The sequence below is a fragment of the Lepisma saccharinum genome, chromosome 3 (genome assembly GCF_977018435.1).
Source record: "Lepisma saccharinum chromosome 3, izLepSacc3.1, whole genome shotgun sequence".
NCBI lineage: Eukaryota > Metazoa > Arthropoda > Insecta > Zygentoma > Lepismatidae > Lepisma > Lepisma saccharinum.
In genome coordinates, this window is record NC_139231.1 from 74,666,887 (window position 1) to 74,727,834 (window position 60,948).

A 60,948-nucleotide genomic window follows, 5' to 3' on the forward strand; every position below is an offset into this window, starting at 1 on the left:
GGGGCGGCCGGTGTTGAACTACAGTTGCAGGAGTGGCACGCTCTTCAGGAATTGTTTCCAGTAATCGACAATTACATCGCTATTCCAGGTGAGCAGCCTCGTGTTTCCTACTTACTAATTGAGCAACATGAATTGCTGATAACCACACTGTACAATCGCCGTCAGATCATTATAAGGAAGAAACCAGCTTACGGTTCCCTGGAGATAGTGTTCATCGCAGAAAGTTCGTGGCGGAACTTTATGAACATATTTGTGTGCATCGAGCATGCGAAAGTTATGTGTGAAACAGTGTCGCCGTATCTGAAATCATATTTTGGAAACTGTGTGGAATCTTGCATTCTCGACCTTCGCGAACAATGTTTCGGTTGCACAGATATTTCCCCTGTCCATGCATGTAATAAGGAGAAGTTTGTGCTTTCCCATCTACATGGATGTACAAAACCTGAGCCTTTGTCTATACAAAACATCGACGGAAAAAGACTTTCCAAAGAAGTGTTTGCTTTTGCGAGAACATGCTTGTGGAAAAAATAGTGAAACATTTTAATTCAGTGGTTGCAGCAGAAAATGGATATGATAGTGACACAATTCCTTATGTGGGTGAGTGAACAAATTTGAAGAATAAAAACTTGTTAAATAACATGCTGATAAACTGGTGACACAATATAAACATTTTACATATGTATGTGTGTGTGTGCGGCTCTTTTGAATTTTGTAAATATTGGTAATAAACAGGGATAAAATATATGTCTTGGTTTTTTTTCACTTATCACCCCTTTAAAAATCCTCATGGTTTTTATTTTTACTGGTAACAATCGTTAATAACAACATTAATAATTAACTATATAATGAAAAAGTGTGTATTGTGGACTTGTCGAAGATAAAGCATGAGAGCTTTTCTTCACACTGGTAAGAATCTGTGTTAATAACAACATTAATAATTAACTATACAATAAAGAAAAATTGTGTATTGTGGACTTGTCGGAGATAAAGCATGAGAGCTTCTCTGCACAGCGCTGGACACGCAAAGGCAAATATCTTTATTTTCATTCTATTTCTAACAGTGATTCGCTATTTTTTCTTGTCACTATAAAAAAAACTAATTCAATTTTTCTTTTATCACATCTGTCGCCATTTTGCTTGTTTTTTTTGTTTAATTCCTCTTTATGCATTGAGGTTAATCGAAACATAACTTTAGACTTTTACATGGAATTGAAACATAGAATGTTGCCTCCTTTGATTGAATCGAACCTGTGACTCCTCTTTGATCACAAAACAATAGTGACGGCCATCTTGCATATTTTACCTACTCTTTATGCATTTAAGCTAATCGGTACTGGGGCCCCACACGGCAAAACAACAGATTCTAATTTATCTTTATACAATAGCGGTAAAGTCTTTGCGTTGTAATCAAAAGGCATTTTGTTTTGATTTTTAATATCTGTTCCTGCATAAATACTAATGGCGACTCAACACACTTCTTTTTTTTTATTTTAAAAACAACATCATTATCAACCAATTTGACATTGTGAATCGAACCCGGGACCTTTTCATTACAGCATAAACATCCTATTTCCAATTAGTTCATTTTCTCTTTGTGCACAAAAAGCTGATCGGAACTTTTAAACAAATACAATTGAATATCCAATTTTCACCAACATTGGGAATCGAACCCTCAACCACTTGGTTAATACATCTCGAGGAATAAAAAACACCCCCCGCGCCTCGCCGCTCCGCTCCGCCCCGCTCCGCCCCGCCCCGCGCCGCGCCCCGTCGCCTCCGCCGCCGCCGCTAAACACAAAACGCGGCCGCCATATTGATTTTATTCAAATACTATTTATGCACAGATGGACTAATCGGGACCTATAATGGCGGGACAAAACAATTGGCCTAATTTAACTACCTAGAGAATCGAACCCGCGACCTCTTCATTGCCAGGTGACAACTTTAACCACTAAACCAACTCGATTTTCGAACTCAACCATTTTGTTGGCTTTATGTACACACCGGCTAATCGAGACCATTCAATATTGACATCGTCGCCTTGTAATCAAGGGGTCCCAGGTTCGATACTCGGTGGAGGCACATAGTGGTCCGAATCACCACCTTTCAACTGTAGCTCCAATCCTGATTAGTTTTGCCGTGCATAAACTTGACTTAAAAAAACTAACTCAATCTATCAATCAATCAATATTGACTCTACCAGGAATCGAACCCTCGACGCCTCTTGTTTTACAGAGCAATAACCTTAGCCGCTAAGCTTTCGGGGTACAGCACCTTCGGCGCCATCTTTAAATCATTTCTTCATGTGTTTGCATCATACGCAATGGTTGCGCGCGCATTTCCTCCACACATACACACACACACACAGACACACACAAACATACGCACGTGTTAGGTTAGCATTCATCAAGAAACAACGTGACAAATCCATTGACCCCCTCCCCCACCGCTTCCGATGTCTTCAACGTGATCAGACACGTTCTGCTGACTCAACAATAAAACCGCTCGTAGCCCGCTACAACAGGATGTAACATAACACCAGTCGCTTCGAAATTTTGCTGACGCGTAGGAACGAAGTGCTGTCATTCTACTCAGCCTTATTCAGAGGAGTTTGACGCAAACAGGATATACGTCATTCCTGTTTTCTCGGCATTGAGATGTTGCCACATTTAAAGTTAAACAACTGAGAGGAGTACTTGTTTACGCTTTCTCTACGCATTCCGTTCCGTTGCAACCGACGAAAAGGATTATTTTTTTTAGTACTGACATAAAAAATGCGAAAGGAAATGAAAGGTAACATTATCGTATGGGTAAAACGGATTCCTTCAAATTTCCTTCAAATTTACAGGAGAAAGTACTTACGGAAATAATTTTCTTGAGCGTTTTGGAAGTTCCTGAATGTAGATTTGATCCATTTTAATGTGAATGCGTTTTGTTTTCTGCGAAAATCTCTGTCCGACACGCTGTTTCTGCTCCCGCCATTTGCTTTTTGCATGAGAGTGCAATGTTCCGTGTGTTAAGACGATGCAACCCCGTAGCCAGTGTTTCAGCCTCGCCGTGTTTTCACTAGAACCACCTGTCGAGTTCGGAACAAGCCATTTTCCCCGAATGGGTGTCACTTATCGCACAACATTGTAGCAACATTGTGTTCGGACGTCACAGGAGAGAGCTGTTTTTACAATTTTTCTTTGTATTTATGCTAATGGAACCTAACCTAACAGGCCTAACCTAACCACGTAGGCATTCCTCGTCTGACGTCAATATTCAAGGTTGCAAGATTATTGTGCGTAAAGGAAGAGAATTAACGAATTACGAAAGAAAGATGGTTCCGACCCGAATGGGTGTCACTTATCGCACAACACTGTAGCAACATTGTGTTCTGACGTCACAGGAAAGATCTTTTTCATGTTAGGCAATACAAGCTAACGCGTCTCTTAGCGAAAATAATAATTTTTCTTTGTATCTATGCTAATGGAACCTAACCCAACAGGCCTAACCTAACCACGTAGGCATTCCTCGTCTGACGTCAATATTCAAAGTTGCAAGATGGTTGTGCGTAAAGGAAGAGCATTAACAAATTTCGAAAGAAAGATGGTTCCGACCCGAATGGGTGTCACTTATCGCACAACACTCTAGCAACATTGTGTTCTGACGTCACAGGAGAGACCTTTTTCATGTTAGGCAATACAAAGGTAACGCGTCTCTTAGCGAAAATATTATTTTTTCTTTGTATTTATGCTAATGTAACCTAACCTAACAGGCCTAACCTAACCACGTAGGCATTCCTCGTCTGACGTCAATATTCAAGGTTGCAAGAGTGTTGTGCGTAAAGGAAGAGCATTAACGAATTGCGAAAGAAAGATGGTTCCGAATTGCGAAAGGAAGATGGTTCCGAATTGCTGTTTATGGACAATGAACGTGGTAAATCGCAAGGTTATTTTACAAGTTCTACACGTAAATGCGACGTATTAGCATAATTTCAAATAGGGGCACGAAAGTAGATATTTTCCGGTGAACGAGATTGCACCACTGCATAAATCGACAAAACACTCTCAGAACGCCCCCTAAACCAGTATGCTATCACGGCCATAATGTGTTACAGATTCGAAACAACAAGTAACAGTAAATACTCGTAAATAGAGAAAATAAACATTATCTTAGTTAGAAATGCATTATTTCGCCTTAAGAAATGTTCCGCAACACGTTAGCAATGTAAAGAAGTCCGAAATATATGATTCGTAGGTGTTTCACCCATACGATAATAGTACCAAATGAAATGCACAATAAAACACAATTATAATAATAATAATTATATTTAATTAAATTAAAATATTAATTAAATATGTAAATTAACTAATATTGTATTGTTGTTATTACATGAATAGGTAAAAGATAGTATAACAACAGAGATATAACAGAACGTATTCATTCTCTAGATTACGTGCAGTTAAGATCGCCAAAATTTGCATAAAAACATCTGCCCTCGCAAGGAATGTAATGTCAAATAGAAAAATAATTTAATATTTGTTAATAACAAACAAGGATTGATTTATTTATTTATTTGGTGTTGTATGTCCACTTTATGCACAGTAAGGTTAATCGGGACTGGACCTACAGTTTAAAGTGGGATCCGAACCACTATTTGCCTCCAACGGGTATCGAACCCGGGACCCCTTGATTACAAGGCGACGACGCTACCACTGTGCCATGGGGAAGGCCTAACAAACAACGAGTTAAATCCTATTAACGAAAAGTAAAGTTCCTGATTAACATTTGATGGATATTATCATTAGTTGTGTGCATAAATCTTTGGAACCTTTCAAAGCCGTATAAGTTAAGTTCCTTGCCTTCCAATATTTTCAGCGGAAATAACCATCGATTATATAACAAATGCTAATCAATTATATTTTGATTATTTACTTTTACTAATTCTTTCGAGGGTGGGGGTTCGGACCCCCTGGGCCCCTTGGACCCCCCTAAATACGTCCTTGATACCTAGGTATAATGTGAAGCCATGGGAACTATTCTATTTTAGAACAGCACAAACCAGTGTCCTGTTATTTAATGCAAAATTTGCATAAATATTTTTTTCTTTGAAGAGGTTTTCTCGGGCAATCAGGAATTGAAGATGAAAGCTCTCGAAAGCTCGGAAATTTATCCGGAAATCACCTGGCTGATTGACCGAGAAAATCTCTTCAATATTCGCCGCCAGGAAAGCTTCAAGAATTATTTTTTTCTTTGTTTTTCTTAGAAATTGTTTTTTTTAAAAATAAAATAGATTTTAAAACCAGATAACAATTCTGAAACATATAAAGCTCTGGACCTCGTGTGGTCTTATTTAGATTTAACGGGAATGTGGAGTTCGAAATGTCAAAAATTGTGAACGAAGATACACATCTATTCATTTTAATGCAGGTTGAGATTAAAGGGGGTGAGGATTATCTTGAGCCACCCCAACCAGTAATAATCATCCCCCACCCACTAGATATAGAGATCACATTATTGAATATATCATACTTATCGAGTTTCACTTCAGTTCTGTTCATTCTAATTTTAAAGTTCCATAGCTACGCATAAATATATATTTAAACAATTTATGGCAGATGTGTACCACATCCAGTGTCTTTTAGAAGCCATGTACGAGGCGCATCCAGAAAGTAAGTTTCCCTATTTTTTTAAAAAAAAAACAACAACACAGTTTCAAGAAACCATTTATTGGCAACAGGTACAGCAAAGGTTCAGCTATTTTTCTACATAGCAACCACCAGAATTGAGACACTTGTCGTATCGTGGTATCAACTTTTGGATCCCACTGTCGTAGAACTCTGCCGCCTGTGAATGGAACCAGCGTGTGACAGACGTGTTCAGCTCTTCGTCGTTGCCAAAACGCTCACCGGAGGACAGGAATTTCTTGAGGTGCAAGAAAACGTGAAAATCGCTGGGAGCCAGATCAGGACTGTAAGGTAGATGATCAAACAACTCCCAGCCAAATTCCGTCAAAACAGCTGCTGTGCGCCGAGCCGTATGTTGACGAGCATTGTCATGGAGGAGCACAACACCTGCAGTAAGCATGCCACGCCTCTTGTTTTGAATGGCACGTCACAATTTCCTTAGTGTTTCACAGTAATGGTCAGCGTTCACCGTTTCACCTCTGGGGAGGAAGTCAATGAGCAAAATGCCCTTCCTGTCCCAAAACACGGTGCACATCATTTTCTGTACCGACAGCGTCTGTTTGAATTTCTTCTTGACCGGAGATCCACTATGCCGCCAATGCATTGACTGCTGCTTGGTTTCCGGGGTGAAGTGCTAAATCCACGTCTCATCGCCCGTGACGATCCTGTCGAGGAAATCATCGCCGTCATCATGGTACCGTTGCAGGAATGTCAGTGCTGTTCCTGAACGTTTCATTTTGTGTTCGGGTGTCAGGTTTTTCGGCACCCACCTGGCACACAATTTTTTGAACAGCAGGCGCTGCGTGACAATCTCATGCAACACGGATCGCGATATCTGCGGAAAAAGGCTACTCAACTCCGTAATCGTGAAGCGACGGTTCTCTACGATGCGCTGCCGCACCAGTTCAACCAGATCATCAGTGATGAGGGACGGACGCCCACTGCGCTCTTCATCATGGACACTTTGACGACCTTCCGAAAACTGCCGACACCAGCGACGCACCATCTGCTTACTCATAATGTTCGGCCCATAGACCTCACAGAGCTGACGATGAATGTCAATTGGCGCAATGCTTTGTGCATTCAGGAACTTTATCACTGACCGAACCTCGCATGCGGCGGGAGAAGGAATACGAGCTTCCATTTCGGACCACTGCTGCCTCGCTACTGGCATGCGGCGGGAGAAGGAATACGAGCTTCCACTTCGGACCACTGTTGCCTCGCTACTGGCGCGGGCGGGATCTGTCCGCCTGGCATATGATTGATACGTCTAAGCTCTGCTGCGCATGCGCAATTTACACGGCTCATTATGTTTACTTTCACGGGGAAAAAAATAGGAAAACTTACTTTCTGGATGCGACTCGTATTTGGTATTTACTCAGACATCTGTAGGGCGTTGTATTAAAGAAAAAAAATGAGTTGAGATGGTTCCCCATCAATTCGTAAGAAGTCTAACTTTGAAATATTTGTGAAACATTTGACAAAGCATTTATTGTTATATAATAAGCTGTATCTAGTGACACTCTTCAAGCACTGAAAGTACTATAATTACATATACAAAACCGAAATCCTTCAGATGTCAGAGGAAGAAAGGAAAACCATGCGCTCAAAAGTTTTTTTTTTTTTCTTTTCAATCTTCGGTGGACAATATGAAGAGCCGGCCAAGGTTTCTTTTCATATGTAGTAGTACTATTAAATGCAGATACATGCATGTGTTTTAGGGTGACATGTAAATTTCTCGTTTATGTGAAAAGGTAAATTTTAATGTAAGCAAAAGCATGTGCGCGTCACAGTAAAAGATTTTAGCATACCAAGAAAATCCAAAACACATTCCCACCTTGCCGGCTTCCGTGGCGGAGGGGTTGGCATAGGACGCTTTGACGCCAGAGGTCCCAGGTTGGGCATGTGAATGTTCATCAATTTCATTATATCATCACCCATCCTCATCTTCGCGATTAGCCAAAAGTGGCAGAAATGCGAAGCAAAATAAACCAATAAATCAATCAAACATTCTCATCTCACTCCAAATACCTTGTGAATCCAGTCCAAAATCTACCAATAGAACCTGCAGTGAGTTTCTTTTATCTCGTGCATTCATCTGACTAAAGTAATTCTCTTACAGATTGACTTTAGGGTTTAACTTAAAATGGTGTTGTGTTTGTGATACCAAAATTCGATTTTAAGCAATTAATGTCCAATTATAAGTATACGTAATACATAGGTAAAAATAAGCCCCCTCCTCTGATAATATCGCAAATTGCACCCTGTTTAAATGTCTGGGAAAAATATCATTTCACCTAGGAATGATATCGCGATGCGATGAGTCGAGAATTGTCCAGTGGCGGAGCGTGACCTTTCCAACAGTGTAAGCCTATCTAGATGGAGGTTGTGCTTATCTTTGGGCTGACATGGTTAGTGATTTATCCACACACATCGATCCCCCCCCCCCCCATTTTTTCAGAACACTTCCCTGGAATTTTTCACCAAATTAAATATTCTGGATACATCCCTGGGATTGGTGTTTTCTTTGCTAGGCTGTGTATCTCCTACATTTCAACTGATAATTAAGTCAGTCTTATTCCTATCACAATGAGTACCGTAACGATAAAAAATATGCAAAGTTAGATAAAATGAATAATAATAATAATAATTAAGAAACGAAAACAGAAGGAAACAGAAAAGTGCAGAATACGTTTTACAACCGCATAACCAAGTAACAGCTTCGTACCCTGAATCACAAAATCGGCGCACTTTATTTTTCGTTTCTGTTACTAAGCCTGCTAGAGAAGGAAGGGGTCGGCCTACCTACATCCACAAGTTTCTTTTTGGCAGCAAAATCCTTGCTGGATAACGACGTCTGCACCAAATTCTCCACCCCACCGCACAATCACACTCGTTTTATTCCATAATGCACTTCACTATCACACAACAGCACAGGGCCGACAGTCCACTTTGAATAGATGGAATTCGCAAAAGCAATACCTCGACAACAAGAACGGGGAAACAAAAAGAAACCAGATCCAAAATTGGTCACTGCTCAAAGCAGTGATCTTTCAGACTGTGAGGGGAATATCCCTTTTGGATATAAAAAAATCCTTCTCTTGCCTTAAAATTCCCCATATTTAGTAAAAGAAAATACAATATTAATTATAAAAGAAATGCTCACTAATTGTAGGGACATATCCAGAAATTTCTATCAAAGGACATGTAAGTGCTTTCTTAGGATACTGTAAAAGCAAATCTAGCACCTAAAAGATCATAAACAGGCTTTTCGAACGCTGTTCGAAGAGTGTTTGAATCACGGACTACGTAATTAATAATATTTTGTTCACATTTGACATGAGATTTGTAAAATTGGTTCAATCTTCAGCTTTCATTAACATTTATTTATTTTTGCACTTTTTAGCTCAATTATTACCAGCTGAGTTCATACATAAACGGAAAACAGAGATCTTAATATTTCTGATGTTTATGCTCTCCTATAAGCTAAAAACAGAAACAAGAATTTAGCACATCAATGTGTATCTAGTTTTCCCGTATCCCACTCATTTTTTAGGTTTCTCCTTTTTCCCCTTCCTGTTAGATTTTTGCTTCAGAATTCCCTGTTCCTGGAAAAAACCTGCTTGAAGCACCCCCGGCTCAAATTTCCTTTGCAGTCAACCATTCATACCCGACACGCTGGAGCCCCTCCTTTTGCAGGACCTGTCTCTCGCTGGCGCGTATTCAGTGCCAGTGCGTATTTAGCACCAAGCATAATGGTGCTAAATTTCGCACAAGTTTAAAAAGTCGTTTGTAAGTTGGGGATATAAATAAAACAAGAGGGCCACTTTTCGTTGTGGTTGAATTTTCTAAAACTTTTCACGTATAACGTCGAACCCATGCCGTTGGTTGAACCATTCGAATTTATATTTATATTTTTGTTATAAATTAATAATATGAAAATCACAGAACAATTTAGTAGTATGTAGCATAATTTCGGAGTTTGTACGACACCATGGATATCCAGAAGGGGCAAGGCAAGGAAACACTTCCTGAAAAATGAATGTCAACCATTTTCACACATACAATTTCATTTCAGTCACATCATATTGTTAATTATTGTAAGGGCGTTGCAGAAAAATGTTAACTTCAAATTGAATTAGTATATTTTGAGAAGAGAAATATACCTAGTTACCCCAACCCCAGAAAAAAAATACTTTGCTCAATCCTCCCTGGTGGAAAGAAATACTGCGGACGTCCATGAACAACACTATTTCTAAACATGGGGTTTGCAACGCTGCTGTAAGCCTGTGGCCGTAGGTTTACAAACCTAGGGTTTGGCTCGCTCTTCTCCCTATGTTCCTTGCTCTTCTCCATCCAGATACGGTAGGCACTGCTCCTTCGCGGTCAGAAATTTATAAGGCAACATTCAGACGGCTTACAACTTTCCGCAAGCAAAAGGCGGGAGTTCCCATGTGTCCCCTGGTGCTGAAGTGTTGCAATCTAACAAACAGGACCTCGAAGACTGGTATCGGGCCAAGGTGAACTTTGAAGTTTTTACTAATTTTGCTATATAATTACATACATTTTACTAGAACTAATAAAGTGTAAGCCCGGCTTACACGGCTTACATGGACGCTCCGCGCCTGGAATTGTCACAGCCTCATCTAGTCTCCTGTGTGGCGAGGTCTTTCTCGTTCTTGTTTGTGCTTATTTTTATTTCGGTTTCCACTCTAAAGTTATTAAAACTTATTCTAGATTCACTTCATGCTCAGATAGGCTAATCGGGACTCTATTTTCAAAATCTCTTATTATATAGGTTTAAGTATAGTTTTCCGAACACCCTCTTACAAAGTTATGTAAAATATGGGTGAGGTACAGGAGTACATTGTACCCCCCCAAGTTGGTCTGTAGTGTCTCGTCTCTTTCGTGTTAAGTATTTCGTTTTGGAAGATTTCATTTTAAATATTCAAAAATAAATGGGGTCAGTCATATACTCTTCTGATGAAGATTTGTATCTTATCTTCGAATCGACGCGACTACTTCTTTAGAAAAGTGTACCCCCTTCCCTCTTACGCAAAGGAGCATTCATCTGCAGTGTGATTTCCTGAGACCAAATCTGATTCCATCGTTCCACATACATTTTAAACAATTTTCATCTCCTTAAAGAGGTTTCCAAGAACATAGGTCAATGAACTAACTAGTAGCAAGCGCAATATAGTAGAATAAGTTTAGGTTGGTTTGAATTTCTGTGGTAAGGAAGATATTTTTTATAAGTTATAAACAATATACACTTTCTTATTGGGCGAATTAGAAATATTTTTTTTAGAGAGAGAGAGAGAGAGAAAGAAAGAAAGATAGAGAGAAAGAAAGAGAGTGAGAGAGCGAAAGAAAGAAAGGAAGATAAGAATCATTTTCTTCTCCTTTTTCTCTCCTCTTTCTTCCTCTCTCTCTTTCCTTTTCTCTTCCTCTTTTTCATACCTTATTTTTCTTTCTTTCTTTCCTTAGAGAGAGACAGAGAGAGAGAGACAAGAAAGAGGAAAGAGAGAGAGAGAGAGAGAGAGAGAGAGAGAGAGTGAAAGATGAGGAGAGGAAGGAAACTCTTCTTATCTCTCCCTTTCCCTATTTCAAAGAAGGAAGGAAGGAAGGAAAGAAAAAAGAAAGATAGAAAGAGAAGGAGAGAGAGAGAGAGAAAGAGAGAGACAGTGGAAAAGAGAGAGGTAGATATATATATATAGATATATATTCTTCTTCCTTCTTCTCTCCTCTTTCTCTCTGTCCTTTTTCTTCTTTCTCCTTCTCCCTTTTTCGTTCTTTCCTTCCTTCTTTCCTTCTCTCCCTCTCTCTCATATGAAAAAAATTGGATGAAAAGCTCTTCGCTTTGTTCTTGAAAATCAGAAAAGGTTTAGGATAGAAAGAGAGAGAGAGAGGGAAGAGTAATAAAGACAGAGAAAAAGAGAGAGGGAAGAGTAATAATGACAGAAAGAGAGAGGGAAGAGTAATAAAGACAGAAAAGGTGAAAGAGAGAGGGAGAGATCTCTTTTTATCTCCTCTTCTCTCTTTAATTCTACTCTCTTTTTCTTCTATTTATTTCTTTATACTTCCTTCCTTCTTTCCCTCCTCCTCTTCTTCCTCTTCTCTCCTTTCTTTTTCTTTCTCTCCCTCTGTCTTTCTTTTGTTGAAGAGGAATGAAGAAGAAAAAGAAGAAGAAGAGAAGCTTCGTTCCATTGTTTGACAGACCAAACTCATAAAGCTAAACCAGTTGTCCTTCTAGCTCTGAAGCTCCCCTAAATCAGGTCTAAGCCCCCCCCCCCCCGCCGTAGCCCCCTTGGTTTTTCGGGCAAGTACAATTATCAAGTAGATTTTCTTGTTTGGTTAGGTTGCTTTATTACGATGCGCTAAAATCAAAGAGGGGAATAGCTGCAGATATGTCTGGATAACAGTGGTCACTGAGCCACTGATCATTTGATACTAAGTAATTAGCCAATCATGATTCGACAAATTTGCTACGAAATTTGTTGCCTGCCTAGTAGGTGGACGTATTCAGTGGCTGTGATCTTTAATTGTTGGCATATACAGCTAAATGTGTACAATAATTAGCCTCGAAAAATCATATCGCTATATTTCGGGATAGGTCTCTAACAGATGTGACAAATGAATTTTTATAAGTACGACGATGATCAAAATCTAGAGGAGAGTTATGTTTCCTTTTCTGTTTGTTAGTTCCTCATTCGAGTACCGATAATTGCACGAGTGTTATACTCGTATCTATCCTTGTCGCTGTAAAACTGGGGTATTGTGATCGAAGCTGTAAAAATCATATATTTCCGTGCATAGGCGTGCGCAGACCCTCTGATAGGAGGGGGGGGGGCAAAACCCTTGATAAAAGGTCAGTCGAGAAAGAGAAACCTCACTTTATTTCACTGTTTTTAGTTTCATTGCATATGGATACATACGTATATAAGGCAACAACATAGGCGCACCATAACGAATAAATAAATTGTCTCTGAAATATGCCGCGCTCCTTTTTCTACAAACAATTGTGTTCATGCATTTAAGATAAAACTGTTTAGCAGCAAGAGTCTGAAGTAGTTGGCAGTTATAACTTCTCTCTCTGGTAATTTACAATGCATTACAGAAAACAAGAAAACTGCGAGCGAAGCGAGGAAGAAAATTATTAGATCCAAATTTTTGTAAACTTTAAACAATATTGAATTAATAATATCGCACAAATGCATGGGACACCATGGCATTCTCTCTTACATTTTTTTTTCATTTAGATCGTTCGGCGCCCATGGCCAACTCCCGCCGGCCCCTAGCTACGGCTATGAACGTGACAACACTGTAAGGAAAGCAGAAATTGCGAGCAAGGCGAGCAAGATAATTTTACGAAAAGTATTTTTATTTGTATAAAGTTTGATATCGAGGGGGCAATTGCCCCTCTGTGCCCCCTGTAGGTGCTCTTGGCCGTCTGCAAGAGATAATTCAAGAAAGACGTGAAAACTACTTGCATCTTGAGTATCAATTTGTCCTGCTACTTACTCTTAGATTCTACTAGTCTTGCTTTCTTTTACCTCAATGTTTGCCCCCCCCCCTTGCCCCCTAGAATTGATTTCCGTCCAAGGTTGAGGAGGGGCAATGCCCATTGCCTCCCTGTGGTTGTGCCACTGTACCCCCTTTTCCCGTAGTTGCTTTGAACTTTCATCGGCTTGAAAATACTTAATTTTCTTTAAGAGTAAGTTATAATATCGTTTAATAACGGCGATAAGATTCATCTACACTAAATTTCTAGGGGAAAACAGCGGCGGCTCAAGGGGGGGAGCCGCCGTGCCGTGGCACTACCCTCAGAAAAAATGCATACATAGCCCAAGTATTGTTAAATTAATACATTGATAGTTTACAGACAAGGAGATTCGAATATTGCAATCGGTCAAGCTGACGTGACGACCCTCCCAACCACAGACTAGATATGAACAGCCCCAACCTCCTCACTGCATCGCCAGCTGTTTCGTACCCTCGGCGAGGCAGCGGTCCGCGCCACCCAAGAGCTGACCTAACCAAGTTGAAACACGTGAGAAGTCTCAGCGAGTAACATTTCCACCATGAGCCGGGAAGAAGGTGGCAGGGGGTGGTGTTAGCCCATAAGACACCAGCCGTGCCCGTTTTTACTTCGCTAAATACGATGGATTTGTAAGACCCGTTGGGGAAGTAATTCTTGAAAAAGGTACTATCTACTTTTCTGCAAACTTTTGGAGAAACGAACCTAGTATTTCTCCAAAGTTAAATGAACATTTTGATAATACATAGATGCGCCTAGAGGGCCATCCAGACTTTTTAAAAATATAAAAGTAAAAAATCCTATGGTGATGCGAGTTTTCTTTGGCATTTCGACAATTTCTTTTTACATCAAATGTCTAGAATATTTTCAACATCCAGTTGGAATACGTGTGCATGGGGGAGGAGAAGGTGAGAAGATTTGTTTTCCCTTCCTCTTGTAATTGTGTTTTTAGTGAAGTGTCCTGTAGTGTATAAAGATAGGTTAGTGAGTGAAGATGAATCGTATTAGTGTGTTATTACTTAAACCCACACTGTTTTCCACGTTACCAAACGAGGATAAACATCTTGGCCAGTAGGGCAACCTCAAGGATGGAGCGAGGGCATTGCGAAGTTTTTTTTTTTTTTCGATTTCTTGATCACGTTGGCACTACCCATCATACTTGCCGCCGGCCGCCACTGGGTGAAAGTATAATAAAGTAGGAACACGGACGTCTGGAAGTGGGGGAGGCAAGGATAGCCGCACCCCGTCCCCCTTAGAAATCGAATGCCAACCTGTTTATGTTTTTTGATGTTTCATTTACTAACACGAGTACTAAAAATAACATATCTTGAATAGTTAACAACACACACGGAGCTGCTTTTGCACAAAACGTCCGAGCAACCACACTGTTCGCTAGCTCTCGCCTGACTGGCGTCTTACCCATCGATAAACTACTAAGCCCCGCGACAGGTTAAGTTTGCAGCAGATGTTATGTATTAAACCAGGCGAGAATGGCGCTTAGCATCTCCCATGCAAGTCTTGCCTCAACTGCCGAGCTGTTCATATCACAGACAATGAGAAAATTGGCAGTATTACAGCAGGACTACATTCTGTGTGCACGTTTGGGTCTATTATATGCGAAAAGATGCTGCAAACTTAACCTGTCGCGGGGCTTAGAGAGATTTGTTAACTCAGTGTTATATTCTGTGGTCTTAATACGTCACTGACGATGCTAGGGCCATCTATGAGCAGTCGACCCAACTATTTCGAGGTGTTTCTCTGTTCACACGCTAGATGTCAGTGCATATCAACGAATGATTCTCACTCATTACACGTAAATCAGACACCTTTCTCCCGTTCATTGCACCCAGAGCAGACACCTTTCTCAAGCTCATTGCATGCAAATCAGACACCTTTCTCCCGTTCATTGCACGCAAATCAGACTTTTTTTTTTTTGGTCAGGAGCCTCCCTTCGTTGTATTATTTATGCTGAACCTAACATTTCCCTTAGAAATGCAGTGTATTTATGCTAAGAGAACTAAACCTAACAACGAAGGCATGTTGCACTTACCTCACAACACAAAGGTGAATCCTACTTTCTTTAATACCTTAGTAATCCCTGCTCTGTGCAAGCCATCAAATGGTAGTCTGTCTATAAATAGAAGATGCAGATCTTATTATTATTCATGGAACTTTTCCATAATTTAGTTTATGGTGAAGATGTGATCTATAGTAGATCTATTTGAACGGAATCCACACTGATGTTCCCCTAGCATTTCTTCTGCTATTTTAGATGCTCTCAGGTACAGAATATTAGAGAATATTTTGTATCCAATATTTAGCAGGGTTATTCCTCTGTAGTTACCACAATTCATTTTATCGCCTTTTTTTATGGATGGGAAAGATAACTCCATATCTCCAGCTACTGGTATTTTCTCTTGATCCCATATCATGCAAACTAACTGGTGGATTTTCCTCCAGAGTGCTTCTCCACCGTTCTTAAATACCTTTGCGGGGAGCAAGTCTTTTCCAGGTGCTTTATTATTATTTAATTTCAATATTGCACATTTCACATCGTCGAACGATGGTCTTTCTAACTCACATTCTGTGGCTTGGAACTGGTCCTTGTCCATATATATATATATATATATATATATATATATATATATATATATATATATATACATATTTGCACTATGCCATTTGAAATTAACTTAAGCATTTAGCCAATCAATGTGCTAGCTTTCCGTTATATCGAAAATTTGAACAATTAAAGAATATGGACAGTTTAACAGGCTATTCTATTGAAATAATAATCAATTAATACTTATTCATCCAAACGGTTATGATGAGTCCTCGGTCTTGGCGAGGATGGGCACCCATGTTTAAGAGGAGGGAAGATCAAGTATAGTATTAACTAAAGATTAAAAAAAGTTACTTTCAGTAGACACGCTGTCCAAATTAAATACTTGTGAGGATCATGATATGATTTGGGGGGGTAGACTCGTCATTGGCCTTGGAGAGATGACACCCCTGAGCTTGGCAGTCGTACTTGTTCAAAATACAAAAGAATTATGATGTCCCCCGGAACGATTTTAGCTACTACGCAACTTACACATGTGAGACGGGATCTCCTTGGAGGTGTCGTTAATTTAAATCATTTGCAATGGCACGTGAACTTCTCTCCCCAGACATTCGTTACAATCATGCAGTCCTCGTAACTTTATCCTTATTAACGATAGGTTGAAAAAAACAAACCTCACCATTGCATTTCTCGTGAAATTCTAGTCTGATTTGATATATAACATAGCCCCCCCCCCCCCCCCACCCGTACCCATTTAAAAATTTTGAGTTGAATTCAACATGACCGCCACCAATATGGCTGACGTCCGCTTGGATGGAACACAGCAATATGCTTCCACCTAGGCCTAACCTGTTTCTATCATGGCCATTTGTACCTTTCCCTAACTCCTTTACATTTTATAAGGGCTGTTAAGGGATTTTTGAATTACCCTCTGTAGTGACAGAAAATAGTAATATTTGAGTTCATCCCCGAGAACGATACGACAGTGTGGACTTGATCCTACGAAATTCTCCTGTGCACTCGGCCGACAAAACTAGGCCTATCTCTTTTCTGCTTTATCTATCCTTACCATCTTTTTCTCCTTGTCATCTTTCCTTCTCCCCCCTCCCCTCTCTCTTGTACTTCCCATCTGGTTTGTACAAAAATAACACCATTTTTGAAAAATGCAGCTTTATTTACACTTAAAAATAAACAATAATGCTACTCACACCGTGTACAAATTGTACTACATTCGAGATATTTTATGACATTTGTGCAAAAATACTCACACCAACAATGTTTGTTCAATTGCATCAGCTTCAGTTGAAGTACAGAACTGTGGATATATATATACACAATGATGTGATGAAAGACTATATTTTCTTTTTTAAATACTACCTGCAGTTAGACTTATTTTTATGCAGATATAAATTGCATCCTGTTTCCTTTAAATAAGTGAGTACAAACGTGTGTGTGAGTGTGTGAAAGAGAGTGTGCATTTTAAATGATTGATTAAGATGGTCATGGTGATCAAAATAAAAATTTGAACATGGAATTCAAATGGGAGAAATCAGTAATTCATTTTATGTACAACATGTAATACGGTAGGGACAGTTCAACTGCTTCATGGATTATTACGAACAATGTGAATCCAACCTTAGCTAAGTTTTGGTCAGTCTGTGTGCTAAAGAATGGGATTGTCCGTAACTAAAGATTTCTCATAAAAACCAAACCTGGATTTGGGACGCTGAAGTTTCAAATCCCGTCTAGCCACCCGGATGGCTTTGCTCGTGGGTCCTGTCACAGCGGGTGAATGTTTCCATGGTACTTACTGTTAGCAAAAGACAAAGAAGTTTCTACCATTTCATTTTCACCTTCCTTCCGTCGTCTTCCCTCTTGCAATTAAACGAATGGTATCTCACTTAAATTAACCAGGCAAGATAACAGAATCTGAGGAAGACCATCTTTCGAATATTTAAGCTTTGTGAACCTTTGTGATCATTGCGCCCACTTCCTTTTATCCGGGAATAGCGATAAAACAAAGTTTTCGAAAGAAATAGGAAATGAAGGAAATCAAAGAAAAGTGGAAAGAGTAATATAGAAAAAGAGAAGAATGAAGGAAGTAAAGCTGAAAAAGAAAGAAAGCGAGAGATTGATTGATTTGGTGCCTTTAATCCACTTTATGCACAGTAAGGCTAATCGGAACTGGACCTGCAGTTTAAAGTGGGAGCCGAACCACTATGTGCCTCCACCGGGTATCGAACCCGGGACCCCTTGATTACAAGGCGACGAAAGAGCGAGAGAGAAATCAATACTAAATAAAGACATTAACGAGAGAGAGAGAGAGAGAGAGAGAGAGAGAGAGAGAGAAAGAAATGATTTAAAACAGAAAAAAGAAAAATTAAAGGGAAGAGTGAAAGGTAGAAAGGGAAATATTGAATGTGAGAATCAAAGAAAATGAAGGAGAAAAATAAAAATAAAAATAATTAAAATAAAAGGTATATAGAAAGAATGTAAAAGATGAAAGAAGGGAAACATAAAATCACATAAAGATAGTAAAAGAGAGAAAGGACGAAATCAAAAATCAAAAGAGATAAACAATGATATGAAGTATTGTGTTTGTATGTAGTTTTGTAATTTTATATCGCTTTTCTTCCACTTTTGGTCAACCGTGTCTATAATAATAGGAAGTAGAAGAGAGAAACAAGAAAAGTGAAATAGAGGGTAAAGGAAAAAGTGAAAGTGAAGATGAGAGAAAATGCAAGAGACAAAGTAAAAAGAAAGATTGAAGAATGTGTCAAGAAAATATTTAAAAATTAAAATATCATTCACGTAACATAACCATCTGATTGTTCCAGAGAGTTATTTATTTCGCAAAACTACGAAACAACTATCAGGCAACAATTGCTGTGGCCTGTCGCTTGCTATCACAGTGTTTTCCACATGTAACTTTCACATAATATTGAAGCAATACTGTGGAAAGTTCACGTCATTAAGCTGAATATTTCTAAGCAATCCGCTTACAATGACCTTAATTGCTTACATGACTGAAATGGCAGATTACCGTGTGTTGCATAAGGGGCATGTCTAAGTCAGTGGCGTATCTGGAGAGGGGGAGGTGAGCAGTTTAAGGAAATCCTTTGATAAAACTTTGCTTTAGAAAATAAAGCAAATAATGGACAAAGCAGTGGAATATATCATTCCTCCCTGCTAAAGGATTTAATAGAACTGCATTTTTATTTATTTATTTATTTCTAGGTTTCTGAACAAGGAGGTATGGAGGAGTAACTCACAATACTGAGTGAAATAATATATCTTATGCAGTTGCAATTAAGTTACTGCATTATCTCACCGTTGCAGTATTGCAGCTATAACAACTTTCCCGATAGCGTAGTACAGCCACGGACACTTCTGGGTTGTAACAGCACCACATACCTTCAATGAGGTTGCTACAAATGTCCGAGGCTTCTTCAGTCGCGTTTTTGCAGTGAGCAGGCGGGAAGCTCGAACAGCAAGGATGGCTCGCTGTCCTCTACAAGCGCAGGGGGTCTGCTCAAGTCTGATAAGTGGTCTAGGATTCAAGTGTCATTCTAACTGTAAGCCCAACCCTTTCTTAGTGTGCTCAGTACTTTGTCTCGCCTATTTTTCTTGCATACTAGGGTTTTAATGGTACTAATCAGTAAAAGCTGGAAAAAAAGTGTCTGTGTGTCCATCCGTCCGCACCAACTATAGAAATCTCAGCAACTGAGAGAGTGATAAAAACAAAATTTGGTGGAATAATAATAATAATAATAACTCAGAGCAAGAAAAGAAAGAAATCAAACATGATGAGTCGATCCTGTGAATGCACGCGACTGAGTGCACAGTTGATACATTAACAAGATAAACTTGCATAATGTACACTCAATAAACTAAAAATATCTGCAAATTGTTACTTATAAGTAGAAAGTGTAGGTGTACGTTGATATGTTCTGTCTTAATATTCTGTAATGAGCAAGTATTTCTCAGGACTTGTGTTAACTCCAAGCGTTGTCTCTAATTCAATATTACTTCCTTCGAGAAAGATTCGTTCTTCGGGAAGCCATCAGCACTAGGCAAGCCCAGGCACCTAGCGACCAGTTTGGTAAGTGAGATAGCTTAAACCTTTCCTCTTCTACCCCAAATAGGAAATAACTAGGCTGGATAGTTAAAAAAGAAACTAAACGAATCTCTAGTTGCGTAATGCTCTACAAGTAGTCCAATGAGAAGTTACTATTATTGAAGTATCATATTTGTGTAAAGTTATAGTCAACACTTCAACTACACTACTGCATACACACTCTGAATTAAATGTACTTCAGTTACTTTCACTTAGTGCAATAATGTAAAAAGGTTAAACAAGACACTGTAGCCTAAGATATATTTGAAAGTCCTTTCATCACTTCCGATTGAAGCACCATCTGATGAGCTTTTGCACAATTATTTCGAAGAACTATTTTTTTCCAGTTGATCGTACAACATTCAGTACGAAGTAGTTTATGAACACATTATTACTATTACAGGTCCTCTGCACCTGAGACAGGCAAGTTATATTGGACGCGAAACTTTGATTGGTGGCCAGAACCCATGGAGCATCTTTGGGGTGTCCAGAAGCAAGAACAAGGACAAATCCAGAAGGACGTTCATGAATGCCATTGCACCAGGAAGCTGAAGTACGGTTCTGAACACAAACTTCATGATCCAGTAACAGAGAATGTGATATCCGTGAAGAGCGGCGTAGAAGTAGTTCAAGGATAAGTCTATTGCGTCACCGAGGAAGAGTAACATGGATTCGTAGTACACGAGGGGCACATACATGCGAACTCCGTTGAAAAGTGCCCTGGACATGTGCTCATAGGTCTTGTTCACCTGCCGAAGCTGCGGCTTTACGATGCGATCGAGCACGTCCTGACATGCACGCTGAGTCTCCTCTAAGGTGCCTGTGCAGAGGTTAAACTTGTCCTCAACACCTAGTCTCCAACCGATGACCCTCCAGAAGTGAGCCAGGGACTCCAAATCCCTTTTGGTCACACCGTAGAGTCCAAAATGTTTAGGTTTGAGAAGAAGCAGCCCGACGAAGGCGAACTGAGTCAGCGCCATGTCCAATTGGTTGATGTAAACTGTGGGGAAGTTTTCCGACTGGCGATACTCTTGCTTCATCACGGGGCATGTTATCTCCATGTCCCTCCTGACTATGGTCGCCAAGGGACCGTCAGGCTTTACCACGTTCATCCGCGATTCACGCTCGCCGTTCTGCTTCAGCTCCTTAGCAATCACACGGTGCAAGGAGCGAACCTGAGATATGCTCTGCGACGCTTTAGAGTTCTTATCAAAAATGTCACCTTCGTACCACATCCTAACGTGCAACAGCGTTGACAAGTACCGCTTCATCGAAGATATGGTGGTAGACGACTTACCGGTGTAAACCAGAGGTCCTAGGATCCTAGGGAACGAAAAAGTCAGCATTAGAGACATCACGTGACAGAACACAATTGCGAAGAAATTCTTCCTGAAGAATTGCTGAGCGTGCTGGAAGAGTTCCGTGTCCAACCATTCTGGAGGATGGTCCCTGGAGTCCCCAAGGTCGCCATCTACTTCCAGTCCTTCTACCAGCCTCTTGATTCTGTCCTGTTCATCTGAATCTTTGGACTTGACTGTACTTTCAAAGCATGTACTCCCTCGTTCACCCATCTTTCCAATCTACTATCTGCAACGAGAAAAGAAAGTATACTTGCTAAATATGATTGCAATAGGAAATCCCATGACGCATATACAGGGTGCCGAAACAACTCACATCTTGTGATGCAAGAAGCCATACAGACATTTACTCGTGAACATTACCTCTTTAAACCTTAATTCCGGCGCTATCGGTACTAACACCTAACTTGTATGTATGCAACCCACTGTACTAAATAAAGGTCACATGCTCCAGTAAACTAAACAGCGTTTGATCTAACTTGCTACCTTTCCCGCGCTAGCGATCGCTAGACAGTTTCTGAGCCAATCGGAGACGAGGAAATGTCTTCTGCTAGACCTAAATGAACGAATTGTCTTATTACATCAGTTTGTTTTGTACCATTTTCGTGGGGATGGTTAGTGTGTTGTGCATTCTTCTGCAGCTTGTACCTAGCATGGCTTACCCCATACCTAGAGAGGGCAGTCGATATCGAGGATATCGCATTGCTTCAGCTGGAAAGTGCACAGACTTACCAAGTACGGGAAGAGGTTAGGCCAAACGTGGTTTGGGCAACCGCAATGATTATTGCTTTGGGAATAAACGTTTGTCTTAACACTTTTTTCAGTTGAATTTTTAACAGCCTGCATGGTTCAGAATATCAGCTAAGCATTTTAGTTCAGAAATAAGCCTTTCAGTTCTAGTCTATATTTATTTATTTATTTATTTACATTAATGAACTCAACAGGCTGGCGCCCAGTTAGAGAGTTCAGAGATAGGTTTTCATACATGCTTCAGTGACCGTTATTTGATATTGTTTTCATTACACAGTTTTTAAATTGTACATATGGCATAGAGAACAAATCAATATTTTTGTTACGCTTTTCTAAGGCATTGTAGAGAACACTCATTCTCCAGATAGGGGATTTCTTGACAATGTTTGTGCGCGCTCTATTCACAAAAAGGTTTGATGATTGGGTCGCGTCTTATTGTTAGGAACGCGTAATTTAAATTGTGAGATCCAAAGAGGAGAGCGAAGTTTTCCATTATATATTTTCCAGAGCAGCAGCAAGTCGGGACTGTCCTTCGATCGTCAAGCTTGTGCATTCGGAGCTCCTCTATTAGATTACTGTACGAATCAAATTTGGGATAAGTACCTTCAAGTTTATACTTCATATAACGTAACATTTTTTATTGTACTCGCTCTATTTTTGTAGTCTGTACTATACTGTCAGTGTTCCATACAACAGACCCGAATTCAAGTTTTGAACGTACTAATGAGTAATATAATACCTTAAGTGTTTGGGTGTCTCGAAAGTCTCTGCCCATTCTAATAATGAACCCGATAAGTTTGTAAGCATTGCCTATTACTTTGTTAATATGGTGAGTAAAAGTTAGCTTAGAGTCAAAATATATTCCTAGGTCCTTTGCCGTTTCAGATTTTTTTTAGATTGGTATTATTAAGTTTATATTGAAAATTTAAGATCGTTCCTTGTTTAGAATATGTAACGGAATAGCATTTTGCTACATTCAGAGAAAGACCGTTGCACAAGCACCACGCACTCAACCTATTTATATCGTGTTGTAGACAAAACACAGTCTTCAATATTTTTTATTCTTTGAAAGGATTTCAGGTCGTCTCCAATTAACAGTTTCCAAGAATTAATCAAATGTTCTGGTACGTCGTTGATTAATAGAAGAAAGAGAAGAGGTCCTATGTTGGACCCTTGAGGTACTCCGGAACGTACTAGAAATTTGCTGGATGTGTGACCTTTATACGAAACATATTGTTTTCTATTCATTAAATATGACGCCATAAGTTTCCTGAGGGGAAAGGAAAAGTTGAAAGTGCCCAATTTACTTAGTAGTACATCATAATTTACAGTGTCAAAGGCTTTGGGAAAATCAGTTTATATTACATCCCCCCCATCATCTAGCACCGTGCTTATATAATGCAGTTTCTCGCCAAGGTTTGTTTCTATTGAGCAGTTGGGCAGAAAGCCATGCTGGTATTCAGAAAAAGTTTCTTTGACATGGTTATATATGTGGCAATATAAGATTTGCTCAAATATTTTAGCCGGGACAGATAAAACAGCTATAGGACGATGGTTTTGTATGTTTCTGCTCTCCGAGGATTTCCGTACTGGACATACAGCAGTAACTTTCCACCGTTCAGGAAACTGCATAGAAGATAATATCGCATTGTAGATAATAAAGAGAGGAATTTTAAAAATGTTTACACATCCTTTGAAGATGTAGGGTGGGATTTTGTCTGGCCCCGCCGACTTCTTTGGCTTTAATTTTTTTACAGCTGCTTCAATTTCAGACATACTCATCATCTGAATGTTCAGTGAATCTAACGTTTTGCACTCTGTGTGTCCCACCATGATTTCGAGGTTGTACTTTGCCGTATTGTTTGCGTACACAGATTGAAAGTATTTCGCAAATTCATCAACGACGGTATTCAGGTTTAGTATGGGTTCATTGTTTGACGACCAGAAAAGTGACGATCACTTTGAAAATTGCTTTCGATGTCGAACAAGTAATTATTATGGGCAGCTGATATTTCTTTTTTGATTGCTTTTCTGAGTTCTTTAAATTTGTTGGCATGGTGAACTGGGTTACCTACGTTTTGCTTCCACTTTTTGTGGTGGTGAGCCTTTGCTTTTATTTTTTTTTTTTAATTATATTGGCGGTAAACCAGCATGGATATTTAGGAGTGTAAAGAGTTAGGAACAGGCATTTTTTTTTTTAATCTAGTCATTAGGTTTCGTTTTTGTAAGAATTTGTTGTAGTTAGGCGCCAGAATTTTTTTATAAACCATGCAAAATACAGAGGTATGGGTGGGTGGGGGGGGGTTCACGGGGTAAAATAACCCTTTTAGTTCAGGCTAAACGAGAAATTCGGCGAGAAATGTAATATACGAACCTGACGAAGCTGACGAAATCAGGTCTCCTTGCCTTGGCGGTAGGTAGGCTCTCGTAGTTTATTTTGACAATAGACGGAGCAACGGCGTTACTCTGGGATATTATTGTAAAACCTCGGATACAATTGTTTTAAAGGTTGAATAACTGTTTTCCCTAATGACTTTTCAGTGGTCTTTGTTCCATAGTTAGGAACTTGTATATCATATGCTTTAATTCCATTTTCTTTGGGAATGATAAAAACATCCCTGGCAGGGATTAAATAAATGTTCTTCTGCCAGGGATAAAAAAATTCTAGGGAGGGGATTCCCGGCATCCCCCTCGTTAATTTTCATTACATCACTGGTTAATACAGTATTAGAAAATATTTGTACGCCTTTTTTAGTTGTTTTGAAAATGTGGCTTACTAAAATATAAGTTGAATTTTATTACTAGTAAAAAATGACAGCATTGTTCAATAGTGAAAGTAGTAAGGGACAGTTAAAGAATATAGTCATCCGCCCACTACGGGAGAAGCTCGTTAATCCGCCACTGACCTTTTTTCCTTGAGGTAGTAGCGTTTTGCCCTATTATATGCAAATGGGCCAGGTGTGCAAGAGGAGGTTATCTCAGTGAGCGGCAATAAATCTAGAAGCGTGCGCAGAAACGGGTGTCCAAAAGAAACAGAGGGAAGGGAGATTAAATTCTCGGTCGTTCCACTTTAGAGCATCTTCGGTGAAAGTGAGCCACTGACGTTGATGAGAAGAGCAGTTCAAAGAAGCAAGAAAAAGCATGTGATTGACGAAAAGTAAGATCCTGTCTTCTCCATTGAAGCGTCACCTTCGCGCGCAGAATTCAGCGGAATGAAAACAATAAGCAGCTGGAGGCAACAATGTGTTCCTTTGCTACTTTTTTCCTGCTTTCGGTTCATAAGCAGGAGGAAACCATTGAAACAAATGCGGATCCATCAACAGTCACCATTTCCGGAACGAACCCCCCCCCCCCCCCCCGTAGAAAGTTTTGTGGTGAGACCATTCCATGGAAATAAAGTGGACATAGATTCGTCAGTGAAAGGTAATTTGAGAATCTATTAAGCTGAGGACAGCTGAACTTTCCTTCAGGAAAATGGGGCTGTCCTTGCTCTTGCTTCGGAGAGGAATCGAGAAGAATTTTCGGCGCTTTTCACCGGAATTCTGGTAATTTGAAAATTCTGGAACTTTTCTCCAATGTGTCATTTCACTTTGGGTGCAGTGGCGGGTCCAAAGGGTACGGAGACCAAGACCTTTTAAAAATTGTAAAAATTGTGAAATATGGGATTGGTGTTTTGTTGAAGTGATTATGAACATATATCTGCATTACGAAATACTAAGTTATATCAGACCCCTTAAATTAAATTTGGCACTTTCGGAGCCCTGTTAGGTTTTTCTCCAAGTTATATCTTAACACTGTTTAAAATCGATTAAAATTCAACTAATTAGTCAATTAAACGATTAAAATTTTTAGTATATGGACAACGCTAATGTTAATTACTATTCTTATTACTGTTGAGAATCTATGAAGTTGAGGACAGCTGAACTTTCCTTCAGGAAAATGCGGCTGTCCTTGCTCTTGCTTCGGAGAGGAATCGAGAAGAATTTTCGGGGCTTTTACTATTAAAGCACAATGAGGACTTATGAGGCTCGGTATGCCATAAAAAGACGTATCTCTGTCCCACATTTATTGTCCGGTACACCTTTGGTTGTTGTCTCATAATAATTGCCCGATATTCAAACTGTGACACTGGTGTGAGTCATACAACTTTATTACTCAAGGATCAGTACAAATTGTGCTTTCCATCTGCCTCTTCGTCTGTCATTCCTGTACTACCACTTTGGAATACCGGACTGTAATTATGGGACAGAGGGAGTAATATTTTATATTTGGTTTTCTTGTGGAACACAACTTTCTCACATGTCCAACTGCATATTCGTTCACACTTTGCCGGCAATTTTACATTTTTAAAAGAAAAATATTTGATTGAATATGTTCAGTTTTCTAATTTTCACCTTACCATTTCGCTTTTAAGGGGAAAACTGGGCGTACACAATCAATAATTAAAAAGAATTGTAAAATTGACTTCAACGCGTGAATATCCAGTTGAAGATCTCATAAAGTCTTAATGTTCCACAAGAATACCAAACATAAAATATTGCGTTCTTTAAAGCATAACTGACATCATATGCCCCCATTGTACTACATTGTAGTGTTCTAATATATCAGATGCATCATTTTTACAACATTGTTCAGTCAGAAATACTATTTAATTAACTGTTCTCTCTATACTGTATATACAGTGAAGCTTTGTAAATTTCTCAATAAAACAGAAATATTTCATTCGCCTTTTCGAATGTATTTTTTGGCGTAAGACACTCTTGCCTATACTTATCAGAGAAAAGAGTTTTATTGTAGAGAAAAAAAAATGTGTAAGCAAGGGAAGGGGATGCCTAATTCTATTTTCGCTCCACGCGAGAAATCTCCAGCTACGGCTCTGAAGGTGCAGGGGACTGATTGGTCTCCAGAGGTAGCCTCTTTGTTTTTCTGGAAAAGAGAGATATACTTTGATAAATGGAATTGTACGTAGCAACGAATTAATTTAGATTTAGAATATTTTGCAGTGAACAAATGTAAACGGTTGATGTAAAACGGGATATTCCCCAATTTCATTCATTCATCGTTCTCTGCCTTTATAGGCAGGTTTTTCACTGCAACCTCCAGCCTTTCCGATTTTGCCCCTTACACTTCACATCAGCGTAGGATTCATTTCGTTTAATATCATCTATCAGCTGATATCTTCTTCTCCAAGTATTACCCGTTAACCATTTCTTCCAGCGTATCTTTCACTATACACTTGCTTCTTAGCCAGTATCCCAGACAATTAATTTTCTATTTTCTTGATCACTTCCAGCATTGCTTTCTTTTAAACGGCTCTTTGTAAACACGGTTTGATATTCTACACAAATTATATCCCATAAGTAGTTTAAGGAGGGATCATTCTGGAAGGTACTCTGCCACTCGGCCTCTATTCCACGTGGTGCATTCTGGAAACTGCATATTTGCGTGCTAACGAGGTCCTGGGGTTCTGGGTGGGTTGTTTTATTACGCCCAGACCGAGACGTGAAGCCAGAATCATCGATGGCGACATGGAGAAGAGGTGGTCACTTGGTTCACGTAAACGAAGAGGCAAAATAAATGTTTATCGACATGTAATGCTCTGTAGGGATGGTACAGAGACGAGACTTGCCATTGCCCCTGTCTCGTCTCGAATTGTAAATTAATATCGAATAGTGGTTAATATAGGAGGGCAGTTGAAATTTGCTCAACAGTAAATGTCGAATTTGCCATAACTTGCTTCTAAAACGCAAAAAAAAAACCATTACTGTTGTTAAGTCCACTTTATGCACAGTAATGCTAATGGGGACTGGACCTACAGTTTAAGTAGAATCCGAACTACTATGTGCCTCCACCGGATATGCTAAAATTACATTTCAAATATTTTTGCTGCTTGGCGGCATCCTTCGAGTTCCATGTAGGGCGAAGCCTTGTCCCTCTCCTAGTATACTTCTTGTAACCTAATAACTTTTGTTGCCTCTTGCATTGGTAAAGAATTTATTCCATACGTTTCATAATTTTCACATGAATTAAACAGTACAGGCCTACTGCTATTTGCTACGTTCACCTAATAAATTAGTATGTGGAAAATGTCTTCTTAACTTAAACAGATAAGACAATATATTCACTATAGAAAGCGAGGTACACAGTGAGCAGCTGAAATCTTGGACAGGCAGATACAATGAGAAGAAGGGAGGGGGGATTAAATGAGAGAGAAATAGAGATATTATATCAAGACTGACACAGGAGAGACACGAGAAATTATAGACGTGTGGAAACTCCTGAGTCTCGAGTTGTAAATGAATCTCACCTCATTCTCGAAAGGCAGTTCTCGATCTCTTCTCGAATCTCGAAACATAGGTATGAGCACCATACACAGCGTACAGAGATCTATCAGGTTTCTCTACTTGACGTCTCGTTTCGACAACGGAACCAACCTTCGAAAAAAGGTTATTTTATCCTGAATTTATGCAACCACGCAGCCAAGGCTCACAATTACCACTAATGGACTGACTTTGTAATTAATCAGATAGATACCCGCTTGGTAGAGTCGTGCCAAGAAGAGAAAGACCGCTGTCAACTCGCGACTGCTTCGTTATCAATAAATTCACCAACATTAAATATTACGTCTCAGCTTTCGCTCTGTACGGTTTTCACCTTCATTGTGATACAAACACTTGACATTGAATAAAGGTCACGGCAACGTGTTGAATAACACAGCTTCTTTCGACAACGCAGGGACAGGATTACATGGCAAGCAGCTGATTGCATCACCCACTCTCCCTTCGCTCTCTCACGGTTGAAAATTCGACGATAGCACCAGAGGCGCTCTGAAGAAGACGAATAGTAAAGTAAATTTGATTAGGTTAATATTTCAATATCATAACCAAGTCTCGAACGAGATTGAGTCACGACATTAAGTCTCGGTCTCGTCTGAATTTTACAGAGGTCAATCAATCTCAGTCTCGTCTCGGCAAGTCTCGAAGTGCCGAGTCTCGTCTTGATATTCACAAAGCCGTTTCTGTTTTTTGTAGGTACAGTCTCTAATACTTTGTTACCGCAAGATGCACCGGAAAATACAGGGTTATTCGCAAAGGATCGTGCAAAAAGAAAAGTCTGTAGCGAGATGGGTAAAAATGGTAACCGACTATTCACGAAATGAAATCAGAGATAAAGGCATCCTCAAGGTATTGTCTGTTTGCGTATGTATGAGCAGGTAACGACAGTTAATGGGTTAGTGACGTGACGCTGTGTGTGTGCCGATGGCGAAATCGAAACCCAGCAGAAGCCATTTTGCGAGATGGAATTCAAACGGGAGCTGTTCTGTCAATGCAGTGGCACTTTCAGACCAAATTCGGCAAGGATACACGGCATAGGAACTTCAAGGCATGTTGGTGGAACTGTTCGAATCCAGTCGTAGCTGTTTATGTTCTGGGAATTCATATCTGACGATATTTGAATATGCATCTGGACAAAACTGAATTACAATCTTGGCACTCGCATCAGGCACTTGTAATGTGCATGGAGAGTTTTTCTGTCAATTCAAGTCGTGACAGACCGTATGTCAGTTCAGGCATGAATAAATCACCTTTTCTTTTGCACCATCCCTTTTTAATCACCCTGAACTTTACGACAATGACGACATAAAAGTTTAAAGTGATTAAAACTTTCGTTTAGGAAAGTGATATGTAATTTTCACTACTTTCACAGGGGTGAAGTTTTTAAAATATATTTTTAGTTGTGTCACTTTACATGCGTTCCACACACACCACTATTATTACATTGCAGGTATTCCAAGTAGCTCAAATATTAGAGCTTTACTTTTGCATTTGTGTTTTTCTTACTTTGAGTCGTTTTTTGTGCCTCTTTAGGCTAAGCGTGACGATGAGGATGAAAGATGATCAGATGAAATTGATCACAAATCGAAACCGGGACTTCCGGTTGGCGACTCAATACGCTCGGCTACCGAGGCGGCACAAAAATAAAAATGTCGGTAAAATTATTTGAAAACACCCCGTGAGTACGTCACTGCCCGGTACTCGAACCGAGAACCTTCGGCAATGACATGATCGAGTAACCGAAGCGCTAGATCATCGGGGTGGTTGGTTCGTGTACGTTGAACAGTTTTCCTTGAGATGCGATTTGGAGTTGAATTCATTTCTTTAAAAATAATATGTTTTCCCTTTCGCACTATTGAAAATAGGGTTTGGACACTGCAAGTCACAGCAGCTAGAAAACAGCAGGTCTTTGTTCTTTCAAAGTAGGCGGGTTTACTCACCGATAACTACTCGTATTATCCAAGCGTGCGTACGTTCCACTCCTCGGTCCGATTCACACACGACGACTGCAAAGCGGTGAGTACAATCGAGTGACTGGAAAGGGAAACATTTCTCGCGTGTTCGTTCGTTGCCCGGCCGAAACTAACCTGCCTCAATACGTCCACGTGACTCCAGTTATGAAAACATTTCTTTTACTATAACAAGCCGGGGGGGGGGAGGGGATGAGAACCTATAGAGTGGGGGAATCGGTACAAAAGTTGTCCATCGTGTAGAATATCCATTACGTCATGCTGGAACTTTAAGAACGTTCGTTGCTTTACAACTTTCATGATTCACGAAATACTTTTTTTTTCTGGATCAACGTGTTTTTCTCTTTCAATACCAGTTTTGCTGAAAAAAATTGCTTTGAAACCTGTAATTTATTTCTGTTCGGCTTGAAGCAGAGTTCTTCACGTCCAAGCCTGACCTATACAATGTAGGGAGAACAGGCTTCGATATGTATGTTGCGTTAGTAGTCCACAAGAACAGAACGATGCCGAGAGGGGAGAGGAGACGTCCCAATCAACCAGTCCGCCTCCCTTACCACCACCAAAGGTTTGAGTTTGAGATTCAGAAAGTGAACGACTGTTTTAAAACAGAGGATAAACTTAAGTACTAGTTAGACTGAAGTATGATTGTCCCTTAGAAGAGAAAACCGGAATTGTACTTACCTATCTATCTTTAGATGAATGGCGAGGTCTAAGTTTCGTAGTCTTGCACATGTCGGATTTTCGGAAGAGAAAGAAATTAACACACCAGTAGCGTGGTTACAAATCTAGCCCGCTTTCATGTAGCCAATTTTAATTTAAAGGAATACCTATTATCCTATCTATCAACTGGTGCAAGCAGTTTAATTGCTGCGCGATTGTTTCCTCTATTCAAATCTGGATTTTTTGTGATATTCTTTCTAAAATAGGCTGTACACAACTATATCGACTAATACTTGTATATCATTCAACCCACATATAAAGAAGTTGATGCTTTATTACCCAAGAAAGTCTAGGTGATATACACGACTCAACATCGGTTCAATTTCTGGTCCAAAGTTTTGAAAATGAGAAATATAACTTGAACTCGATTAGCTTTTTATAGGTTACTTTTCTTATTTCAAGTAGACCATTTCTACCAAATCTAAAGAAAATATTCCAAGCAAGAATTATATATTTTTCTTATGTATAAACTAATAACTGTCTAAGGGCTGCGACCTCAAAAAAATAACTGTTTTTGTAAATATATGCGTGTCTCGTGATTTTTCAAGTGCTTCTAATGAATTCGTATATCCTGAAACATCCGTAGTAACGTAAGATAATGTCTCAAGAAAGAATGCAATTAAATTTGATTATTGCACCTGAGATTATACCTATATTTTGCTATTGATTGAGTTGGTATTTTAAGTCCACTTCATGCACAGTAAGGCTAATCGGGACTGGACCTACAGTTTAAAGTGGGATACGAACCACTAGGTGCCTCCACAGGGTATCGAACCCGAGACCCCTTGATTAAAGACGACGACGATACGACTGCGCAATCTGGGGGCCCTATATTTTGTTATTGATGGTGTGGTAGTAGGATTCATTCACTACTATAATGACATGAAAACAAGTAAATGGTAATAACAGTAACAACGGTAAAAGTAGCGACGATGACAATAGTACTACCAGTAGTGTCAGTTGAAGTAATAGTAACAGTTCGATGCTGTCAGTAAAAGCTTCATGTTCGGGTAAAACGATGCAGTAATAATATTATCTTTAGATTTATTATTATTTTTGTTGATTACACGTTATGCAACGTATATTCTATACCAAGCAGATGATATGTAAAAAATATCTTCCAAAATATGTTTCTAGATACGTTCGTGGTTATAAGATATGTATACTTACAGTGACACTTAGCAATTTTCCAAATAAAATGTTACACTCAAATTACAATTTGCCTTTCTTTCCAGCAGGCACGTATCGAGAAATACATTTCGGGGGGGGGAGTCCGAACCAAGTGTCTCAATAATAATAGTAATAATAATAATATAAATGTTTAAATTAAAATAATTAAATCATCATCTTCCATCGCCGTTTTCAGCGTCTGGCTGGGTCGGCATAATTCAATTAAATGTTAATTAAATTATGTAAATTTATTAATATTGCATTTTTATTGCTAGATGAATACGTAAAAGAAGGTATGAAAATGAAGGTGAATATAACATCATATATTTATTTCTTAGCTTGCGTGAACTTGAGATCGCCAAAATTTTTATAAAAACAAGGAAATTAATGTCAAATAGATAAAGAATTGAATATTTATTGAATAATAAAAATGGATGTTAGATCCAGTTGATGAAAAGTAATGTTCCTGATTAATATTTTATGTAGTAGTGTGCATAAATCTTTGGCACTGTCCTTCAAAGCAGTAATCCTAATATAATAAACCTTGCCTTCCATCGATTATAGTACAACAAATGCTAAAAAGAACATTTTTATTATTTTATTTTAGTGCTTAGTAAGTCTTTCGAGGGGGGGCGGATCCTCTGGACCCCCCTTAAATACGTCCTTGCTTACCAGATATTCAAATATTCCTGAAGGCTTCTCACTGAGATTATGATGCCATCAAAGAGTGACGCTATCTAAATCAAAGAAGTCTTAAAACAGGTTCTGCAAAACAAGGGGAAAAAGTGCCCTGCATTACTACACTGGTGAAAACAATTAAAGGGACAAATGGTTTTTAATGCAAAAACAAAAGATAACAACGAAATAACGCCAAACGTGGCCACAATATCATCCCAGAACAAAACAATAGATGAGAAAACAAACATGGGTACAACCGCCACCCATGAAAACCAAAAATGCCAAATGTCCAGCACAGCATGTTTTCACCAGTGTACATGTCCTCGAGAGATGCAGGAACGTACTGACAGAAAAAACCAGTTTGCTGAAGAACTCGTAATGAAATGAAGACAGCTGGCTTTTAAAGTAAACAACGGAATTCCAATTCATTATTTAGAGGACACATCTTCTGTTTGTAGTTTCCAGCACGGTAATGTTGTGCTTCTTTGCAGAATGTGTTTGAATGAGTGATTACCTAACTGATGTGTCAGCGTTTGAGCGATTAGCAGGACGTGACATGAAGAGAAATATATGACAGAGATTTTAAGCTCCCCCTTCTCTCTCTCTCTCTCTTTCTCTCTCTCTCTCTATTTCTCTCTCTCTCTCTATTTCTCTCTCTCTCTCTCTCTCTCTCTGTGTGTGTGTGTGTGTGTGTGTATTGTATGCGTAATTCTATCTCCACCTCTCTCTCTCTTTCCTTATCCCTCCCTTTTTGTTGCTTTCTCATACTTTCCATCGCCCCTTTTCTTATTCTCCCTCTGTCTTTTTTTCTACCTTCCTTTGTCGCTTTCTTTCTTTACTTCTTTTCTCTCCGTCTTTCTTTCCTTCTCTTTAATTTTTCTCATCTCTCATTCCCCAATTCTTTCTTCGTCTTTCCTTCTTTTTTCTTCTCTCTCTATCTCTCTCTCACACCCCTTCCTTCTTTCTCTCCATTTCGTTTCTCTTTCCTTCTTTTTCTGAACCTCTCCTCGCTCTTTCATCATTTCTCTCTTTTCTTCTCCCCTCTCTATTTGTATTCTCAATACTTCTCTTTGTCTCCTTTGTCCTTCTTCTCTCCCCTCTCTTCGTTTCTTCCTCTTTGCTTCTATCTCTACCTCTTACTCTGTTTCTTCTATTTCTATTTCTTTCTCGCTATACCCTGCAAATAACTGAATAAATCTCAGCGAAACAGCTTTGATTTAGTCGAAAGTCCCAACCAAGTCCAGATGTAGAGAGCAGATCTCGGCCATCTGCTTCGATGTGCGCTGTCAACTTTATTCTATTGAACGCTCATTGAACGAACAATTAATTGACATGAATGTGAACATATTTACTCACTCTGTTGATGAAAAAACGTTCCTCCTGCAGTATTGACCAGGAACATTCAAATTATGTTTGTATTATATTTATTTACCATATGATGCAACTATGTAGAAATCATTGTACAAATGAACGAATCACTATTCATGAGTGCCCGCAGAAAAGTTTCTAAAGGGGGCAAATATTCGTATTTACATCTTATTATTCATTGTTATGCTTTTCTGTCATTCACCTTTAGTCTTTAATTTTCAATAGGATACACACCAACATTCATGTCTTAACCAGGATTCGAACCCGGTGTCACTCCGCCACGGAGGTTGACAGGATTCGAGCCGGCACGGGCAGATATACCCCTACAGACAGTACAAAAATTACATGTTTGTGCTAATTCTTTACTGCCTAGTTTTCTTCTTGAAGTGGTCAACGCAGGAGACGCTCTCCCCTGTCCCCCTGAAGATCCCTCTGGCGCTGTCCCCGCGCAACCCTATCTGTGTTCAATAAATTTCATCCTTTCATGCATTCATGCGTCCATGACCGAGGCCACCTGTTGAAGAAAAGGCATCTGTGCAATACAGAGAACTTGCAAGCGGGCAAATAATATAATGCATATCTCGAAGTCAATGGCCTTCATATGGCTGCAGCTTTCGCTACATTCTTCAGGGCTTTAATGATAGCTTTCATGTGAATGGTGGAATGTGTAATTAGGTTACGTTACTGTGCGATTAGTTTCCAATAATAGTCAACTGGATTGAGCTTGAAAATCCGAGAATTCCCTCAGTCATTTGCTTCTCCCATGTTGCCTGATTCTGTCCACTCTTTCAATTATGTATATTTCATATTAAAATGCACTACAATGTTAGAAGTTTACGTAAAATGTACAATATTCTACCGTTTAAATTTAACAGTCGGCCTGTAAATGTATAAAAATGACGCACAACAGTTTTTTATTAATGAATTGCAGTTACGTGCATTAAAATTACACTAATTAGGTTATGTATGTAATGGCCGGTAATACTTTAAAAATGGCCATGATCATTTTACAGCAATCAGATGGCAGCAGAGGTTGATGGTCGTAGATTGTAATTTTTCCAGTTAACATTTTACAGTGATATGAGAACGTCATGCTGCAATCTGAGCAGCGAACAGCGTTTTAGGTATCGATTTCACTTGACTTGATTTTTTATATTTAGTGTCGCTTTTCTGCCTCTTTTGACTAATCGCGACGATGAGGATGAGTCATGATATGATGAAGGGATCCTCACAAAGAACACCCATGCCAAGAGCGTTGATTTCGAGTAGCTGAACACGAATATATACATGTCATTAAAAAATGTCCTCAGTATGTATGTACAGTCACCAGCATTAAAAATGGGACACACAGACCCTGAAATATCAGCTTCCCTGCAAGGCGTTATGTGTGTTATCTAACTCTACGGCGCAGGTAATTTCCTATTAAAACCCACTTATCGCTGTAGAGTTAGACAAAACACATAACGCCTTACAGGGAAGCGAGTGTTTCAGGATCTAGGTGTCCCATTTTTATCACCTGTGACTGTACGTACACTCGCGCGTGTGTAGACACGTATTTTGTATACAGGTGTATCCGTACGTATTGTGCACCATCAAATACACACCACACTGCAGGGATCATCGCCGACAGAGACACAGGGATTTCTTACACCTTTTCCTCCTTTTTCGCATTTTCAGAACTCTACATTAAAAAAAAAATGGAACGAAACTCAAAAGACTGCTTAGATTGTACTAATTTTATATTCAGTGTTATATACTTATGATTTTAGGATGCAAGTGTGCTACAGGGTAGGAGGCAGAAATATTGGATCAGGCACTCAAATTACAAATACTATCACAACTAACCTGGGCTTCACAGGGTACAAAGTATGGCTCCAAAAATATCCACAAATCCTACTTTCCGCCAATCACCCCACACACGCACACAAGACACCACGAGTCTCGAGTTACAGGACGATTTGCCCACTCTCACCGCTGACTATGCTTCCTTTGTTCGCTGAGGATATCATTCTGATTTCACTGTTGCAAACTTGCCTCCTTTGTAGCCAGAGCTGATACTTTCTAGCTCCATGAATTGCTTTTCTTTGTTGTTTTAGTCACTAGCTTCCCGCCTGATTCGAATGAAGCTTTCAAACATATGTTTTTTTTCCATGGTTTATCGCTCGTTTCTCTTGAATATAGTAGGGAAAAAGTTTTCTTGAGTCAGCTTCTTAGCACATAAGGTAGAGAATTTCATAAATATCTCTTTGAAAGAAATTGTTAGCTGCGGACCAGGGTATTTCGTAAGGGGTGGGGGTTATCATTTTTTTCTTCCTAGTCAATGCTAAATTACCCCATCTTTTTAACATGATATTTGATGTCTTTTCTTTTTTGGAAATCTGGGCCAAATAGAAGATATAAAGTTGTAACCCCATTAACTTCCTTTTTGGTACGCCACTCTTACTAACACATTTGATTACTATTCAAACCCAAAATATGATCTGTAATATGTAAAGACTGGTGTCATATAGCTTGAGTGAGTGAAAGAATAAATAAGGGTAGATTTATCGTATCAAAACTAAACGGCACTTTGCGGGATCGCAAAATAATTTTAAAATAAAATGAAATGCTTTCAGTGGTAAAAAATACAATAACGCATGGAACGGAAATTTGTCGTTTACAAAAGAACACAGAACAAATTATGTTAAAAGGAAATTAATGTACAAAGCATATGGACAGTTTTATTTAACAAACTCTAGCTGTAACTGGATGCTACACTTTGATTCTTTCACTAATCTCACCATTTCATACTAATCTCTTCTTGAGAGAGTCAGTCGTCTGACACTCAGAATATCGGATGCAGAAAATAATACTGAAAGTTTTATCAAAGAAGAAGATGGTTGGGATGGATGGGTGATGATGATGATTTTAGGATGAAAGAGAAAGGTTTGAGATTTGGAGACCGAATCGGCAGATATGAAATAAATGTGTAAATAGTCGATGGAAGAAAAATGCGTTAAACATAGTACAGCGTGTTGAATAAATAATAAACGAGAAAGCTATTATTATTGTGTTGTGTATGTCCCCTGTATAATCTTGCACTTTTAACCTTTCTCAAGGGGCTTTTTACACCCCTTTTTAAACTTTAAGGTTAGAGTTTTAGATAAGAGAATTTTCCTCGTATGCTTTTAAAGGTGCAAAATGACGACCATATGCGCAGATGCACCCAAATATTTTAACTCAATTCATTCATTCATCCATAAGGTATGTAGGCACATTGAAGGGTTCATGAATGTCTGTGCTTCAAATAGTATTTTGTTTCTACTTCGATATCTACGAAATTCTGACTGCAGAACCACAGGAAGTGAAATGCAAGAAAATGGTCAGTGTGACGACAACAGAAGTCAATAAAATAAGTTTGAATTAGGCAAATTATTGCTTCAATATCCCTAGATGAACGTTACGACAGGTGAAAAACCAATTATTTTTACATAAGATTCAATAATAGAAATTTGTTACTAACATTTGTGGCGTATAGCAGTTAATTATAATGAGATATTTCTCGCCCTCTGGCGAGCATTTTTAACTTGTTTGGGGAGTTTACCACGTTTTTCCTTGAAAAGTTAATGACATTACGATGTAGCATGAACCTGTTGCATCTCAAAAACCTGCAGGGAGAGAACGATACATGAATTGCATTATTATTCTTACAGCATGAAAATATCTTAATATATATATGAAAGAGTTTGTTCTCGCTTATTGACTTATCAACACACATAGCCAAAACCCACGGACCTAGAAACCTGAAAGTTTAGGGAATGTCTTGTTCTTATGACGTAAGCACCCAGTAAGAAGGGAGATTTTCCGAAATACAGTCAGTAAGGGAAGGAGGGCGTTATACTGTTTTATTTCATTTGGATGCTCTTGTAGTCCTAACCCTTGCACCTACAAACATCAAAATACTGATATTACAAACAAAACTTCGTGTCCAAATTAGACATCCCGATAACAAAAATGGCCGGGTATGTATTCAACATTACGATATGGTTGTGTTTTGCTGAGATATTTATACAAGCTGCAGTGACGGCGATTGGGTTGCAAAACTGGGGGCCAGGGGCAAAGTACCAAAACTGGGGGGTGGGGGGTAAGGACAGTTTACTTTCCCCTTGGTAGATAAGGTTTAGCACAGTGCTGGGGCAAAAATGGCACTGACAAGCGGATTAAAAGACACGCCTAACAAACGTATAAATGTAATGCAACGCGGGCGGGTGTTATACCATACATGAGATAATTCGTTACACTCGAGGAGATTGAAATATGAACCTTCATATTTTTACTAATTATCAAAAAATATACCTCTACACAGGATTAATAAAATGCAAACAAGACTAAATATGTATAATATTTTAAACAGGGCTGGATTTAAGGTATTGTTGCTCTTAGGCCAGTGAAAATGCCATCTCTTCCAGACTATTAGCTGTGATTGTGGATCACCAGGAATCAGTTCAAAAAACTTGTTCGGAAACATGTTATTCTTATGATTAATAACAGAAATAAAGTTCAGTTGGTTAGTATTCGCACAGAATAATCAAAGTAAAAACTGCATTAGATCAATAAAATTGAGCGTGAAAGACAGATACCAGGTTATATTTCACTGTTTTTTTTTTCAATTCCAAAAATTAGTGTTCTATGTGAGTGGGCATACAACATATATTTTACGACTAAATCCCCCCTAATATTTCAAAGCCTTTTCTTGAATTATGTGTGTAAAAGTTAATACCAAATAGAATAAGAATGTATTTCTGTACATTAACTGTATGAAATCTAAAAATAATGAAAACAGTAGTGTCATATATTCACTCATCTGGTAGATCTAGCAGCCTCGCCACGGATATAATAATAATAATGATAATAACAATGTGTAATAACATTGGCTTATTTTATTAGCTGGTCATAAAAACAGTCATAATCATGAAAATTATTATAATTTATTGTTATTATTTGTACTATTCAAGTTTTATCAATGGCCTGACCCTATCTACAAAATTTCTGGCGACGGCCATGGTTGTGATCTCTTCACTGACTTATGGTCATAGCTTCATTACTAGGTGCTCTTAGCTCTTTTCTATTAAGCTGGTCTGGCAACACTGACCGTTGGTAGTGAACAGGGTTAATGGCAATAGAAGCACAATTGATTCACGAGTGTTCGCGGTAGAGTAAGAAAGGATTCTCCGCTTTGATCGATGAATGATACACCTCATGCATGGCCTGTGGAGCGAAACCAACAGCTCCTGGAACTACCAGGCGTCCCTTTGGTCAGCCACCGTGGGAGATACGGAAGACACTTTCTCCGCTGGTCATTTCATTTATCAATGTGTATAATTAGACGAGTTCTTCCCAAACTTTCCAACTATCGCCCCTTTACAGTCGTGTACTATTATGACCATTGGCACGGGAACTGGAGGATACAGGAGTACATTATTAACCCCAAAATTTTGTAGATGTGGTACAGAACCCCCTTAAATCCTTTGATCCCAATTGTATATTTTGTAACCCACTCAAATAATTTGACAGATGCAAAATGCTGCCGTTCAAAGTTTCCTATATGGGAATTATACCCCTATGCCAAAGAAATTCAAACCACAGTGAACCTATAATACTGCATTGTGGTGCAATAGGGTCTATAGTTAGTTACCTTTTTCGATCTATGTTCCCGAAAAACTTTATGGGGAAGCAAAAACTGTTTAAAAAATGAATGCAAAACGATAAAATGAGGTATGTAGCTTTATCTGCTCTCCGATTGTACACACAAGTATTTTTTAAAGCGTAAAAATAGCCACATTTTTAAAAAATATATAAGAATCAAAATCAAGACGAAGATTACAGTTTAAAGTGAAATTCGAATCATTGTGAAAACTGCCTCCACCGAAAATTGAAACGGACCCATTAATTACAAGGCGACAATGTTATTTTACTTACAATAAAATAGGCAACCGATGCCCGTCCATAATAATACAAGGCCCGCCCATAAAAAACAACAACTTTTTTTTAGGAAAGAAAACAAATGACTTTATCACCTTCAAAATAATCACCAGAGGAGGCAATACACTGTGACCAGCGTTTGTACAGGTCTTGGAAACACTGTTGACAGTCATTGACAGTAAGTGTTCGGAAAATACGCGTAACATTTAATTTAATGTCCGCGACGTCGTCAAATCTTCGCCCTTTCATAGTCATCTTAAGCTTGGGAAAAAGGAAAAATCAGCTGTCATAAGTCCGGAGAATATGGAGGGTGATTGATCACTGTCACTGAATGCTTAGCAAGGTACTGTTCTACAGACAATGCAGTATTAGACCGAGCATTATCGTGTAACAGAAACCATTGGCCAGAATCACAGAGGTCCTTTCTAACCCGCTTCATCCTGTTTTTGAGTCGACCAAGCACTTCCTTGTAATACAAGTGATTGATTGTTTGGTTTTCAGGGACAAATTCATTGTGGACAAGTCCTTGGAAATAAAAAAATGCGATCAGCAGCACCTTTGTCTTCGATTTCGACATCCGTGCTTTCTCCTTTACGGGCGAGAACTGTCCTTTTCACTGCGCACTCTGTCTTTTTGTTTCAGGGTCATATTGGAAACACCAGGTTTTATCTCCCGTATCATCTGTAACGTTTCGGTAAACGATTTACCCAATTTGTAACAAAACTTTATGTTGTAACGTTGTTCCATCTTGGTGCGCGTATTTTGTACGCCGCCTGCACACGACCTGCATCTGACGCACGCTTGCCCCGATACCGACTGTCCAAGGTACATAGAGATTAGGTAAAGCCATCCGAAGATTGCCGTCTTGCACGAACGCGTGACGTCACCGGAGAAGCAGTGAGCTCGGCTGAAGCAGACGGCCCCTAGCATTTATATGGGAGATTCAGAGAGCGAAAGTATATTATTACTTTTAGGAGGGGGAAAATATTAATTGTCATCCTCCAAGATGGTATTGAGGCATCCTTTTAATGATTAGTAACATAATTGAAAACGCGCTACTATTAAAAGGGGGCAAAGTACATGTGAAAAAATGTATTTTGAAAATCCATATTCCTGAAACTTTCTGACCGATGCGCTACAAAGAATGTTGCGTGTTCTCCTTTAGAATTTCGTCATTTTACAAATTGTAATATAATTTTAACAAAAACGCATGCTAAAGAAGAATTAAAGAGTTTAAAAAAAATAATTGATTAATAGACTTAGTTTAATTTACTTCGCTTATCTGTCACATATGGCTAATCGGAAAGATGAGGATGCGTGATGATATGATGAAATTGAAGAAAGGAAAGTAGACCCATGCCCGGGCGGGGATTCGAACATGGGGGACCTTGGCATCGTAAAGCGTTGCGCTAACCACTTCGCCACGGAGGTCAGCATTACAAGGAAATAAACAGAAAATGGCATATATGTTTTAATATGCGAGAAACATTTGCGAGGAGGTTATTGAAGTAACAAATAATTATATAAGACGTTGTGATGAAAATTATTAATATATCTGAAATGTCGAGAGTTGACCTTGCAGTCTCTAAATGTACTTTTAGGGTTACGCAAAACCTTTACTCAAAATTGCTAGTGTAAATTTATAAGTTATTAAAATTTAAAACTTATTCCTGTTCGAAAAAAGAAACTGCCAAGTCAAATTAATATTTCGTAGAAATACATATATTTTTCTTTCATGAGGCCAAGAGAGTATTTAGAGGGGACGGTGGCTTGGGAGGGCTATAGCCCCGGATCTCGATCTGCAAAGGGGCTTCCAGTGTGAAAACATTGCTATGAAATAGTCCAGAAGAAGGGGCGAAATGATTATTTTTAAATGGCTCAAAAATACAAAGATATAAGTGGACATTTGGCAAGCTTAGTCTAAAACTTACAACTGATATCGTACGTGTGTGCGTGGGGGGGGGGGGCTACGTGAGGTAACACAGTGGAATATGATTCACAATACTAAAATTAAAATAAATATGTGGGAACAATAGAAATCAAAATATGTTGTAGCTAGTGACGGCGCAATAGTAAAGATGGAGGGGTAAGTCATATTTTCCCGGGGCAATCATGTTTATTATTCCGTCACATATGACACAAAAATGCATATTCTGGCTAAAAGAGCATTCATTCATTTATTTATTTTTGTCGTTTTACTGGGGGCAAATAAGAGAGAGAAATTGTCGAACGAGAATAGGGGGGCGTTCCTGCCTCCCCCCCTGTAGTGTGGTCACTGCCTATAGCTATGCTGGAGAAGAATGCACCAATTAATACACTATTAAATAAAACAGATACTTTTAAAACATTTAATCAAATTATTTGTGAACTATGATTTAAATTTAGAGAGAGCACATTTAATTTGGATGAGTTAACTTCTGAAGCCTGACATTTCCGAGCCTTCTTCCGGTGTAACTGCACTGCCCTTTGAGCCGTAGCTGCTGCGTTCAGGTGGCGGAACGAGCAGAATACTAATTAAAACAAATATGTGACAAATATATATATAAAAACAACGTATTGAAGCTATTGACGGCGCCTTTGTTGTGCAGCTTGCAAATGCTGACAAGTCTCTACATAGAGTTCAAGTTTGCTACGACAACACCGAAAGGATAAGAAAAGTTTACGTGCAATATTATCAACAGCATGGTTATAGAACATTCTCCGTCTAGCCTTTGATAAGTATTTCTCTCCTAAAATTATCGTCACATTATTCAAGAAGACAACAACCTAATTTTATCTAGTGTAAACTGAAACATTTCCTGGTGGGGGGGGGGGGCACGAGTTACGATACCCACCTTGGATACGCGCTATAAACAATAACAGGGTTATGGAACATTCTCCGTCTTGCCTCGATAATTATTTATCTCCTTAAATTATCGTCACATTATTGAAGAAGACAAAGACCTAATTTTATTTCGTGTAAACTGAAAAATTACCTGGGGGAGGGGGCGTGAGACACCTGATGCCCACCTTATATACGCACTACTAACAATAACAGGGTTATAGAACATTCTCCGTCTTGTCTGGATAATTATTCCTCTCCTTAAATTATGGTCACATTATTCAAGAAGTCAAAAACCTAATTTTATCAGTGTAAACTGAAAAATTTCCTGGGGGAGTGGAGGGGCCTCGAGCCACCTGATCTTTACCTTGGATACGCGCTATACAATAACAGGCTTACAGAACATTCTCCGTCTTGCCTAGATAATTATCTCTCAAATTATCACCATACGTATTATACAAGAAGCCGAAAACCTAATTTAATCTAGCGTAAACTGAAAATTTTCTAAAGGGGGGTTTGAGCCCCCCTGATTCCCACCTTGGATACGAGCTGTTACCAATAACAGGGTTATGGAATATTCTCCGTCTTGCCTCGATAATTATTTATCTCCTTAAATTAACGTCACTTTATTTTATTTGACACCACAAGAAACAAAAAATCTCATTTTATCTAGTGTAAACCGAAAACTTTTGGGGGGGCTCGAGCCCCCTAAGCCCAGCTTGGATACGTGCCTGGGAAGCAGTCACGTTTATTACACCCTTACATTTATATACAATATTAAAGTTCTGCTTTTAGATCTCACACAATGCCTTTTTCACAAGAATGGGCAATACCGCATTTTTTATATCAGTCAAGCTGTGATATTTTAGAATTATTCCGTTAGTTTTCTGATAATAGTTTTCACAGCTTTCCATAGCATTTAGGCATGATTTCAGTTGACAAGAACAAAATAATCTTATTTCAAAACATAGATCAAAAAGAAATCCAACGCGCTTAAGTTAAAACTCCCTTACATTGGAAGCCTGGAGAGGACAAAACAGGGGTTCCTTCGTAACACGATTTCTTGAAAACCATTTTACACATTTGAATAAACTTTGTGATAAATTGATTAGAAAGGATGAATCTTAACAGTAAAAGTTGTAACTTTTCCCCTGCTACTATATTTTAGAAGATATTCGTTGTCAAATATCTCAATATTTGCATAAGGAACCAGCATTTTCCGTGCCCAGTGTTTCGATGATGACGTCATGCATCCACGGACAACTGCGCATACGATCTGCGCCGCCGAACGAGCACCCCCTGCCGACTGCCTGTAACAGGTTGAAGCATGCACTGACGAAAAGTTTAGATATAGATCTATGCAGTGTTGCCAGAATACGGTAGCTTTTTTATTTGGTTTGGTTCTCTTTTTTTGACAGTTCGGTTTCTTAATGGGCGGACCTTGTAATAACCTATTTGGCATTATTATTATTCAGTGGGCAATCAGGATGGAATATTCGAAATGTCTTCAAATAATATAATCTTTGCCATTAATTGTTGGTTTACAATTTCCTATTTTGAAGGTATTGTGATTACTTTAGGCATCTTTCAGACCAAAGCCAAACTCGAGAGGAGACAAGCGCTGTCACTTGGAAACAGACCTACAGAAATAAATGTAACCTTTCCTATCGACGTGGCACAATAAGTTGCATGTATCGCTTGCGTGTCGCTCAGACCAAGCTTATTTTTCAATAGTGCGCATCGTGTCGCTCCGGTCTGATGGTAGCGCATGTGGAACGAATACTTCTTTACAGAAAGGGGTCCATACAGCTTGTTGCCTCAGTGTAAAAAGCATCGTGTCTCGTGTCACTTGTTGCTTTGTTCTGAAAGCTACTTAAGAGCAGGGGTGCCCACAGGGGGGTTCATGACGCGCCTGCGTCATGGGATTTTTTTGGGGGGGACAATATTTTATACCAATTCTATATATATTCACACAAAAATGGGGGGATCGTATCGTTTGATTGACTTATTATTGATTTTTAGTTTTGATTATTATGTACAGTTTTTCTTCCTACCTGTGGGTGATCGCGGCGATAGGGTTGAAATGAAATACCACCTCTTATGTCTTTAGAATTTGTTTGGATGGAGGGGGGCGTGGAATTGGCATTAATACAAGGTTAGTCGAGCAGACAAACTGTGCAGAATAAGGTTGACTAACAATGGCTGTGAGCCTAAAGTATCTAAAGTATCATATTGCTTAAATATGGCTGTTCTATACAGTGACGCAAAAAGAGGGGGTCATTGCCCCCCCCCCCAACCTTTGCCGGAAGTCAATTCTAGGGTAGCAAGGGAGGACAAACATTGACGGCCAAGGGCACCTGCATGGGGGACACAGAGGAGCAATTACCCCTTCGATTTCAAATTTTATGCAAATATAAATTCATTTTGTAAAATTTTCTTGTTTGCTTCGCTCGCATTGTCTGCTTTTCTCGTTTTCGTCAAGTTCAGAGCTGTAGGCGCCATGGGCACCGAATGATCTAAAAAAAAAGTTGTAAAAGAGAGATGACATTGCGTCCAGTGAAATTATTTGTACCGTATTAAATCAATATTGTTTTCAATTGCAAAAATTGGCTCTAAAAATTTTCTTGCTCGCTTCGCTCGCATTCTCCTTCTTTTCTCTAATGTAATGTATTTAAATAATAAGTGTTGTATATTTGTATTGAATAAGTTTTCAACACGTACACAATTTAGTGTTAGCTTCTTGCATATGTATTTTCTATTTTATGTCCCTTCATGTTGCATACGTGTAAAACATATGATGTACATGAAAATTACACATGTATCTTCGGAATGAATTTATCATTCATTTTCTGCCATTCAAAAATACAGTTTGTGTGCTTGTTTTCCATTATTAGCTAATGTGAAATTGACGGTGTTGAAAAAATATTTCAAATAGTTTGTTCCAAACAAATGCTTTAGCACAGACTTCTACCCCCTTTTTGCGGAATTTACTACTGGTAGTAGTAGTAGTAGTAGTAGTAATAATAATAATAATAATAATAAAACAATTATTAATATTATTATCATTATTGGTACATTTATCCTGGTACTTGCCCCCCCCCCCGACAAGTTCCACCTCTGGTATTATATTTTTCCGCAAATTTAGTGTAACAAAAATAATTTGAGTAATTAATTCGGCATAAACGGGGGGGATGTTCTACCTTTTTGGGGGGAGTGCGTCATTGGCCTTAGGGGGATGGGCACCCCTGCTTAAGAGAATATTCTGGACTGTTCGAGCTATGGAATTATGTAGTTATGCTGGTCACAAGTTGCAATCTTCCCCCCCCCCTTTCCTTAGTCCAAACTCGAAATGAAATTGTAAATACACCACACACTATTCTGTATTAATCAGGATAGTGATTTACACTGTCAGTGTGAAAAGTGTATATTACTCCTTAATATTCGTGTACACAAGATCTTTACAGGGACAACGAAAGTAATTTGATGAAAAGGGAAGGGGGAGATCGTGACTTTGATGTATTTTACCGTTACCTGTGGCAGTCGTGAGTGTATTACGGTCACCTTTCAGTGCGATGAACCATAGTAATTGCGTCACACTTTGTTTCTGTGTTGATAAGATTTTTCGTAATCAACAAGGTTTATGTATATTAGTCTTTGGATTCAAATGCCATAGCACTAGAGTAGTGAGGAAAAAAACAGGGTTAATGAAGTAACGACTTACTTGTAGTAGTTACTTATCCGAGCAACGGTAAATGGAACTATTCTTTGTCTGATGTAATAACAAAGCCAATGTAAATAAATGTCCGTGGCTTGATAAAAATCCTATTGATCGTTCGAATGCCAATTGTACAAGAATCTTGCGTGTAGGAAAAACCACAGGAAAATAACAAATATTAGCTTCCATTTCGTTATCCACTTGTCTTTCCAATATATCCAAACCAGGCTACTCTTTCGGTTTATATTTGCCCATGTTCCCCTGTTTTATCAATGCATCTACTTAACTACGTTCTTGTTGATTTTGTATTTATTTTTATAGTAGTGAATAAAGATTTGCGTCAAAACGGTTTAGAATAATATTTATTCTATTTTGTTGAAAATAAATGCTATGGACAAGTCCATGGCTAAGCTATAAGAAATTGAAGACCCTTAGATATGATTGATTGTATTATTTGATGACTACAAAGATTGTACGCTGGAGAAGGATCGTGGAATTAGAGATGATCGGAGCAGTTTGTGAAGGACGAAGGTTATCAAAAAGGGAGGGAGAGAGAGAGAGAAAGAGAGGGGGGAAATAGAAATAGTAGAGGGACGACAGGAAGAGGAGAATAAAATAAAGAGAGAGAAGGAAAGGGCAAAGATAGAACGCGGCAAGGAAGACAAAAAGAGATAAAGCGAGGAAGAGAGAAGAAGAGAGAGAAAGAGATGAACAGAGTGAGAGGGGAAGAGATAGATAAAAAGGAACAAAAATAGAAAGAGATATAGAGGAAAAGAGAAAGAGAAAAAGGGGTGAGGAAGAGAGAGGGAGAGAATGAAAGATAAAATAGAATAAAACAGAATACATTATTAAGTTCTTGCAATGAGCTGCAACTCGCGTGCTATTAGACGTTCAACGACAACGTTTTTCACTAATCAACAACTCACTTATTCTCAAAGCATTAACTGCCTATTGTCGGGACAAACCCGCCGATGCGATGGTAAGTAATGTAAAACTATAAAATATACTTTACTTGTCTTCACCCAAGTTATCCTATGTTGTGTTGTGTGCCGCCTACCTCACTGTCTACAGGACACTAGATTGCTACTCTCTCTTCAACCGTCCCCTCGTAACTCTTCCCATCATATCCATTGGTTCGGTTGACTCTTCATCTTCCGTTTCTCTTTTGGAATTTCCAAACTTTTCCATACGGAACTAACATCGGTTGCTTTGCAAGTAAAGAAGACCCCTACCTGGTGTAGCTTGCTGGTGACAATGAACTTTGTAAGGATATGCAGTATTTGTTTATCTCGACCAAGCCACACGTCCTTACACTTAAAGTACAACTTGAACTCTACACTCAAATCAAATACAATAAGATTCTCTGCAAACATTTAATTAAGTACTTCAAAATGAGAAAGAATAGTGAATATGTAGTATTCAGCGATTTTGTAGAACAAAGCCAAGATTTGCAAATGTGAAAAGAACTAGAAAGTAAAGTAATAATAAAGATTTATATTAATATCGGTTTACTGGTACAGTAGTACAACAGAAAAGGAAGAATATGTAATATAATTTAGAAATTTCCGATGCCGACCCTTGTGATTCCAAACCCCAAACACACACAGGACTCAGGTGAGCTCAAATCCACCGTGAGATGGTATTGATATTTCGGAGGGGTCTCTGCTTTGATTATCATGGCTGTCAAGATTGTCTTTCTCCTTCCCTCGTTCTTCCTACCTTTCTTTTCTCCTCTTTCTTAATCAATTTTTCTTTCTTTCCCCCTCCTTTCCCCTATTTATTTTTGAAACTCTTTCTCTTTCTATCTAACTTTGTTTCTCTCCTTCTACTCGTATTTCTGTCTTTCTTTGTCTATCTCTCTTTCTTGCCCTCTATTTCTACTTTCTTCTCTCTTTCTCTCCCTCTATTTCTATTTCTTTCTTTCTGCTCCTCTATTTTTATTTCTTTCTCCCTTCCTGTCACCCTCTCTCTGCCCACGTATTTCTATTTCTCTGTCTCTTCTTGCCCTTGAATTTCAATATCTGTTTAGCTACCTGTCCGATCTTCCTTTCATTCTTCCCCTTTCCATCCTTCCCTATCTCGCTCTACCACCTGCTTTCTTTCCTTATTTCCGTCTCTCTTTGTTCTACCTCTTTCTCACTTTTTTCTCTAGCTATGTGAATCCAGCCTTGCAAAACGAAAGATTCTGAAAATTTATCTTGTAGGCTATTTGGATGGGCTGAAGCACACAGTGGCTACACCCCTATTCGGAGTGGGAGAGAGATAAAGAGGGAAAGGGAGAAAAAATGGGAGTGTATTTCGTACACACCCTAACGAAATGTTATGGCTAGGGCTCGAAAGTTGAAGACCTATAAATTGCCAAAAAAAAAAAAGGACGTATAAATGTGATCCAAATTAATTAATAACGTCAGTTTTAATTACATATTTAATGAATAAAAAAATAAAAAATTCTGGTGGTATGGAACACACAGTGCGAAAAAAACTGAAAGCTTCAAAACAAGAGAATGTTGCCACTTACAGCGCGACCTTCCAGACAAGTTACGGTTAAAGGACCTTGTACCGTACCTGCTTCAGTCGTCCAAATATGATTTTCTCTCGTTTCAGGGATGGTTCAAATATATTTCTTTCTTTGTTTCTTTTTATTTCTTTACTACAGAAAGGATGTTTAAGAGGTGATGAACTTATGATGATTCGAATTGAGAATGGACAGTAAAAACGTAGTCGAAAAAAGGTGGTTGCAAAAAAAAAAAAAGCCGTTAAGACCTTAAAGAGCTAAAAAAAGGACTAATAAGCCCAAAAAAAAACCGAAAGAGGCAAAAAAGGACAAATAAAACCCACCTTTTTCTGGCCTACAATAACCCAAAATGAACATATATTATGTTGGGCCTCGTCTTCGGACACTAGAAAAAAAAAGGATTTTTCCTCAACTTCCGACCCCTAGTTATGGCACAGGACCGGCTGTCACCTGGGTTCAGTAGCACCAAACGAAACGGCGTCATAAGCGGGGGAAGGGGCATTCTCTTCAATAATCAGGAAAAAGTAATATACTGTATGCAATGTATTAGTGAATTTGACAATATGCTCCACTAAAGGTAACAATGGCGTATCTGGTCTATTTCGTGTGGAAGGGCACTGGATGACTTATTGATGGCCCATATATTCAAATACATTGTTGTAACGTGATCGAAACAAAAAGAGTTATCTTCGCTTTCATAATTATGTATACAATTTCATTTTATATTTATTACAAAATTTGCCTATTACATTTTGACAGGGTGGGCAAACCTGATTTTGATGGGCTATGGCCCACTAAGTTCCCACCCTTGTCACCGCCACTGAACAATTTTATGACCAAACGTAAGTGCACACTGCACATGTATTATTCTTCTAGACAGGTCCCACTTCAGTCGTTAAGAGAAAAAAACACACAGGATATGAAAGGATAGCCAAACGATTTATGCAGACTTATAACGGTTTAGAAACTTTTTTTTACACAATTGGAATCTTAGCCTAGGCATGATTAAGGTTATTAATATGTGACAGATTTTTTCCGAAAAGAGACAGTTCAGAGAGTAAAGCACTGGAGGCATAAATACATGTAGAAATAATGGAAAGTTATTGTAATAACCGCAGTTCTAAATTCTTGACGGTGACGTAATAATAAGTGTGTCAGTGTCCTTTTTCTTGTCCAATGACCGTCGGTGATAATTGCTTCAAGAGCAAGGCAGTGTTGCCAAACGTAGGAGCATATCACTACACGTAAGCATTTTTTCCTCTATGTTGCTTGCGTAGGGATATATTCACAGGTACACTCAAGGGAGGAATTTATGGAAGTTAGTACTCCTTCTTTGACCTTCATATTGAAGGAAAAAATTGAGCATAAATGACCCCTTTCAACAATGAGGTTTAAATTATAGCTACACGTATTTCCCTCTTTTTATATAATTTAATTACACATCATATTCGTTATTCCTCCTCTTGTATGCGAGCTTTTTTGGTTCTTAAATATTTAGATGTAAAGTTAAATGAAGTTCCTTTTGTAAATGAGCTACATTTATATGTGTTGAAATTGTATACAATCGGGTTTACTGTGTAATAGACCTTTCACTGGGGAATTTTTGGGGGTAGAGAAAATTTGTTTACATGGTTTAGGGATACTGCTAAAACTTGGTTAGCAACACTGATTTCAAGAGCAGTTCATCCGGTTCGATTGTTGTGAGTTACATAAGACTGCATGCTTGGATTGGAATGGGTGCAAAATCGAGTGAATATCCCTCTAAGATATTAATTAGGTTTAACATTAAAAAAAGTGCAAGAATTCGGTTATACTTGATGACTCGTTGTTACGTAACTGGTATTCAACTAATTTATCATTACCAGTTGACTTTAACGCGTGTGCATTTTTTATGATTGTGGAATCGAGGAGAATATGAAATGGATAAAGTCGTATGAGAGATTCATTTTGTGGTGTTAATTATGTTCATCATTGTCATGCTATGTTGTGTTTAGCTACTATTAAATAGGTGATAAAAATAATGTACATAGATAGTGCAAATGTTCGGAACATTCACATGACGAACTTCATACGTGGGTTAGGTTAGGTTAAATGGAGGCCATCAGGGCAAGAACGAGAACAGACACTTCGAGATTGATCGAGAGCAGACCGAGAACGAGGCTGTAGTAACGTAGAATGTAATGTAAGTATGTCACTTAAATAAAAAATGCTCTAATACAGCGGCGTACGCAAGGGGGGTTACGGGGTTTAAACCCCCTTTGAACTTGTGAAATATTATGAAAAATTTGGGGGGGATGTAAATGGCCAATTTATCACAGTCAAAGATCTGGGACAATACTATTACTACTTCTACTACTACTACTACTAATGATAATAATAATTTGAATTATTATTTCCATGCATCATGGAGAAAAGCACAGCATTCCAAACACACGCGTCTTTCAGAGTGATGCCTTGAAAATAAAATATGAGGGTAACTATAATTTAAATGAGAAAAAAAATGTTTTGTATCTCAGTTGCAACAATGCAACTGGCGTACGCAGGATTTATTTTCGGGAGGGGCTGAAATCGTAAATGTGGATAGCACATGGCTTCGTTTTGGAGGGCAGGATGCATAATAAAATATTTCGTATTTTTGGAGCTTTTCAGTTTATTAAAATTGTATTCAAAGACAAAAATGGTAATCGGGACTCACTTGAAAAGAGGTTTCGCATTTACACATTTTGATTTTTTGAAGTTCTTACCGGATTTTTATTTGCAAATACTCATCGGCCACCCCTCTACGTACGCCAGTGTTCAAGGAAATGTATTTTTTTTTTGTGTAAACAATGAGAATTAACTAAATAAAGTTATTGGTTCGTTGTAAGAGGCTAATGTATAGACAAAGGCTAGGCGGACAAGAATACACAGTCACCAGTCTCACCTTGTTAACTAGACAATTATTCAAACGACAATAAGCTTAACTATTGTAAAATATTTTGTTGGTAAGAACAGCGAGACCATCCAGATGTGAATTATCGGGGACATTTATGCGGGGAAGAAGCCGGAAAAATTCCAACCAATTTCAAGGAATCGAATCCGGATCTCCCGCGTGATTGCCAGACGCTCTACCGACCAGACCCCCGAAGCTCCTTGGATGAGTTCCATACTTTGATTATTTCAATTTATTTTAATATATTTTCTTGTTTTTATGGATTTTCTTCACCCTTAAAATGTCTCACCTCGTTGACCAGGCTATTATTTCGTAACAATGAAACAAAAAAATGCTCCCAGGATTAATTTCGTTCTATTGTTTTCATAAATACTATATTTATGTAGATCTCGACTCCTTAATAGTAGTAGTGGTATTAGTAGTAATTCAGCTAATTAATTAATTAATTATAAGTATTATTACTTAATTGTGATTATTATTATTTAATTAAAGTATAATAAAACAATGATAATGTGAGTTTGGAGAAAGTTTTAGAAATAACCCCCCTTGATGAAATCCTGCGTACGCTACTGCTCTAATATGTAACTTCGTATGTTCTGTTCGGTGCGCAAAGATTATATTTTTAGTGTGTAGTCCGACTGGGTTCAGTCTCTGGGTTTTGGACCTGTGTATAGAATCGGTGGCAACCCACCATCGTGAGGAAATTGGAGAGCTACGAGTGAGTAGCGTAACCCGGTCTGTCAAATCTCCTACAACGGCTGAGGGTTCGACGTGCTGACCCCACGTTATCCCATTACCGGTTGAAGAACTCCACACCTCTGGGTAGGATTGTGGGAGGGAGATAGGCCAAGGCCCTTCCAGGGCTGTAGAACCGCAGGCTATTATTATTTTTATATATATATATATATTATTTCGAGACTTGAGACTTTTTTTCGAGACCGCCTCGTCTCGAGAGGATCCCTGATACTAAAGCCAATATATTTTCTGCAATTGGATCAGAGAATGTAGCACAATATCCCCGAATAAATCTGGCTGTTGATCTGGTACAGCCTCTTATCAGTGAGTACCTGCGGGATGTGTGGGGATAAAACACTGACCTTCTACAATGCACTGTTGAGAGATTCAAAGTAGCAGAAGAAAGCGGGAATAGCAATAACTACCATTTAAGCAAGATTGTTCAGAATAGGCATTAAACAGGCTATAAATAGACATTTATAAATAATAATAATAATAATAATAATAATAATAATAATAATCCGTTGCGCAACAGCCCATGAAGGGCCTAGGCATACCTACCGACTGCCGGTCTCCCTCCCACGCTTTCCTTCGTCACCTCTAAGCGTGGAGATCTTCAACCAGTATTGGAATAGTCGGGGGATCGGCCCGACGTATCCCCAGCCGTTATAGTAGGTCTTCTGTGAAAATAAAGTAAAACATCAAAGCTTATGTTCTAACAAATTGGAATAATAAAAGGCAAATCCGCTCCCTAATAATAAAAATATATTTCTGTGAAGTTTAAAACCTGGCATCTTCTAGTTACATTTTAGGAATGTAAGTACAATGCTATATTTATAATAATTAACAAGCTATAGGTTGCTTGCAGTATAGTGTTTTGTGCGTGGCAAATTTAGTGAATTACTAAGGGTCGTAAGAAATTTCGAACACTTATGTACGTTTTCAAATGTTATACATGGAAACTGCACTTTTGCATAAACATCTCAGTGGCGGATATACGTACAGTCTCACCACAGACACTCCTCTGTTACTTGTCTGTGGTCTTACCTTGCCAGGGTATCTCAACGTTAAGTGAAGAGCAATTAGACGTTGAGTCTTACCTTAATTGACGTTCCATTATAAGATTCACTATGTACGTCTGGTTAATGGTGCAGCAGAAATCGTATGATAATAGCAGAAACAAAACTATAGATTAGACGTTTGTGGTCTATACTATTTTTATTGTCATGGATTAATTAATTAATAAGTAACTAAAAAAATATGGTCACGTCGGCCGGTTTGGATTCGAAACACCGGCCTCTCACTATAAATCCTTATTGTAGCTATAGATACACCTTGGGCTAAAACAGAATGGAATGGTCTGTGCTTGCTACCGGTTTCAGCCCCGTTGTTACAATATTTTATCACCTACGCAGGTAGGTCTACATGTACTGGGTGAGTCTTTTAAAAGGGGCCCCGTGGAAAATGTGCTCCTTGCTTGTAGGCAACCCTGGTACACCGAAGAGAAGAGCGGGGTAGAGAACAGTCCAGGATATGTCATGTCATTTGTCGAATATGCTTGGCACCGATATCCTGGACTGTTCTCTAACCCGCTCTTCTCTTCGGTGTACCAAGGTTGCCTACATGCAAGGAACGCATTTTCCACGGGGCCTCTTTTAAAAGACTCACCCAGTACTTACAGTCAACGGCAAAGATAATGGTAAGAAATTGTCCACCGATATTTTCATTACTTTTTCACTTATACATCATGTACTGTTTTGAGGAATGAAACTATGTTGGTTCGAAGCAGGCATTGACGTCTTTATTTCAATTCATTGTCAACACATTGTGAAAGTCAGACGGAATGAAAATGGTGGTGAACAATTCGCCTAGTGCTTCTTTCGCCGTTGGGTGTACAAATGAAAACACTTCCAGTTGTTTTCTGAATTTTTAACAAATGTCACTAGCATGTTATGAATTATACGTTAAAACAAAAGTTGCAAATAAGTGCAAGGATGATTTGCAGTAAACTTAAAATCAGTACTGTTGTCGACGTATAGCCGGTAAAGTTAAGGATACAACAAAACAATATATCTCATACATAGCATTTTGTCATTTCCTATACAAGAAAACACTGTAAACTGTAAAATATTAGGAGTACATACCCATCAAATTCAGCAACATCACTAGCTTATTCCAGTTAATATGCGGAAAGTTGTTGAAACAACGTTGAGTGTAAAAGCAGCTTGCTTTCTAGGGCAAGTCCAAATTAACAGCTGTAAACATGGGGTAGGATCGATATAGCATGTGCCTTTATTACGTAACGCGCAGCCGCGGTAGTTTGCACGTGCAAAGAGGAAGGATGTGTTTTGGCTGACACACAGGTAAGGAAGGATCTTACCATACAGTGAGAAATGTAAGGAGAACTAAAAATAGATCAAAACGAAAAAAATGTTGATCTCGTGCGATCTTATTTCTGAATATGAATTGCTGCTTTCAATCAACCGTACAAGCAAGCACGTTCATATGAGCTGTTGTTTACAGATTGATATATCGACGGAACTGATGCCGCAACCAGTTTGACGCGAACCGCGATCAAAGTTGTAACATCATATTTACTCCACTGAACTGCATAGCATTTCCCATTATCCCCCTTCTCTCCTAGACTCGCAGCTATCAGCTCGTTGCTCCTGACATCTGTGAGGGAAGAGCGGAACTAACACAAAGATGTTCGGAGATTCCACCAGAGATTGCACTATATCAGCCTTACACAATGATGGTCTTACATTCCATGTTCCGTGAATTTTCTTACTAAAAAATTAACTGCATGGACAAAGAATACATTAATATCACATTGTACGTCATCAATCTTTACAAAACTAGTACTGCTAGTTTGTAACAATCATACAAAGTTTCCGTTCCTAAAATGTCGGCAATAAATGATGCCATAGCAAGTCCCTCAAGCTGTTGGATGTACTGTACAGTGGGATCCATGAGTATTACCGTGCAAATTGTCCATGACTATTTTCATTAATTTTTCTCTTACACCCTATGTGTTCTTAAGCGATGAATTTTTATGTATGCTGGTGCAGAAGTAGTCAACAGCTTGTTTTGAGTTTTATTTTAATTCTTGAAGCTCTTATTGGGTCAGATAAGGTGCAGGAACATGGTGATGGACAATTTGCAGGGTAATACTCATGGATCCCACTGTACATGCACGGACGTCCGCAGGATTTTTTCCAGGGAGGGGCAAGGAAGGTATTTTTTTCCAAGTTGGGGCAAACAAGTCACATTTTCCCCAAAAAGTGTGTTGTTCCCTAAAAAACATTGCTTAAATTTGAATTTATGGTGTTCATGCAATGATTAACACATATTATTGTGGCTAAAATGAAATTATATGTGTGAAATACATAATTTTTGGCTGAATCTCATTTTCCAGGTGGGGCATGGCCCCTTTGCCCCCCCTTCCGGACGCACATGTGTACATGTATGTGTATGCAGGAACGTATCCAGGAATTCCTTTCGGAGGGTCTGAACACCATTTTTAAAGGGGTATAGATACAACATCACAATTGTATGTTTAAGGCCAGTGCTGACAATTGGGTGCAAAAGAGGGGGGGGGGGAGAGGTGCAAGGAAAGTTTGCTTTCTCTTGGTAGACAAGGCTTAGCATTAAGAGCCCAGAGTGTGATAGTGTGGAGGCAAAAAATTGGGAGCAACTATCCCCTAAATCGTCGCCACTGTTTAAGGATATAATTTTAATCAGAACGTGAAATTGGAACACTTTCTACCACTCAACTCCTCTGTTTCCATGCATTAACGGAACCATCTCAGTATGTGTGTTTGTCCATTTCTTCTCATCAGGCATCAAAACATCTATGTACCAGAAGTGTTTTTACGAAGCTGTTACACATGCACGGGATGCACAATCCACCCCACAACGTGAGATTCAAACTGTGGACTGCGAACTGGACGCTGACAGTTCTCGAATATTTCACTCTGATTTGAGCCTGAACACCACTAATATGTCTTGTCTAATACCCGGTACTGCTGAAATATTCACTTTAGAGAGAGAGAGAGAGAGAGAGAGAGACCTTCGATCTCTTCGGCACTCGACCCGAACTACTCGTAGCACTACACTGAGACTCCGAAAGTTCCACTGTCGTCAATGTCTTCATCTTTGGACCCAAGTGCTTGTAATAATTGCAGATTCATAGTAACAAGTTATATCAATTAGAATAATAGTTTCCGAACTGGAACTACGAGTAGTAGTAGACTTTGTTACTTTGTGGTATTTAGTCCTTTTCATTTTCGAATCACTAGATCTTATAAAGCAACCAATCGACACTGACTGATCACTAATCGACTGTATGAACTGTCACACTTATAATAATAATAAATAATAATAATAATAATAATAATAAATTCTTTATTTCCGTAGACCCATATCCATGGGTGTGGAAAACGTCATACAATACTAAATATTACAAATGGAGTACGATTACAATAAAAAGAACAAAATGCAAACACAAAAATACAAATAAATCATATGGGTTAAACATAAACAGTTATAAGTGTTACATACTAAACTTGTAAAACAGATAATCCAAATATAGGAGACATACAATATCAAAAGAATTTAAATGCTTCAATTTACTAATCCAGTTTAACTATTGAAATTCATTGAGATTATATAGAGGTATATCTGTTAAATAATGTTTAATTGATTTCAGTTTCTTTTGAGTTTCTGTAATTTCTTTGATGTATGTGGGAAGTTTGTTATGGTATTTTATTCCTGCAACATGAGGTGATTTGTCTGAGAGAACAAGTCTGTGTGCTTGCATGTGGAAGTTCTCTTTTTGACGTGTGTTGTGCTGATGGACGGTCGAATTCTTATCTAATTTACGGTGTTTTAGTACATATTCAATTACTTTGTAAATATATAAGGAATATATGGTCATAATTTTATTTTCTCTAAATAATTCTCTACATGAGTTTCTAATTGGTATTTTGAACATATACCTTACTGCTCTTTTCTGTAGAGTAAGCAATCTTTGAGTGTATTCCTGCGCAGCTCCTCCCCATGCTATTATGCAATATTCTAGGTATGGATATACAAGTCCATAGTATAGATTTGTGTTTATTTCAGACACATTATATTGTGTTAGGAGTTTTAGTAGATATAAGTTTTTCCCTACTTTTTTGCATACATGGTCAATATGATATGTCCATCTTAATTTGTCATCAATAACTAAACCTAAAAATGTAACTGGATTTTCATAATTGATTTGATTACAATCTATTTGTAAGTTTATATTATCAAAATTGGGTTTATTTCCAGGATTGAAAGCCATATACATTGTTTTTTGATAGTTTACATTCAAGTTATATGAATTTAAGTGCTGAGTTATTATATTTACTGATATGTAGGTTTGTATTTCTAATTGTTCTTGTGTATTTGCACTGCATGTTATGGTTGTGTCATCTGCGTATGTTAAAATATTTGTATTGTCTGGAGCGGGTAAGTCGTTGGTATATAGTATGAACAGTAGCGGGCCTAGTATAGAGCCTTGAGGGACTCCTGTTTTTGCATATTCAGTGTCAGATATAATTTTGTGAACCACGGAGTTTTCAGTATGTAGTATCTGGGTGTACTGTGGTCTATCCATGAGAAAAGATTTTAGGACCGGTGGCAACCCACCATCGTGAGGAAATTGGGGAGCTCCGAGTGAATGAGCGTAATCCGGTCGAGAAGACCTACTATAACGGCTGGGGATACGTTGGGCTGACCCCCCGACTATTCCAATACTGGTTGCAGATCTCCACGCTTAGAGGTGACGAAGGAAAGCGTGGGAGGGAGATCGGCAGTCGGTAGGTATGCCTAGGCCCTTCATGGGCTGTTGCGCAACGGATTATTATTATTATTATTATTATTATTATTATAGAGTGGTCTAAGCAGTCAAAGGCTTTGGACAGATCCAGGAAAATAGCACAGGGTATATCATTATCTTCTAATGCATCTATAATTATCTCAATAAATTGAGAAGTAGCTGTACTTGTCGATTTACCCTTTTGGAAACCATGTTGTAGTGGACTAATTATGTTATATTTGGCACAGAATTCGTATATTTTGTTACAAATGATTTTCTCTAACAGTTTTGAGAAAGATGATGCGATCGTTATTGGTCTATAGTTTTTTATTTCTGTCTCCATTCCTTTTTTGAGTATTGGTTTAATTATACTTTTCTTCAGTACTTTTGGGAAAATTCCACTATTGATAGAGGCATTTATAGCATACTGTAGTGGTAATGTTATGTATTGAGAACATTTTTTAATTAGATGATTTGACCAACCATCTGGACCTGCTGATTTCTTATTATTTAAATTTTGTATCGTAGTTAGTTTTTTAGTACTTCTGAAGTCTCATTAACCGATTCTGTTGTACAGATCAACCGGGAAATTGAAGCCGCGTATTTACTGTAGAACGATTCGTAAATGTTGCCAGTAGTTCGACTGCTTCTCTTATTAAAGAATTTTCCTACTCGCGCCTTCAACACATTAAAAATTACAACGAATTGCGCTACGTGTAGTGCTACCTTTCTTGTGCAGCTTCCAAATGCTAACAAGTCTCTACATAATGCTCAAGTTCGCTGCGACAACACCGAAAGAGCAAGAACAGTTTACAGTGCAATATTGTCAACAACAGGATTATAGAACATTCTCCGTCTTACCTTGATAAGTGTTAGTCTCCTTAAATTATCGTCACATTATTCAAGAAGGCAAAAACCTAATTTTATCTAGTGTAAACTGAAAAACAATTCGGGGGGTGGGGGCTCGAGCCAGCTCATACCCATCTAGGATACCCGCTATTAACAATAACAGGGTTATGGGACATTCTCCGTCTTGCCTCGATAATTATTTCTCTCCTTAAATTAACGTCACATTATTTTATTTCACACCACAAGAAACAAAAAATCTCATTTTATCTAGTGTAAACCGAAAACTTTCGGGAGGGGTCTCGAGCCCCTAAGCTCCCGCCCCCTTGGATACGTGCCTGTGTATGTGTATATATATTCGTTTTGCTGACCAGTGACGTTGGCAGAGAATTTCGTTTGTGTGGCCTCATTGGTGGACGAAGTATTCTCGAATGGATTCTCTCTGTTTCTTTCTTTCTTCCTCCGTTCCTACCTTTCCAATTTCCTCTACTTCTTTGTCTTCCTCTGAATCTGAATAACTTACTATGTTTCCAGCCTGTTACTCTAACTCTTTCTACCTCTGTATCTCTATACCCAGCTCTCTCATTCCTCTGTTCCTCTATTTCCTTCAATCACTCTCTCTCCCTCCATTTATATCTCTCCTTCTTTTGTTTTGAATGAGTGCAATTCTAGGCCCCATTCCGTTGTTTTGCATTCATTTTAAAGTTTTTCTTCTCCTTGTAAAGCTTTCCAAGAACACTGATTACGCACGGGAGGTACAGGGCCAGACTGGCCCACCGGGCAAAATCCCGGTGCACCCTCTCAGTACCCTTCCAAAAAAAAACACACATTCGGCGCCCTTTTTTTCCTAACTACTCACAATTGGCGTCACGTTGAGGAAAACTGCCACCTACCTCTTGCCAGTGCCAGTCCGGCCCTTGGGAGGTATACAATTTCGTATAATAGTTTCATGGTGGTGTGAACAGAAATATAATATAGACAAAATAAACTTTTTGCAATTAGCTACAATCAAGGACCTATTTAGGGAGGGAAGTCCCCTCCGAAAGACTTATGAAGTACTAAAATTAAATAATGAAAAATACATATATTCGTTTAGCCTTTGTTGTATAATTTCCTCTGAACTTACTGGTAGACAAGGATTATATTGGGCTCATATGGCTTTGAAGGGCACGAACGACGTATTTAGGGCGTTCAGACCCCTCTCCCCACCCGAAAGACTTATTAAGTACGAAAATTAAATAATGAAAATATACTCGTTTAGCATTTGTTGTATCATTTCCTCTGAACTTATTGAAAGCCAAGGATTATATTTGGGATCATACGGCTTTGAACAAGGA

The 60,948-nt window shown here is 38.7% G+C and overlaps 1 protein-coding gene across 3 annotated transcripts; it reads right to left on the reverse strand.

The window, feature by feature from the left end:
- Positions 1-20,277: 20,277 nt before the first annotated feature.
- LOC145985150 (uncharacterized) lies at positions 20,278-54,092 on the reverse strand. 3 transcript variants are annotated; one of them, XM_083118817.1, is made up of 2 exons: positions 54,018-54,092; positions 20,278-21,476 (listed from the first exon to the last, which is right to left on the reverse strand). In XM_083118817.1, the coding sequence occupies exon 2, from the start codon at positions 21,458-21,460 to the stop codon at positions 20,318-20,320; it is 1,143 nt and encodes a 380-aa protein (XP_082974943.1). In that variant the 5' UTR covers positions 21,461-21,476; positions 54,018-54,092; the 3' UTR covers positions 20,278-20,317. The 3 variants fall into 3 exon arrangements, with proteins under 3 accessions (XP_082974943.1, XP_082974942.1, XP_082974941.1); XM_083118816.1 differs by lacking the exon at positions 54,018-54,092 and adding an exon at positions 36,084-36,183; XM_083118815.1 differs by lacking the exon at positions 54,018-54,092 and adding an exon at positions 30,273-30,397.
- Between the last annotated feature and the right edge of the window lie 6,856 nt (positions 54,093-60,948).

Coding starts and splice junctions, on each gene's coding strand:
- LOC145985150 (XM_083118817.1), bottom strand. CDS start 21,460: ATGGGTGAACGAGGGAGTACATGCTTTGAAAGTACAGTCAAGTCCAAA.